This window comes from Anopheles merus, chromosome 2L (assembly GCF_017562075.2).
Source record: "Anopheles merus strain MAF chromosome 2L, AmerM5.1, whole genome shotgun sequence".
Taxonomy (NCBI): domain Eukaryota; kingdom Metazoa; phylum Arthropoda; class Insecta; order Diptera; family Culicidae; genus Anopheles; species Anopheles merus.
In genome coordinates, this window is record NC_054083.1 from 27,812,691 (window position 1) to 27,879,553 (window position 66,863).

General features: G+C 43.9%; 6 protein-coding genes and 1 non-coding gene across 9 annotated transcripts in view; 4 read left to right on the top strand and 3 right to left on the bottom strand.

Moving 5' to 3' along the window:
• LOC121594339 (homeobox protein unplugged) overlaps positions 1–4,532 on the top strand; it is a 13,992-nt gene extending 9,460 nt beyond the window's left edge. Inside the window, exons 3-4 of the mRNA XM_041917495.1 lie at positions 2,776–3,014; positions 3,085–4,532. Coding sequence (XP_041773429.1) covers positions 2,776–3,014; positions 3,085–3,645 — 800 coding nt within the window. The 3' untranslated portion in view covers positions 3,646–4,532. The remainder of the gene's footprint in view (positions 1–2,775; positions 3,015–3,084) is intronic.
• A 6,185-nt stretch (positions 4,533–10,717) lies between these two features.
• Trnas-gcu lies at positions 10,718–10,799 on the top strand. Its single transcript has one exon. It is a non-coding gene; the product is annotated as a tRNA-Ser (tRNA).
• A 7,077-nt stretch (positions 10,800–17,876) lies between these two features.
• On the bottom strand, positions 17,877–46,726 carry LOC121592113 (PTB domain-containing adapter protein ced-6). Of its 3 annotated transcripts, XM_041913406.1 has the most exons (11): positions 46,558–46,726; positions 44,628–45,180; positions 22,837–23,138; positions 22,595–22,759; positions 22,202–22,485; positions 21,842–22,128; positions 21,677–21,780; positions 21,299–21,605; positions 20,882–21,006; positions 20,369–20,729; positions 17,877–19,522 (listed from the first exon to the last, which is right to left on the bottom strand). In XM_041913406.1, the coding sequence occupies exons 3-11, from the start codon at positions 22,978–22,980 to the stop codon at positions 19,500–19,502; spliced, it is 1,800 nt and encodes a 599-aa protein (XP_041769340.1). In that variant the 5' UTR covers positions 22,981–23,138; positions 44,628–45,180; positions 46,558–46,726; the 3' UTR covers positions 17,877–19,499. The 3 variants fall into 3 exon arrangements, with proteins under 3 accessions (XP_041769340.1, XP_041769341.1, XP_041769342.1); XM_041913407.1 differs by lacking the exons at positions 44,628–45,180; positions 46,558–46,726 and adding an exon at positions 31,885–31,929; XM_041913408.1 differs by lacking the exons at positions 20,369–20,729; positions 44,628–45,180; positions 46,558–46,726.
• A 5,302-nt stretch (positions 46,727–52,028) lies between these two features.
• On the top strand, positions 52,029–53,244 carry LOC121593393 (NADH dehydrogenase [ubiquinone] 1 alpha subcomplex subunit 8). Its single transcript, XM_041915690.1, has 4 exons — positions 52,029–52,165; positions 52,228–52,379; positions 52,534–52,709; positions 52,778–53,244. The coding sequence occupies exons 2-4, from the start codon at positions 52,251–52,253 to the stop codon at positions 52,998–53,000; spliced, it is 528 nt and encodes a 175-aa protein (XP_041771624.1). The 5' UTR covers positions 52,029–52,165; positions 52,228–52,250; the 3' UTR covers positions 53,001–53,244.
• Positions 53,245–53,344: 100 nt separating this feature from the next.
• On the top strand, positions 53,345–54,919 carry LOC121593391. Its single transcript, XM_041915688.1, has 4 exons — positions 53,345–54,479; positions 54,542–54,607; positions 54,672–54,773; positions 54,831–54,919. The coding sequence occupies exons 1-4, from the start codon at positions 53,556–53,558 to the stop codon at positions 54,894–54,896; spliced, it is 1,158 nt and encodes a 385-aa protein (XP_041771622.1). The 5' UTR covers positions 53,345–53,555; the 3' UTR covers positions 54,897–54,919.
• A 66-nt stretch (positions 54,920–54,985) lies between these two features.
• On the bottom strand, positions 54,986–55,660 carry LOC121593394 (39S ribosomal protein L54, mitochondrial). The gene is made up of 2 exons (XM_041915691.1): positions 55,434–55,660; positions 54,986–55,371 (listed from the first exon to the last, which is right to left on the bottom strand). The coding sequence occupies exons 1-2, from the start codon at positions 55,525–55,527 to the stop codon at positions 55,064–55,066; spliced, it is 402 nt and encodes a 133-aa protein (XP_041771625.1). The 5' UTR covers positions 55,528–55,660; the 3' UTR covers positions 54,986–55,063.
• Positions 55,661–55,794: 134 nt separating this feature from the next.
• LOC121593392 lies at positions 55,795–57,481 on the bottom strand. Its single transcript, XM_041915689.1, has 5 exons — positions 57,103–57,481; positions 56,651–57,017; positions 56,528–56,569; positions 56,374–56,458; positions 55,795–56,288 (listed from the first exon to the last, which is right to left on the bottom strand). Exons 1-5 carry the CDS (start codon positions 57,158–57,160, stop codon positions 56,001–56,003), a joined length of 840 nt encoding a protein of 279 aa, XP_041771623.1. The 5' UTR covers positions 57,161–57,481; the 3' UTR covers positions 55,795–56,000.
• Between the last annotated feature and the right edge of the window lie 9,382 nt (positions 57,482–66,863).

A 66,863-nucleotide genomic window follows, 5' to 3' on the forward strand; every position in this document is an offset into this window, starting at 1 on the left:
TTAACTTAAACACACAAGTTTCATTACTTCCTTTGCACAATTAAATACATTTTGGGGTGATATATGTCGAGCAAATGAATTACGCGTACATAAAAAACTGACTTCAACAAACATTGATGTGGCCGCTTCTGTACACATCTACAATTTACCCATCAAACTGACAGTTTTTTTTTGGCTTTGTTTCGATGCAACTGGATTTTTAGTACAGGAAATTGGTGGCATTTTCGGTATCTTGGTTATTTGGGGAGCGTTCGTGATACAAACAGATTTAGAATGCTTCTACTAGGCCAACTAGATTACGAGGATTGTTACGTCTGGAAGAAATAGGGGAAGGTAGGTAAAGACGGACACTGCGGGTAAGATGGACACTTTTCATAAATGCATGAAAATGGCAACTTTCGAGTAATTCAACAATGTAGAATCCAAACTGAAGGTAAAACAACACATTTGAGAACATTTTTGGCATAATATAAGCAAAATTGGTTAAATCCACGAACAAAACATATTTTCAATCGTGCGCACCCTTGTGGATCTAATTTGACTACTGCGGATCTTAAGCTCTACAACTTGTATTGTGTATATTTCCGGAAGTTTTATTTCATAAATGAGTTGTCGTGATCATTAACGAAAAAACTGGCGAAAGAACGAGAATGAAAGCAATAAAAAATCTTGTTTTCGGGTGGTTTGATCATCCTGACACTAAAGCGGGAAAGACACTTTGTCATAGGGAAAGATGGACATCGATTTTGTTGAGTTATTTTACTTCTTATATCAATTGAAGATGAATATATTTCTTCAAATACCTTAAATAAGGGTATTTCCAAGGTATAAACCAATCAGCAACTAGAGACATTATTGAAATAAGCGAGAAATGAAACACCGGTCAAAATAATAGACATTCGTTATGCTATTACGCGCTCGGCGCTGATGACGCGCTTCACGAAATTCAATATCTTGCCACGACTTGGACAACTTTAATAAAAAAAAAGATAAAGTACTGATATCAAATCGTTCAGGAATAGATGAGAGATTCTATGGATTTACAGATATCAAAAAGTTCAATCTTCTATGTAAGAAATGGCTGGACCTATTAACAAGTCCCTCAAATATGCTGTGGTCGCGGACTTTCCGCGGAGTAATTTCCTAAAGCGAAGATTTAAATTGTTATTCTGTAAGCTGGTGCAACGTCTACTGTTAGTGCCCGACATTAAAAAAATATTAGATTCTGCATTCTAAGTTCTTCTGCTTCACAGTAGAAGCAGTGCTTACAATTCCTAAATTCACCACTGAATGAATCGTCGTTACAATTGGCCAAGAATTGTTTTTTAAACGTACCAGGACGTGAAAAGCGATAGAATTTGTTAAAATACAATACAACTCTTCACTTTCCAACGTTTTCTACAGGTGTCCATATTACCCTTCAAGGTATCCATCTTTCCCATATAAGGTGTCCGTCTTACCCTAACATTTCAAAACTGTTCGAAAAAAATCATGTTTTTCATTCATGAAAAAAAAAACGCAAAAATCGATGGAAACTTAAATGTTTCAACACATTTTCTGATAAAACAAAAGTATAAGATAATGTATGCACATTTTCATGGTTGTTGCACCTATATATCCTTAAAGTTTTACCATTTTCCTTAACGTGTCCGTCTTTACCTACCTTCCCCTACTAGTGATGGGCCTCTGGAACGCACTCACGGTTCCAAATTGTTACTTCAAATCCGCTTCAGGCGTGAATAGAATCACTGGGTGACTCCGAACGACTTCGGCCGATTCGGATGCCATAACACTCCTGACCCTGATGATGACAGTCTCAGTACTGGGCTTGTATCCCGACTACGTTTACTTCGTGATCTAGATTCGAATCACACTAATGGTCTAAGGCAAATGTGTCACACTCGTCTTTTCGGTGGGCCACTTGTTAACCCGAAAAAGCCTATCGCGGGACGCGGTCTATGTTTATAAGGTCTATGTTTTAAACATTATTTTGAGTTGGTTCTGTTTTAACACTATTAAATTTAGTATTATTTGTTATTGTGCAGCATTGCATTTAAATGAATGTATTTGAGTGTGCTGAATATACAGATATAACAGGTTTATTGGCTTAGTACCATGTATAAAATATCTACGGTTCGCAAACCTTCATTTATTTCAATTCGTTTTGAACTGAATTAGAAAAGATGCCCAAGAACCATTGTTCCTATTTGTAAATGAATAAAAAAAACACAATAAATAAAGATGATAAAGAATAAAATGCCTAAAATTTTAGATCAGAAATAGGTAATTTATTTCATTCCACATCGTTTCAGCCGGTATGTTGATGAACTAGTATTGAAATGTGCGAGTTAATCATTTGAGCTTATAGGCTAAAACAGATTTGTTTCATTATTTACATCTAGCCTAACCAACTCTCTTTGCTCGTGAAAACTCATAATCCCAAGTACATATGTTCATTTTGCCATTGCTGTACCATGGTGTATTTTTAACATTTTGCCAAAACACGGCAAGCACAATTAGAGATATAATTTTGTATTGTTATTTGGGAACTCATCAAAATATTTGCAAAAAAACTACGAAAAAGTTATATGTACCATTATCGTCACTTTCTTTGGGAACAGTTCCTCAAGCTGTTTTCTTGATGGAGATAAGATGAAGCAAAACAAGCACGATATAGTAATTTTGCTTCACTGACTTTTCCAGACAATTAGTAAATTCCTAAATTGATTAATCTCTAAGCTTAAGTCTAATTTGTTACCTACTTCCTTTTTGCAGATCTCGGTGACAGCGACTCGGACGCCTGTTCCGAGGACGATTGCACACAAAACTCGTCCTCCTCTGGGCGGGCGGGCAAATCGGGCAGCGGTGCGGAAAACTCCAAATCCCGTCGCCGCCGAACCGCCTTCACATCGGAACAGTTGCTGGAGCTGGAGCGAGAGTTTCATGCCAAAAAGTACCTCAGCCTTACGGAGCGTAGCCAGATCGCGACCAGCTTGAAGCTGAGCGAGGTGCAGGTAAGTCGTTTGATTGATCATTCCTTTGAGCTGTCGTTTAATTTAATTTCCCGGTTCATTCCTGGTGTAGGTCAAGATCTGGTTCCAGAACCGTCGTGCCAAGTGGAAACGGGTCAAGGCGGGCCTCAATTCACACGGTCTCGGCAATCGCAATGCCAGTGGGTCCGGCACCGGTACAACCGGAACGGCGAACAAGATCGTTGTGCCGATCCCGGTGCATGTGAACCGATTCGCTATCCGATCGCAGCACCAGCAGATGGAAAAGATGAACCTGGTTGGGCCGAAGGCGGAACTGAGAAAGGCTGACCTTGGGCTAGCGGAATCGGGCGGTTTCGAGCGTTTCGGGCTGAGCAAACACCTCTCGAAGGTAGTGCCATCCGCGGAAGTAACCAGCAACAGGGTGGAACCTCCGTTTCCAGCAGGACCTACGCTACAAGCAGCACCACCACCATCAGAGGGTGCCTCAAAGAGTTCCATCGAAAGTAGTGGTACAGGTGGTGGTGGTGGTGGAGGAGGAACAGCAAGCATTGGAGTGGGGTTCCAGTTGGGTATGGGCGTGTGTTCACTTGCTGGCCCACCGCACAGTGCCTCCCACCCGGTCGCGCTCGTAGTTAATCCGAAAACATTCTAAAATATGTACAGTACGTGATCGGGAGATGGAAGAAGCACTCCACTGTATCTCACACTAATTGTAGTTTTGTGAAATAGAAACGATTAACTCTAACCCATGCTCTCGTTGGGAGGGGGGTTCTGTGATGGTGATGAAAAGGAAGTGAAAAATGCATCCCTCAGTTCAATTAAAGTGTGTACAGACTGATTGGTGTTGTGTTGCAATTGCACAATTAACAACAGGAACAACAAGTACATCATGATGGTAAATACTTCTGTTCGTTGCCGAGTTCGAAGCTGCTGGTGTGTACAATTCACTCAAAATGAACATCATTTTGCCCGTTCTTAAATCAACGCTAATTGCTGTGGCATTAAGTGGATTGAAATGATTAATTAATAAACTTAAGCCACACAAACTGCAGCTTCCGGCATTGTGTTGTAAAGTGGAATGGGTGGCGATGGTGGTGGTATTAAATGCACACACTGATTACTTAAATTGATGAACAAGTAAGAGTTAGAAGTGAACAATTGTGGGTTGAATTTTTAAAACAACCCTTTTTTATTTTAGTTTCGTTTATGTAAATTAATGTTCAATTATTACGAATGTTTCTATTTGAAATAATTATTTTTCTTCTATTTTCGGGGAGCTAGTCTATTTTCGGGGAGAAGTATTGAAAAGAAATACTTATTAAATTGTATAAAAAAAGAGTAATCCAAATTAAAAAGAGGGCAAATACAACAAAAGCAATAAACTGTTCAGTAAAAAAAGGATAAAAATGGAGCACTTCTACGAGATGTACACACTGGAAAGCAAATCGAGGAAAATGATAACAAAAAGCCATACAAAAGTAAGCTAAGTAACGTTAAATACGTGTAAGAAATGTTAAGAGATGTAAGAAAACAATAAACAATGAGATCAACACGAAAATTTACGGAAAAGTATAAAATTATGTGTTTTAAATAGGAAAGAGAAAAAAGTTTAAACCATTAATCTGCCAATTAACCATAAATAATGAGCACGAAAAAAACTGTCGCAAACCAACTGGATGGGAAAAGGGCAAACACTGCTTTACCCCGTGTACTATACATATAAATTACCATGAGGCATAATTAATCCACACATTAAGCCCTGTTCGGGGCAGAAACGCCATTGCTTTCTTTCCTACGAAACGACAATTCCTAGCCCGCCCATACCATTCATCCGATATGTTGGGATTTTGTTTTCCACCGTTGAGTTAACGCAATCGGGTTGCGAGATTTCGGGGCGGGATTGTTCGTTCGCTCGCTCGTCCATTTCCCGCGGCTGCTGCAGCGTGATTACATTAATTGTTGCCCCCTTCATGATTGTTCCTTATTACCCCGCCGTAGCGCAAGCCTGTCTGCGCGTAGCTGAGCGAGAGTGTGTGCGTGTTTTTGCGCATCGTAATTGTCGGTTTATGTGTGTGCGTGTGTGCTCATCCCAATAAATCGGTTAAGAAAAACCCTCATCCCAGCGCCGCCAGAACGATCCTTGCGTGCGTGGCGCAGCTTGTGTACAGAGCGGGAAGCAATAAGCCAGGATAACAAGGGCATCGATTAACGCACGGCACGTAAAGTCAACAGATTCTAGTGGCGTGACTAAGTGGGACAATTTCACGCACCAAATTGTGGCCTTTTGTGGGTAGCTTAGGGCAACGGGGAAGAAAGTGCTTTCTGTATGTATGTGCTCTCTCTCTCTTTCTCTCTCTCTCTCTTTCGGTCTAAGATTGTTCCACCATTCACCAAAGAATGGCTCCTTTCTCTCCTGTACACACCGTTGCTATGGCTCCATGGGTTGCTACGGCTGGATGTGGTAGGGTCGTCCTACACAACCCCTAAATCACTCGCCCCTGTTACCGGTAGCTCATTCATTATCCCAGGTGTCTCACGCCTTTTGCCTGTTCGTGGCATTATTGCATAAGGCACACAGGCACACACACACACACCGCGGCATGGCAAAAGCCAAAAAGGCACCATTGTGCCCTATTGTGCGCAAAGATACAATAGCAACGAACTGAACAACAACGGTTAACGTTTCATTGGCGTTGGAGAACCGAGGACCGAGGGCGCGGCACCGGGCAGCCGGCTGGTTTGATGTGGGATTGCTGCCACTCCAGGGTCCAGGCGTGTCATTGCGAGGCTGTTCCGACGACACCGATGACACCGATTAGGAAAAGGGGATTGATCCTACACGAAGCCTGCCAAAGCTGACGTTTAGGTGAAATGACACGGGCTTTCGGCACCGTTCCGGCTAGTTCTATTGCCGAATGGCTTCCCAGCCCCGTTGTTGTGCCTGATCATTAAAAAAAATAGCTACGTTTGTTTTAATACAGCAAACTGCAGATAATTGTCGTTTTTTTTCCTCTTCCACTTATTTAATGTCATATTTTGGGCACTTTCTTTGCGCACTTTGAAAAACGACCGGGTGCGTAAGTAATTTGAACGCTCTTGTGAAGCTCAGTGCCTGCACTACTGTCTGCTGTCATCGATCGTCGATCAATCAAAACAGGCTGAGAGTTTGAAATAATGAAACAAGACGAAACAGCATAATAGTAATCAATTTGAAACGCTGAAAAGCACGTTCGCTTGGGCACAAAGAGGAAGAAGAAAAAAAAGGATGAAAAGCTGCATTTTCAGTGTTATTGCACAACATTGTAAAGGGGTTAGGGCAGTGTGATTTGAGCAATGCAATGTGGACAGTTGAGTGGGAAAGTTTGAAATAAACAATTTTAAAAAGGTGCTCAACAGAGACTGGCGTTGAATGGGATTGATCGATTGTTTTTAATGTTAAAAATAAAACACAGTGTGGAATATCCCCTTTTACTATGTTCAAAATAATCAATAATTTCGACCATATTGATCGCAGATGGTTATAAAATTCCTAAAATTTGGATCAAATGTTGCTTGCAAAGGCGGATAATAGCTGTAAAAGAAATTTTGCTCGTTTTTTATAATAAAACTATACATTGTGTTGTCTAATGCCCCTGTCGGTCACATGAAAGGCTCCGCCAATTAAATCCTAGAAGTCACAACAACACCCCCCTGGTCCCCCTTCTTTTTCGCACGGATCCCAAAACCTTAAACAAAACCCCCATTAACTGTTTGCCGAAATGAAACGGAAAGCTGTCAAATCAAACGAACCGTTCCGGGAGCAGGCGGCACTGCTAAAACGGATCAGCAAAATCAAAGACACAATTAATGGCACTGCCAGCAGTGTGTCGGAAATGTAGTGAAAAGTATATGAACCCCAACGTGATTATCCTTTGTCAAGCGGCAGGACCACCGACCGCAGTGGGAATTTTGAAAGCCGAACCCAAATCGTCCCAAAAAGGTTCCGTATTGCACTTGATGCCAGATGGTTCGCATATGTGCGCCACGGCAACAGCAAACGCGCATCGTTTGAAGATGTGCGATGTGTGCGATGTGGAAGGGTTTTATGGTCAATTTGTGGTTTTAGCACATTGTTAGAGAGGAGTGAGTTATTTTCTCCCTTTGCTTTGTTTGGTTTTGCTTTATAAAATAAAACTAAATCTCTCCGTGATCAAACCTTTTGCTCGTATTTGAATACGATCATGGGAATCAGGACAGCAAATCCAAAACCTTCAGGCCACTCATCCTCAAACCGATTATGCAGCTCGAAACTCGCTTCGTCGATCAACCCGAACTCCCTATCGTACGAAGTCATCAATTTATTAAACGAAATGAAACAATCTGTGAGGTGAATTAAGCAGTTTCAACAGCAGCAGCAATCCCGGATGGCCGATCTTTTGCAGTGGGATAGCGAGAGCATATACAAAAGAGCATACCGCACATGTGGAGGGGGAGGACTGCGGTTACTGCACCTTTCATGATTTGATATATCGGGTGACGTATCGTTAAAAATCAATCAATAAAGCAATCGTATAAATCGTGCACGATTACGTGAGCTGCGTGCGATTCCTGCCTTACCTGCGATCACGCATTCCACGATGGGAGCGATCGGTTTTTCGGGAGTTGCAAGAATTAATTGCAACAACAAATTGAATTTGAGCACTGTTTTGGTACTCCGAAAGCGACCTTAGGATGTCAGTTGCATTGGTGTGGTGCGTGTTTGCAAATTACTATTGATTATGTCCTCTAAAAGTGGAATGTTTCGACATGAATTCGAGCGATGGAATGAATTGCCCGAGAGCTTCGAGAGGTTTCGGTACCAAGAAGAAGAGCTGAATGGATTGATCATGGTAATGTGTTTTTAACAAACTTGTAGTACTGTTGTTGAGGTATCTGTTTAGTCTCTCTGACTATAACACTATAAAACTATATGTTACGAACCGAGCTTCTCCAGCAGGCCACGTGAAGGATTGGCCTTCAGCAAGAGTTGCAGGGTCGTAGCGGAGGAGAAACAAACAGCAATTGTGGACAGAGTGTTTGATACTTCGCCTACTTACCAGTTCATCCCGATAGTTGCTTCTAATCCAAAGGTTGGGAAGCCTATGCAGACGGAAGGGGGTGTTTGGTTCGGAAATCCAGAGGCTCTGTCCTATTTCGGATATTGGAATTAAACCTCTTAACTCCAAGAGCTTCTGCGTTTGAATTTGTCTTTATTGAAAATATGGCCTACTTTTGTACTAAATTTATCCTTACATGTTTACCCGAATATCCGTTCGGGCTTGATAATTCGTGTTTCAAGAAATATCTTATTTTGACGTGATAGGATAAACAATGGACACTAGGATCAGATTGGTAAAAAAAGAAATTTACAATCGCGTGTGTAACACTATAAGTCTATAAGTTTGACGTTGAAGCACTATAAAATATCGTTTAGGTCGGTGAGAAGCAGTAAATTCGTGGGTAAAACTATCATCAAATTTTCGAAACGGCATGAGATGATTTTTAGATAGATTTTTAGACAAATTAATCCGCACAGATGAATCACAAATCATGCATAATAATCTTACGGTTTCACCATGCAGATTTTTTATTGAATTAGAATCAGCATTTTTAAGAATGATAGTCACAAAAGTCTATATAAGCCGTAGCGTAGGACGTACATGTAGGACGTTTCGCCAAACAGAAGATAAGAATATCTTTATAGATTAATGCCTCTTAGGAGATCGTTGATTCGTTAATGATTCAGAATTCTCTAAAGAATCTTGATTCTTTTTTGCTGTGAGAATCGTTATATATTAATTGAAAATTGAATTAAGTATCAGATTCCTGTATATTGTTGAATTTCTATCATACAAACTGTGACCGATGCTTGTTGGTAGCATACACAACTGAACATGCTAAAGTCAACCCCTAAAAAAGATCAATTACGATCGAACATCCGAACCAAATAATTCACCTCCACATGGCCATAAATTAAACTCAGCTCGCAGAAATGAAATCATCCCGCTGAACATAACACCAAACACCAATTTTAAACGGTAAATAAATCCAGCACACTTCCACGCACAGGTCCAGTTTTGGGTGCAAAGACCACAAGACACACTTCCCCCCTGCACACAAGGCGAAAACTCTCATCAAATCAACGGCAGCGTGTATCCCGCGGTGAGGATAAACAGCTATGGCAAATAAAAAAGCAAATTGCTTTACCCAAAAGCGATACACCCGCACACACACATACACACATCAGGAGTCCAATATGATTGTCCTGTCCGTGCTGGACCGTGCTGGAACTGGATCCGTTCATATGCGCATCGTCGCCGTTGATGGGAAGTGCAGAAACCGCTGACAACTGCTCTATTCACAGCCTCACCCTCCCTGGGCGAAGGACTTGGGAAAAAATCGAATCCGAGGAAGTCAAACGGAAACGGAAGTCAGTAATCGATGTGGTGAGAAAGAGGGGGGGGGGAGGGGGATCGAACGAATTAAGACTGCGAGCCCAGTGCGAGGGGAAGCGAAGCGGTACAAGCAAGCAATAAAAAATCTCATCCACATCATGTGCACAAAACCGGACCGGCATAGGATGGTCCCGGGAACCCGGGTTGCAGCGAATAGCAAACGGGCGATGTAATAAAATTTCCCTTTGTCATCATACAAACTAATGACTTTGGGCACGCCTCTGAAAGTTTGGAAGCGAGCGTGGAAAACTCTCGCATTGTGCAGCCCTGTGTCTGATGTTATTTTGGGTGTGTGTGTATGTGACTGGGAGAATCGTCCTGGGGATGCGATACGTTTCCTTTAGTTTTGAAGATGATCGAACGGCGGGTCTGCAGACCAAGGCGGGTTCATTTTCATGTTGGTTGTGTCGCATTTTTGCTTGGTACAAAAAATGTACAATATATCATTTTATTGAAATTATATTGAAACTGTTGTGAAAAAGATGGTTACTATAGCTAGTTTTTAAATTGCAGCCTTGTTTTGATTCAGTATAATGTTGATAAAATCGATTATTGTATGAAATAACACAAATTAATTTGTTATTATCATGTTTTCAATAGTTTTTATTCTTCGTTTTTCATCGTTTTGTAGCATTTTTTAGAAATATTAAAGATTGAAATTATTACCTCAAGTTTTATACTTATTTAGTTTATTCGTCTTGTTTATTTTCTAGTTGTATATTACAATCTTTCTCCGGGTTGCGCGAATTATGCGTTTCAGAGACTTTCGCGTAGCTAGGATTTTCGCGTATTTCGAATAGCACATTTTCAACCAAAATATTATTATTATGTTATTTTGTTATGAAATTGTGTACTTTCATTCGCTTTATTGTATATTTAATACACATCGGAACGGAAAATTCGATTATTTCTGTCTTTTTAGCGATTTCAAACTTGCCACAATAATGCAATTTATTTATTTGACATATGAATGGGCATCATTAAAAAATAGTGTAACTCAAATTCACGTAACTCGAGTGTTGTGTAACTTGGGGAAAGACTGTACTACTATCTCTTAGTCATTTCCTGATTGTAACACTTTAGAATATTATTTAAATATTGTACTGATTTTTTTGAATGACACTAATACCCACAACTGTTTATTGATCGTTGAATATTTCCCTTACAATATGTTGTAAAAACCACTATTAACATCAGTAGGCGTGAAACAGCCGCTATTAACATAGTAGGTTGCTCCTTTCACTTACACATGACGAGGTGGCCGAGAGGTTAAGGCGTTGGACTGCTAATCCAATGTGCTCTGCACGCGTGGGTTCGAATCCCATCCTCGTCGAGCAGGAATGATATTCTATAAAAGAAGATGTTCGCTCCTTTCACACTCTGTTTAACGTTGTTTTAAATGGTTCTTTTACCGAGTTATTTGAAAAGCTTGTTGTGTTATATGTATGTTATATGATAGATTTTATGTTTATTCACATTTTCAAGAAAATAGCATGTTTTACAAAAAAAATACAATTTTTTTTTCTAGCTTATTAATCATCATGTTTATTAAATGAATTATTTTCAAGTTGTTTATTATTTCTATCGTTTGATAAGTAAACACAAATGAGTCAGAAATGATTACAACCGTTTAACGGTTTCTTTCAATGAAATCAATATTTTTATTACAAAATCTACACAGCGTTTTAACGATCACTTTATCCAAGAAATATTAAATTCGGCACATAATCAAACTTATTTATTTATTTATATATTTATTTATTTATTAAAAAAAAACAAACAAACATCAAAGCACCGACCGACCGGGTTCAGAATCGTTTGTTGGCTCGTGAGCATGATTAGCGAATGGCGACAGCATTAACAATTAATTCATTCAAAGTAAATTCGAAATTCCTCGTGGCAGCTTGCATTTGTACGGTAGCAGGCATTAGAAGGCTAGCAGGGTATCATCCGCAATAGCTTAGCATCGCGACAAGCCTCGATTCATTCACGGTAATTAAACAATTCATTCCGCTGACGTTTGGTGAATGCTAATTGGTACATCGGCGTTTCAGCGTTTAGTCATTTTTGTCAATGAGATAGAAAATGTGCTGTTTGTGCGGTTTTTATTTTCGGTCTTCCTTATTCTTCATTTTGAGTGTGTGTGTGTGTGTAGCAACCGGAATGATTGTTGACGGATAATTCGCTCCCCGGTAGATGATCGATGGAATTCTAAGTAGGTATCCGCACCTTCATATTTGCTGTGAAACAGTCAATCTTATGCCAGTGGTCAGAACGAAATGTCCACGGTTCTGAGACTTGTTGGGAGCAGAAGGAAAACAGAAGCCGATTGCAAACGTCGTCGCAATGTCTGGCCATGGTTCCGAAGCTGGCGAGTTGCTGACTACAGTGGGAAAAATGCATTGCTAATGGAAAGGACAGGAAAAGGGGAAAAAGCACACAAAACGGCCATCATGTATATAAGCCCCACGGAATACGGGGCACTGGACACGATTCGACCACAAACATACATGGAGGTCCTAATCTTGTCCAGACATTTTTCGTTGTAATTTGGACAATAATGGTCACCTGATCGGGCCGACACGATACTTAGCGTGCGGTTCGGCGCAACACAAAGCGATGGGCGTTGGTGCGTGAGTTGGAAATGAAATTAATTATTTTCGGTTTGACAGATTGTTAAAAGGATGGGCATGTCTGTAATCGGAAAACGGTTGCAATGGGAATTATATTTTAATTTTTATATATTTTTTCCCTATAGGTTTGTTAGCAGAATTGCAACTAAAGCAAATTGACTGTTATTTTCTTGTTGGGTGTCATCTTAACTGTTTGCATTCAAAAATATCGACTCATAATAAGAAATTGTATTGTATACTGAAGGGTAATTTACGGACGGTTTGCAAGGCTGTGAAATTGAAGAAAAAGGTAGAGTTTTTAGAACTATTTTATTTATTTTCTAAGGAAAGACTTATGAGTCGAGTCTGCCTTTCTTAACTTTGCTAGTAATACGTCGTTATTGATAAATTTTGGCTAGATAGGCACCCAGGCAGTTTGACAGTTTACATCAATATTAATATCAATATTTTTAACAGTGTGGATTTTTTTTTCTTCCATTTTTTTCTCGTGAAGTCAACTATTTTTCCCTTTAATAGAAATCATGATAAATTATCTACAAATTTGCGCAAATTTGAACATTTTTGTGACAATAAAAGAGGGTTAAAAAAGTCGGTGCAGGTATTCCCCAATATACGCCATACTCGATGTACGCGATTTCGCTATACGCTATTTTCTAAATTTGACAGTTCTTTGAGCAAATTGTAGTAATTTGATACATAGAGTGTCAAATGCAAACCAATGTAAAAGGTATAAAATTGTAATCTGCGCTTAAAATCAGTTCAAATAACTAACTTAGTGGCTGAAACCGACCACTTCAAGCAAAATTATACGAACATTAACTTTAATTTAACTGAAAGCCTCGAAATTCGACCTACGCTAGTATTCGAGATAAGCTATTGTCTCCGGTCCGCATTCATAGCGTATATCGGAGAATACCTGTAATAATTTCAATGTCATTAGGAAATAAAAGTTCAAATATTATAAGAGTTGTTGGAATTATTTATACTTCAATATGCATACTAGCTTCAAATACTTCATTTTAGCTTTCAAAATTGGTATATAATTAATTATAATATATAACACATTTTACGACAGGTGTTTCAGAAATCAACTACAACATTTAATATTAATTCCTTAGGAGTAAAACTGGTATAAATGGCACCTTAGAGGTTAAACATCAGACAATCTGTCAAAAATTGAAACCTTTGTGACAAAAATTTAAAAGAAAATAGACGATTTCGCACCAACAGTTGTTAACTAAATAATATACGTAATGCATCGAAATTTGTTGCGTCGAATGCAAAGTAAATTGCTTTTCTGCCAAATATTTTTTATTCACTCAAAATCCAGAAATACCAATATTTTCTGCAGTCGTATTATCGTATTAAACAAATGGTTAAGTACATAAAAGTACTATATTAAGCAATACAGCCTTTTCGGACCGTTCCTCGTGAATAAAAAAATAAATGAATAAAAGTACTATATTTAATCGAATCTGTACATTTATCAGATGTATTTCAGATGAAAAAACCTGACATTCAACATTGTACGCGGACTCCCCAGTATACACCGTGTATCTCGGGAGCAGACTATATTTGCTCGTTACTAATATTTTACTAATATTCTATGAAGATTTACTGTTAAAAGCTCAACTCTTTAAATAAAAAAAAAGATTTTAAATGTTCTTCCACGCTTCTCTAAGTATATGCAATACTTATGCAATATAGTAATGCTGAATTTGAAAACGAAACACAGCGCAAGTGCTACAATGAAACCAACAAGAACACACAAATGCTACCATAAAACGTGAGTGACTGACTTTGCTTGCTTGCTTGCTTGCGTTAGCACAATTTCCTAAACTGACCGCCCAGTTTTTCGCAACCTTTCCCCCAAGTGCATCACAAGAAAGTGGACCAAATACCACATCAGACCTGCTTTTTTATCGTTCCGTTGCCATAAAAAAGGGGCGAATGGAGCATCTGCCGGCTGCAACACCCACAAATGGAAAGCATATTTTGTGCTGTGTGCATGGTGGTTGTTATGAAAGTAACAAAATGTAGCAACGATAGAATGGTCAAGAGAAATCGCTTCGGTGGGATGTTCCCTGACGGGCAAAATGTGCGGGTTGTGTTGGGTTTATTGTTTGTGTGGAGTTTGTGGTAGTGTGTTTAGCGATTACTAAGAAACAGTAGAGATGCTTTGTTGCGAATGTTTTACAAATTGATAGATGGAATAATTTATAAATGCTAATACAACATGAACCAAAAACGTATGAAATCATAAATTATTACACCCAACAAACGTGATAGGGGGCAAAAAAATGACGAAAGAATGCAAATTTCACTGCTCGCTTGCTCGGTCGTGATTGACAGATGTTTCTAATTGTGATGGCACATCCACTCAGCCACTGTTACAATGCTCACTCTACCACAAACTAACGGCAATACTAGAAAGGATGTTTCCATTTTTCTCTTCGCACACACACGGTTGCTTCGGTAGGAAAAGCGCAACGAAACGAGACCAAAGTGTCCCGAGAAAAACCCGTTCCCGTTAACAAACGGCGTGGCGAAGTGTCACTCAACAGCAAACGGGGGAAAATGAACTTGTCAACTGGCGAGCCATTTAGCGCCGAAGCTGATTGTTACACTGCTTTTGTTTAGTTGATTGACTATCATATCCTTTGCTGAACGACTCTGTGGGGAATTATGACCGGAAAGGTATGTCGGAGGGTTCGTTTAAATGGGGGTAAATGAAGCTAAAATATGTAAATGTAAAATATGAATATGAATTGATATACAAATAGAACACAACTTTAAAAATGTTGCTCTGTAAAAGATAAAGTAAAGAAAATGCAATTATGTAAAGAGTAAAAAGAAAAAAAGAGAAAGTAATGAATGAAACAAAATAAAATAGGTGAAAAGGGAATTTACAATTTACAAATTGGAATAAAAACAGAACAAAACTTTAAAAATGTTGCTGTTTAAAAAATAAAGTAAAGAAAATGTAATTATGTAAAGATTAAAAAGAAAAAAAGAAAAAGTAATGAATGAAACAAATCAAAATAGATAAAAAGTAAATTTACCAATACAAAACTGCTGTAAATGCTGTAAACTAAAGGAGCAAAACGTTCAAGTGTGCAATGCTAAAGTAACGTACAAGTAAAAAAGATGATCCCGTGATGGATCAAACTCATAATCATTATCATCACCATCATCATAATCGTTCTCTATCATGTCCTTGATTATGCTCGGCATTACATGTTATCCACAGGAGAGGAAAAAAAACCCCGAAACAACCCAGACAAAACCAACAAAAAAAGGGGGAAAACTCGAAGGAAACTCGAAGGAAGGACCGATCGGCGAATCTTGCCAGCGACGAACGTCGGTCGTTGAGCGCTTCGGTGCACCGTGTCGCTGTGGCGGTAGCGGGGACCGTATGCGCGCGGTACGCTTCTCTAATTCATTTATCGTGTTATAATTTTTGAGAGGCGGAACCAACATGGAATGATATTCGCTATGCTTCGCGACGTGCCAAAGGGAGTGTAGATGATTAATATTTATTCCCTTTCGCCATTGCCTTGGTCGGAGGCCAAACGGCCCTGGAGGGGCGGGCGGGTATTGGGCTAACCGGGGTATGCTAAGTAGGAAAATCGGTGCTTAAAACTACGGGACATTTGACACAACGTTTGAAGCGGTTAGTTGTGGGTAAGCTTAGGTAAATTAGTTTTTTTTTATAAAACGGTTCATTTCATATGGATAATACACTACTACTGCTTACAAGTTGCTATATTTCGATATAAAATAATAATTTCATGTTGTTTAGCAGTGAAAATTCCTTCTCATTTCCCACTGTGCAGCCCGAGCCACTACCTCTTTGCAAATCATCGCCGAACAACACCATTTTGTGGCACGATTTCGCTCGTTTCGGTTCGTTTCCGTAGTCACAAATCACTCCACAAACAAATAGAAACCGAACAGCAAGCATCCTTTCTTGCTCGATGATTTGTTTTGCTGCCGTTGTTGAAATACTGTGTGTGTGTGTGTGAGTGAGTTCTCTTCTTCACTTGTCCATAATTTGCAGCTAGATCCTCCTACCATCCGCATCAAATCTCCCTACCGCGCAAAACGTTTGCTCACAACGATGAGTTTCGCATAATTATTGCCCGTCAGCCATGTACATCATCATCATCATCATCGTCGTCGTCGTCGTCGTTGTGGTTGTTGTTGTTGTTGTTGTTGCCATCGTAAGCAAAAGTAGCGAACAGTTTTGCAACAGTACTGCAAGCCACAATAAAGAGGATAATGCTTCTCATCCCGCGGGTTTAGCGAGTGACATGATAAATCGAAAACCATCACCATACTCCACAATCCAGCGGAAGAGTTCCGGACGATTACGGTAGTAAAATGGTGCTCATTTCCGCCAACGGTGGTTGTTTTGTTAACTGCTGACCGTGGGGATGGCGGTGTGATGGGCAGTGAAGGAAGTTTATGAATAATGTAGTGATGGTGTAAGTGGAAAAGGAAACGTTTTTCTGGTCACTGCGCTGGATGGATTTGGTTGCATTTGTCGAACAAATTTATAGTCCGTTTAGTATAATATTTTATAGCATAGCTTAGTTTAATTTGTGTATTCATCGTTCAAGAAACTAGATAGCATTAACACAACAAGGTGCTATTTGATTAATGTGGTTGACTAAAAGAAAAAAAAAAGATCAACAGCCAAAGTAGTCGTTGAAATGTTGTATAGCGATATCGACCTGATCACGAGATCATACATTTGATGCTTAAGGTCCTACTGCTATTTATTTACGAAGACAAAGAAGACTCTTTGTGTGACTTGCATTTCTTTTTACAATGTATTAGCACTTAAAGTCTTGAAGTTAAGTTATTCGTGATACTGGTACACTTGGAATGATAGCAATTTTAATATGGATTAATACGAGTGGAGTGTCTAAGCGATCACACGAATGAAGAAGTGATGGGAAAAATTAAATTCGGAATCGACTCTGACTAGCTTCGCAGTTTTCTGGAATCGATTCCGGATATTAGATCTGGAATCGGAATCGGCTCTGGGGTTCGAATTGGATCCGGAATCGGTTCCGGAATCAAAATCGCCTTCAGAATCGAAATTGGATCTGAAATCAAAATCGGCTTTGAAACGATGTCGGTTTCAACATATTCAACATAAGAATAGGCGTTTGGGTCCAATGTTGTTACGTATTTATAGCTGCAAACAATCAAAATGTATTTGTATACGATCCATTCTCCTAGAGATTCCCGGACTGATTTCGCTTCTGAAACTTCGTATTTCAATTCAAGGATTGATTCTCATTCTGGAGCAAATTCCATTTCTGGAATCAATCCTGATTCCGTTACGGAACCAAATTCCGACTCCGCAATCCTCTCTGGAGACAACTTCAGAATCGGCTCCGGAATCGACTCCGGAATCGGCTCTGGAATGATTCCGGAACCGGCTCCGGATCCAATTCCATTATACAAATCGGCTCCGGATCCAAATCCATTATCCGAATCCGCTCCGGAATTGATTGCGAACACGAAATTGGAATCGGGTAGGTCCGATTTCGAGCTCCCACCACTAGAATGGAAGCCTTCTGATGTGTCGAGCGATAAGTTCTTCGCTTCGGGGCCGCTTAGTTTCCGTATTGCTGCAACTGCACTTGGTTGGTGGCAAAGTCGCACTATTCTGCACAGATATACTCTTTACACATTCAACATTTAATGCCACTAAAGGGACAATACAATCTTAAAAAAATATCTATAAATAGAAAACAAATCGATCTGTTTCTGTTGATGGTTTATTCACTACATACACTGCTAACATAACTTTATATGTATATATATTTATAATTCCATATGTATAGATTGATATGTTTTACTCAACTACGATAACAATGGCCCTAATGATTTCCTTTCGTATGCTTTTTGTTCGTTTACACAGTAGCTTAACCAGAAAACGATCTGTGCTAGAAGAGGGATTCGAGTAAAGTAAATGAGGGAGAGTAAAGAAACTCGCTAGAGTCTGGATATTGCGGGCAAAGGTTTCTGCGCTGCATACGTACCTATCAAACTAGCACTACATGTATTATTGCATACCGTTCTATAGCCTAAGTGTAATGGTTCGTATTATTTCTGTCACAGTACGTAATGGTGATCGTGATGGGATTTTTCGCTTTCGAGTTTGACAGAGTTAGAAGAAGAAAAAAACCAGGAAGTTATATTACAATAATAACGAGAAAGAGTGTGTTAAGGGAGAAAGAAACATAGTCAACCAAATACAGTGAATGACAAAATGGCATTAAATTGATCACAATTCACAAAACAATAACTCCCCAAAGCGAGCTGCTTAAGCAACCAAATGTTGCAATAACGCAAAAAGAAACGGTACGCGTAACAAATTTAACAAAAACATATCCAAACAATCTCTCTCTCTCTCGTTTATCTCTTTCTCACACACAAATTCACTAAGGAGTCAACAGTTCTTTAAGCGTTTTAAGTTAAAAGAAAGATGATTTTTACGTCTGTAAAACCCGTCGCTACCAACCTCCCATCACGACATATGCGTCGCTTCATACACCATCATACCTATTTTTTCTAATGCACCAATTGATTCACGTTTAACCGGGAATGGTAGAGGGAGTTAGGAAACATAAAGCAAAATGCGAACAACTAAACCGGACAAAGGGATTGGAATGTTCCGATGGGGATTATTTTACCACCCATCCAATGGAAGCGATCGGCGCGCGGACGCTGCGATTTGAAGCGTTTTTAGCGTTAGTGGTTGTAACGGATTAAAAGTAAATATAAATTAAACTATCTGTTTGTAGGTGTAGAATAAATCTGTTATTTCTTTCTGCTCTTCCCTACTGCTAACATGTACTCGTTGCACTGCGTAGAACGGTTTGATAATGGAATATAACAGTTTTACGATCACTTTTTAACGCTTAACGGGGGAGATTCGGTTCTGGGAGATGATCGTTAATGGAATCTCTTCAATCACAACGGAAAACAGAAAACAGTACAGTACAGAAGGAATAGATAATGTGTATGTATGTTTCTGTGTAGGACCTTACATAAAGGAGTACCGTACAATTACTATAACAAATTACAATTCACTTTCCTCTTTGCTTGGCTTCGCGTTTGCAGAACAAAATGTTACATGCTTCTGCTTTACAAGAAAACAAAAATTAAACAAAAAAGAAAAACCACGCAACGCGTCTCATTGGACACTTTCTGGATCGGCCTGGAGCTCGGGACGATCAGCGTACTAGACGTGTAGACGGTCGAATTTTGGGGCTGCGTTGCTTCACGAACGTACCGCAGCGTTAGCAGCGATCAGCTGGCCAGGGTGTGCAGGACTTTACTTCTTTAGCGGATCGAACGTATCCAGCACATCGTCGGAGCTAAAGAAACCGTTCTTGGTCGTCTGTTGGTGGATGAGATAGGAAAGCAGAAAGATCATGTTAGTTGGCTTGTAGTTGTACGCTTTTTTTTGGTTAAATTATATTGCTAACGAAACACGCACACACGACATGTTTGATCGGAACATAAAACACTCGAGAAGACGGATGAACAGTGGACGTGGACAGTAGGACAACACTGTGACGATGAACAGCGATCGAGACAACACAGCACAACAGGACAAACAATGATCATAAACAAAACTTTTGTGTTAGACAGATTGGTATTAAAAGGAGCCAACAGAAGCCAACTGATGTGAACAACTTCAACCCAACATGGACATTATCATTACTACAACAATCTTTGTTAGACAGCCAAAACGACAACGAATGCTACGACACAGACGACGATGGATAACAGTGTTAAGACATCCAACACGATGCGCAGCAATCACCGCTTGTTACCTTCATCTCGGGCTGCAGCAGCGCGGGCCCACCGGCCCGACGCAACCGAGCGCCACCACTGTTAGCATCAACGACGCTACCGCCACCGATGGATTTGAGCGACCCGAGCGATGGTTTGTGGAGCGAACGGTCCTGCAGCAACGAGGACTGGCGCTTCACGTTGCGACTGTTGGCGCTTAAATCTCTCTTGAACTCGTTAAAAGCCGATAAAGCAAAATCTTCAAACAGTGCCTCGGAAGCGCCGGCCAGCTCGTGCGCCTGACCGGATGTGCATGCGATGACGGATGAATTGGGGTTAGTAGTACCGGTGCTGTCGGATGCAAGGGCCGCCGGGGCCGTCTTGTTAGCACTGTGCGTCACCTCGCACTCATCCGCCGCATCGAACGAGGCGGAGTGTGTGACCGTACCGGTGTTAGTGGTTAACCGTTCCTTGTCGCCCGTCGCGTTCTTGAACACGTCGTACGCGGCGGCCTTGTGCTGCACGGCCGCCAGCGGATTGCTGCGAATGGCCGCAGCGAAGGGATTCAATTTTGAGGCCAAATTAGCAGCGGTAGTTCCTGTGCTGCTGGTGGTGGTCGTGGTGGTGGTGCTTCCTTGCAATGCGCTTGCACCATTGCACCCATCACCGTAGGCAAGGATCGAATCGAGATGGTAGGAATTTTTGCTCAAAACGTTCACCTCTTGCGAGAACGGACCGAAGCCTGATTGGGTGCTGGCCGAGCTGTTGGCAAAGGAGGAACTGTCTTCCAATGCTGCTGTCTGGGAGTCCTGTCCGGGGAGTTAGTAAAGGAGCGTTAGCGAGTAGTTACGCTGGAATAGGGGGGAGAATTTTTGTACGTGTTCCTGTCGCAATGCAACTCGGCGGTACGTTCTGTAGCTTTTCCCTAAAAAAAATGAAGATATTCGGTGCGAACACTTACATCATTGCCCTGCGGATTGAATGGGGCCGATCCGAACAAGTCCTGATATGCGCTCGTACCGTTGGTGGTTCCATTGGTCTGTGGTACCGTTCGCCGTGGTGCCGACTTTGCCGGTGGAGGAGCCACTAGAAGTAGAATACGATAATGTAAAAGTGAAACTAAGGTTCCACCATTTTCAAGCTCAGTGGCGGGTTTAACGGTAGGCGGACTGGGCGGCCGTCAGGAGCCCCTTAGATGGTTAGCACATAGTTGGAAGATTAGTTCCGCGAGGGACCCCGTGGGCAATAGATGATGGGGCCCTGTGATCGAGAAACCCTTAGAACCCCACCATCCATGTAAGGAGGTCTCGACTCTTCGTACCGCTTAGGGCCTACAACACTCTAAACCCACCACTGCTCAAGCTGTGCTCACACTTACACATTGGAGGAGGGCTGTTCGGAGCACCGAAACCATTGGTGACGGCACCGTTGCCGTTGGTGAAACCATTGTTGTGCCCATTGTTGGTGACGCTGCCAAAGAGCTGCTGGCCAAGGGTGGCACTGGTTGGCTTTGGCGGCTCGAAACCGAACAGATCGTTGCTGATCTTGTTGCCACCGCCCGTAGAGATGCTGGTGTCGGTGTCGGGCGCCCGAGGATCAAAGTCACTGTCCGAGTCGGAGTTGAGCAGCAATCCCTCCAGCTTGGTGCCGACCGATGGCTTGAACGCTTCCAGCGTGTTGTTGATCTGGAGGAGAATTAACAAGGTTGTGGTTATGATTGTAGTTACTGATGATCTTCATGCGATCGTCGCCTTACCTGATTCTGAATACCGTTTCTCGGAGGTACGATCGGTGCAAAGTGTTTTGGTGACGTTTCGATCAACAGCTGATCATCATTGTTGGGTAGCGAGACATCAATTCCTAAAAAACAGCAATTAACATTAAATTCTGCAACTCTGACTCGTGGAACTTCTAATCGTACCCAAGTCTGGCGTCTTGGTACCATTCACATTGTGGTTGTTGCTGTTGATGTTGTTATTATTGCTGGTGTAGTTATTATGGCCATCGACACCATTCTCTAGCGCCGGCACATCGCAAATATCCCGAATGCCCATCTTCAGCAGCAGCTTGTCCAGGTCCGATTTTGAGACCAGCTCGGACAGATCGCGCAGCCGTTGTCGGTAGGCGGCGATCGTGTGTTCCAGCTGCTTCTTCTGGGCCAGCAGTTTGACCGACTCGAGCGATTTGCCACTGTCGCTAACGTAGCGCCTGGGAATTTAGAAAGGCATTGAGTTAGTAAAAGGAGAATGTGTTTCATTGCAAGAATTTGTAGGCAACTCACCTGTAGGCAAGATCGAATGCCTGCCCGATCGTCAGCGTAATGTCCGACGCTAGCTTGTTGGAGATGAACACGAAACACTCGTGCCGATCCTCGGTACCGTTGCTGGTGGTCGAGTTGTTGGAGCTGTTCGTATCATCGCCGGAAGAGGCGATAGAGGACGTCGGCGTTGCACCCGTGCCCGTTTTAGCGATGAAGCTGAAGAACTTCTTCACGCCCTTCTCGTCCGCACAGTAGGATATTTTGTGCAGCGGAAACTGGTGCATAATGGTCAGCGACCGCGGTTCCTGCAGGAATGATCATGAAGCGGGCAGTGCAGCAGTTTAGTTTACCAGCAGTTTAGTCTAAGGTGGTGCGGTTTGCCGTCAAGATTTCATTCACTCCACTACCACCTACCTGTATTGCTACGCCGTCCACACTGATGGTGATTTCGACCTTTTTTGTCTTTACATTGCCACCGCCCTCGGCTTTCTTCATCTGCTGTGTGAACTGCAGCCTCCGGATGGCTTCCTTGACGACCTCGATGCCCTTCGGCTGCTCCACGGGAGTACTGCCGAGGTACTGCAAACCGAACACAGAAACAGTCAGTTGGAGGATAGTTGCAGCTTGGTGCAGCCACATAAAGGCGTTCCACTTACTTTGACTAGATAGGCGACGTGCCCGTTGACGAGCACGTCTGGCGCGTGCAACCAGTTGCGGCCATTTTTTGTGTTCTTGGCATCGTTTCCATTTTGGTTGGAGTTGGAGTTCTGCTTGTTCCAGAACATCAGCGTAGAAGCCATGGTGGATTGGGGGCAGGGGGCAGGGGCACCGTTTGCGCGTTCGTTGCGGGTGTTGTTTCCTCCGGAGTGGAACCGACAGGCCGTGGACCTTCCCTGCTGCGCACTAGAAGCTAATACCCCAGAACAAGCCCGTTCACTGTCCGTCGCGACACTGATCTCTGCAATGAGGCACAAGCGTAAAGGGAAGTTAAACGGGACTGTGACTGCTGGTTCTGTTGTTGTTGTTGTTGTTCCGTAATTAGCTACAGCATGATAAGCAATAACCACACAATGACGACACTTATGTATGCAAGATTGCGTGCGTATATCGGGACTTCGGGGAGGAAAGAACGCAGTACGCGTCGAGTGCTGCAACAAAGTGCCCTTAGCTTGGATCGTCATCCCCGCCACTGTGTTCTGCTGGCTCTTCCAGCACAGCGCAGCGGTGGCTGTGACTTCGTTTCCTATTGCGATAAAAAAAAACCACACTATCGCAACTGGAAGCGCCAGTCGTCGCGACCGACTTGGGCGTTCAACGGCAATCGAACAGGACTCAAATTACAACCCATTACTTCGTAAACAACCGGGCCGCAGTAGCAGCAACACGATGCTGGTGCGTCATAGTGTTTTTAGTCTTCTCTAGTCCCTCTAAACCCCCCCCCCTCTCCACTTGAGGCACCAACGATCGAAACTGATCGATCGTATTACCGCTCTGCCGGATGTCATCAATTGTTGAGGGTTCTGGTTTTTGTTCTCAAGGCTTTTTGTGTTGCCTTTTGCTTGTGCGGTGTTTCACCATTCTGATCGCGGCCTGAAACGATAAGTTTTACATCCTCCCCGATGCGCGCATGTTAATGAGGCGTTCGTCCGGGGAGTTCGGGAAATCCACGTACCAGTAGTGGAGCTGTTTCTTGTCGTTACTGTTGTGATAAGACACGTTGCCTGCTGATGCAGGCGCTAGAATTGCTTAGATGCGTAAGAAAAAAATGTGGCAATTGGAAGCGGCTAAGACCACGGAAATAAAGAGTTGATAATTTTTAGTGATCTTCGCACACAAGGAATCATAATTGATTGAAAATTATAAAGATTTTACTCAGAGTAAAATTGTAGATTAACATAGGCAAGCTACTGAACCATTAAATGATCAAAACAAAGTCCGCCAAGACCGCACGCTGCGTCAAGATCAATCGTTGATCATCTCGGATCGTGCCGTGCACTGATCAAATGTACTGTGTATCTCCACGTTTTACAATGTACACAACTTTCAGCTGTCATTTCAACAACGAACCATTCTACCTTTTAGTAAAACGCTCTATCACACTTTACGATGCAGCTCATTCCTTTGCTCAATAACTTCCTTTATGAGCACAGTGCCCTCGCGGTTACAAGTGGTGGAGGGAAGGCTTTTGTGTTTTTGTCTGCTTGTCTTGTCACTGTCTGTGGTGCAGAGCACGCGCGTCATCAATACTACGCACGTCTCCAGCAAAGTGTGCGATAAAAAAAACAGTTACTTTTGAAAGGTAAAGATCTTCACCCTTGGGTAATAACGGCTAGAAAGGGTGACAACAGAAACAGAGCAGGGTGTGCCTTGGTGGTAAGATTTTCCGCAGGTTATGTTATGTTTGATGCATGTGTTACTAAACAAATCTCTCCTTGTTCAATTTATCAGCAAGTAGGTTTTTATGGATCGCAAAAAGCCAGACAAAAATCGCAACTTGATTTGCATTATATGCTATTATTTATTATTTTTATTACATGAAAATGATTAAATTGTTTTCAAAACAAAGAGTTATTACCACCATAAAATAATAATGCAACAATCATCAACGAATAAAAATCCATTTTGCCATACACCCAAAGAAATGCGTCCAATCGTCAGCGTTACTTCAACCCGCGGCGAATGGTCACGGTCATCAAATTAACTGTGGCCGAACGAAGACGAATGCCGCACGATGTTGCAACAGCCCGCGAGTGCATTTGGCAATCGGAGCTGACTAACGAAACTCGAGCACTATATAGCGGTTACCTCAATTCCGGTGCATTTTCCACCCACCCAGGCACTCGTTTGGCATTGGATTTCACCTCTCGTTCAGAGATGGCCGAAAAGACCGTACCAAAACAGGGGGGGGGAGGAGGAAGAGTGGAATGCAGGTTATGACAGCAGTTTGTGGGCAAACCGTACACTGCTACCGTTTCGGCTCAAGGTTACCGTGGGGGGACCGAAACACCGATTGCAGTAATTATAAACCTCAAAATCAAACTCGGATAATAATGGTGTGGAGGAAATATTTCGTTTCGATTCCGAGCCCAGCATCGTGGTTCAATTGTGTGGCGTCAAAGCAACACCTACAACGGATCTTGCAATATAAGATCATTCCACAAAAACACGATTTTCTGACCAAACTTCGTTTCGATGCTCTTTCAAGCTGTCCGGCGTGTGTGACTGTAACACTAATTTGCTAATTTGGTAGCCGAATTCAAGAGCACAGAAGTAGTGGCACATTGGCATAGTGTTGGGATCAATAAACCATTGGGTTTTAATTGGTTTGGAGGTGTTACAAGTAGTAGTGATCGCATTGTTTGATCATATATAGCTAACATATGAATGGAAATGACTAAAAGGTTAAAAATTTGACATCTTTCTGTGAAAATTTGCAAATGTCTGATAATATGACAATAAAATTGATCAAAAAGAGGCTAATAAGATCATCTTTAGGATCATATCCTTTACTGTGCTACCAGACAAAGGATCGCAACCACTTCTTCAAGTCTCTATAAAGAAACTCATAACACTAACATCCACCAAAAAAGTCTTTGCCTCGGAGACGATTTATTAGAAAGTGTTTCGTTTCGTAATCCCGGATGCGTTCCCGGAGGCGGCCATTCACGATCCTCGATCGCCCGTTGTCAAATTGTCAAAATCAGGTACCAGGCGTATGCAAATCGTTGTACCAAATATTATGGCGAACACGAAACAAAAAAAAAGGGTGGTATCGATCGAAAGCAACGGCAATGACGCGTTGTGCCTAACATTTTGGCCGGCAAAGCAATTAATAATGTGCCACACGGGCGCATGCCTCCACACACAACCTGGTGGAGAAAAGCTAACTTTGTATGGCGCAGAAGCATCATCATCAACCCGACCCGAGCACGTACACAGCGGGAGCAGTTGCGTGAAACTGTCAAAGTGCGAAGGAACTGTGCGCGGACGGCCTTTCGCTAGGTTCCGGTGGCTGAATAATGCCGTGTGTGTGTGAGTTCAATTTTCCAACAATCTTCACATTTATCCATTCGCTCCAATTGATTAAGCACGTACAAGGCATGTGGTAGGAGGCGGGGCAGAGACACTGGGTCACATCTCTTGGGGCCGATTATTGTCGTTTAGTAAGCAGCACTGGTTACTTGGCAGTCAACCAACGCGGGCGCACCAACGCCGACCCCAAAAATGGACGACACCGTTGTGCGCCGTTTGTGGTCGTTTCGTGTTGTTTGCCAGAATTGGAGTGCACTTATGGAGAGTGCCATTATCGGGTTAGGTTTCTATTTATACAACCGCACGCGCAACAGCCCCGGGGAGAGAGACCAGGGGACAGGGTAAGGGCGATGGATATTTCCGACCTAATGCAAGATCGTTAGGATATATGAGTGTCCTAAACGACAACGCTCTACTCGGTGTACCGCTTGTTGCTTAATGATGATGTTTTGCTCCGTCCAGTTCCACCACGGACAGCTGAAGGATGTACTACTTATCTGGCGTGAGGGTGAGTGGTGGTAATGGTGCAAACAAAGCAAAATAAGCCAAGTCAACGCGTGACCACAGCCAAGTGTGTGTCTGTCAGAGACCTGATTTTGTTTGTGGTCATAAAAATTATGCTCGATGATTGAAATGATCAGGTTCACTTCACAGCAGGCGGACCTTTGGCCTGCGTTGGTCGCGCTGTTCGCTGATGCCATGGTGATGATGCGCTCCTCGCACACTGCTGGCGGGTGTGTGGTGTGGTATAATCGCGTTAAACCATTTGAACTGATTTGAACATTTGATGCTCTCTCCTCCTCGTCGGCGTTGAAGATGGAGCGAAGAAGAAGGTTGATTTGTTGATTGAGTTCTCAGTATCACAGTCTGGGCGCGGTGCCGACCCGGAGAAGAATGAAAGGTTGATAAGACGTGAATTGACCGAGAATCACTTCGTTGGAAATGGTGAAGATAGAGAAAGAGAGAGAGAGGAGAACAAAGAAGCAAAAAGAGTGCATCTTCGCTGCATGCCAATTAGATAGAATGCAATGAATCTGTTTTCGGTAGAACTGACATGAGTCTGCAACGGTTGGTGTGGTTCATATCAACAGCAGCTAACTGCTTGTAGTCGGTGTATGAATTATTTGCAGCAGTGAAATTTCAGCAAAAAGGAACAATACGACCTAAGTTCACCGGCCATCAAGATGAGTCGGTGTAGAAATAATGAAATAATCAGCACATAGAACAAAGTGTAATTGCACACCCGACTGCCAGATGCAATCGACGTTCGTGGTACACGATGTGCTACTCAATGCGGCATCATCCACAACCGAGCGAAGGTCAACTGCAAGCACCGTAATTAAATGTAGTCCTTCTTAAGTCAGAACGATTTTCTTAAGTGATTATCGCTTACCCTGTCCAATTTGGTGCTTCACTCGTTTATTTTTTGCACTTGCAAGATGCAAGCCAAGGACACGTTGAACATTGCTTGCAGCATCATCAGCGCTTGAGCCGCGAGTAATTGTTTCAACCAGAAGCTTCAAGGTTATAGAACGGTTCAGATTTATGAAGAATGTAATAATACATGAACATTTTGTATTGTTTTGTGTTTATCTCAAAGAATTCCTCTTATGATATTCTCTCTATCCAAGATAACGCCCTCTGCCGGAATATTAAAGTATTAGGGCATGACAGTAGCTAGACATGATCACATTAGTTTGGCACATCTAGTAGCCTACGTCCAAGCTTTAATGATATCCGTTTCCAACTTCCAAACCAACGGTTGTTTGTGAATGAATGTTATTGAATCGACTGTGCGTCCCAAACCCAAAAAACCGGATTTCATTCGCCATCCATTTGGCAGCGTATACTAAGACGCTGCGAAAAAAAGCACACACACACACACACACCCCATTCCACCTAGCCGAAGACACCGAAGAGCGCGTCAAACCCACCAAAGACTGTCGATTGACCCCCGCGCGCGCAAGGAAAACCGGAAATTTCATAATTCGCTCCAATCACGCGGACTGCTCCCCACCAAACCCCAACAACACTGGGGTGGACACTGGCAGGCGCTTCTGGTAAGCACACGGAACAACCGCGAAGGCACACAACCGACAACCGTACAACGCTTCCTTCCGCTCCCACATACGGGCCACCCTTGTTTGGAGCCCTTTGCACACTCTGCACGCTCGACTACTACTGGCAGTGTGTTCCACCACACTCGGTGGTGGTGTTTGTATCTGTGGAACGCGTGCTGCAGGGCAAACCGCAACGACTCGACTTTAGGGTTCCTCATCACTTTCTCCTTTGGCGGGGTGCGTTTGTTTGGCTCGTCTTTGCTATTGCCTTCCACGGCGAGGGCCCTGCAAGCGCACCAACGACCCACGGCACAAACAGACGGTGGCGGCGCACGGTATGATTACACGCCGCAATAACCTACCACATGCGCCACAGCTTAATGCTCCCTCGGCTAGCAACATTCACACAGTGGGTGTTTTAGTCGGACGGAACATGAATGCATAGGTTGTGGTTGCTTATATCGCTGGCCGATGCCATCGGGAGGGCGCTTTGCCTCGCGTTTCCCTTTCGATGGCACACAACAACACAACATTTCATCTGGAGATGGTGATTAGACAGAGGGAAAGAGGGTTTAAGCCACCCAAGAGCCCAGGAAAGGACAATAGTTTATCATTTGTTTGATGTAGTATAAGTAATAATTTCAATTGAAACAATCGCTATATCTGTCGATCAATTGCCGAGTAAAATAATAGCAAAAGGAAGCAAACAACGCTAACACTCCTCAGAGTTTGCAGCAGCAAACTCCGAAGCATCCATAACCTTCTCTCTAGCGTGATCCCGCGAATGTCGATGCCCTGATCTATCAGGGGGGGGCAGCCATTTGGACCGGTTGCGGTTCCAACAGCGGAGGGAAAAACTTGTCCAGAAAATAACGCCCATCCACCGCGCGTTTGACTGACGTGAGAGTGATAAGCTGTGCTACTGCGCCTGAAACTGCTACGCGATGCAGACCGACTGTGGCTTCCTGCTTTGCTTTGGCGCGCGCAAACGGTGGTAGATGCCACTCCACCTTTCGAACGGCGCTCCATCATCAGCCACCAGGAGAGTGAGGGTGATGCGATGTCTTGCTGCATGCTTGGCATGCAAGACCCATGATAGCAGTCCAATAGTGGTGCATTGGGATGGGGTAGTAATAATCACATTAGCAGTAAGGGTAGCACACGGCCGTGTTTTGCTGGGACGAATAAACTAGTTCTCCCGCAACGCCACCAGGGCCGCATGCAATGCAAGATCGGCTGTGGCATGGTTTTTTACTTCCTGCTTCCCTGTAGGGTAACATGCCAGGGTGCCATTTCGAGACCGCTGTGCTGTAATGCCCAGGCCCAAACAGTTGGAACTGGAGTGATTTAATAGATAGAAAAATGTAGAAGATGTTTTTCATTACATCTACCCATGGTGATGTGTCACAAAGATCACTCTTCTCTAATGCTCTCCCCTCCATCATGGACGACGATGAGTTAGTGGAAAAGTAACTGCAAATAGGAAGCAATCGTGACATCATCCCGCTGTGCCAAATTCACCTTGGTTTCTGCTCAGATCGCACAGCGCCGATTAGCTGCGGCTGAAGATGATCGGCAGCAAGAAGCAAGCCATTGACATTGTTCCGGTACAGTGAAGTCGATCTAAGCTACAAAAGGGTTGAAACCTAAATTGACATCTTCACAGTGTAACCGGGTCAGAAGGAGGCGGTTTTTGGAGTAGCAAAACGAATCCGAGAAAGTAGCTGAGTAGAAGGAAAAGCAGATGACAGCAATCCCAAATGAAACGTGATCGTGACCTGCAGATAATCTTTCGAACCACCGCGAAGGAAGCGCGTTGACTTGGTGGAATAGATCGTTAGTTGCAGCTCTTATTTTGATAGTTGGTTGGGAACTAGGCAAACATTTTTGAAGTTCGAATAAAGAAGATAAAATAAACCACCATTCATGCATTTGAATTTGCTTTACAAAATTACAAATAATCAGCAAGTTTGTACAAACGTGATGCACCACACCGCTTCAATACAATCAGCAAACCGGCACAAAAACACCACACAATAAAATGATGCCCTTGAATGTACGTGACAGTGCGAGAATCGAACGGTTCGATAATCGTTCGTGTGATTTATTGTAAATTCATCACCGATCGTTGCATGCGGTGGAATTGATTTTTAATTAACTGTAAAGGTCGCAACGGGTTTCTCTGTGTAACAAAAAACAAACAAACGATTGTTTGCTCCCGTCAGAACGATCACAATGGCAACAGTGAGCTTGGAGCTGCAACTTTAGCGGGGGGAAGGGGCTTGCCAATACACATGTAGCACGAATAATAAACATAAAATCTGGGGGTTGTTACTGGGGGCAGTTTACATAGAGATACGCTTAAGTTTAAGGGGAAATCGTACGAAAAAGGTGGTTTATTTGGATAAGCACAGGGCAACATTATTTGTTTGCAACAGGCTATTTAGTGTTTTATTATGTGATTTGAATGAGCCTCACTTTGCTTGCTGTGGTTACAATATTAATTGTATTAAACTTGTTTTTAGAGGGGTTTAAATAGGTAATGGAAGTTATTAAAAGGAAATAAACTAACCACCCTCCCATAAGATCCTGCTCATTCGAAAGAAAACCCTAAGCATTTAAAAGATCGTGCACAATCGATCCCGCGTTTTAAACCCGTAGCGTAGCACCGAAACAAATCAACTACACTGTACCTAAACCTTCATTTTCCCCTTTACCGGAAGACCCACTAGTGTACGTTGATCACGTACCAACGGATCGTCGTTTTGTGGCAGTGTCTGTTGGGCAGTTTTATCTTCAGCATGCACAGGTGTACAAACAAAACCCCCCCCTTAGCTGCACTGTTGCATAATTGGCAACAAGAAAAAACAGAAGCAGAGCAGCGCAGTGTTTAGAAATTGGCCAGAAAACAAAGACCTAATTAGAGCGTTGTTGTTTCGCCTCTCGCGCATGTTCACGGGCCTGTATGCAATGGAGGGCCCTCCTCTGCAATGATGCATCATTTCTTGGTTCGATCGGTGGGTGAACAAAAAAAATCCGATTGAATAAACTAAAACCGATGTGAAATGAATAATGAATGATGCATCTTACCACCGTTTCCCAAGACAGAGAGAGAGAGAGAGAGAGAGACTGTCCAAATCGTATTCGTAACGGTGCCAAAACACGTCCATCAAACCAACCGTGTCCAGTCACTACCGATGGTTGATTAAAGCAGATGTGCATCAAGCGATAAAGGGGGAGATACACTATTGGACTGCACTTTGGCAGTGGTGAATGGTGCTTGATTGCAGCGAGATGGTGCAATGCACAATGAGAACGTTTTGCTCGCAAAAGCCCGGAATGCGACTAATCCGTCTGGATCTCGCTCGATAAAATGTAATTGCTGATGATTTCATTCAGAAAACAACAAAGAAGGCGAAGCGAGGAGGCGATGGAAATTGTGCAAGGTAGGCGAAATGCACGCAAGATGTAAGTAAAATGCAACGGGAATGGCAATGCCGTTAGCGAGTCAATTTAATGCATTCGAGCTTTCATTGTGAGTTTAATGAAGTGATTATTGTTGCTTAAAAAAACAATTTAAATAGTTTTATTTTATTTCATAGCTTGACATACCGTAAATGCTTTATCCTTACTTGAAAAGATTTTATTGTAATTTAAGAAGCTTTTCCATCTTACCTAAAAAAAAGAAGAAAAAAAGCAAATTAAAATACTGAATCTAAAATAAATAAAAATGTTTAAATTCCAAACTATAAGATAATTAGTTTGCGTTCGCGTTACGCTCATGAAGTTTTCCGCTAAGGCTAGCTACGAGCTGCGGGCCAAACGAGCTGCGACACCGAGGGCCCCAAAAACCTTCGACTTCGAGCCGCCTCTTCAAGGTGTTCATCCTCATTACGTAGTAATGATGGCGTTTTAGTTTGGGCTTTTCTAGACCACCGACCTCGTACCGTGTTTGGAACCCAAAACCGGGCCAGCAACGCGTTTGCTTGCCTCCTCTTTCCCCCACGGGTAAGAGACAATGCCATCGGTACGCGTCGATCGGTGACACGGTGGCCATTTTCAAGGTGTTTCTTTTGATTATCAAAATTTAATCAATGTAGCATTATTTCTGCATCCTCCATAAATACATAAAGTGTGTCTCAAAAACACGGGCCAAAGCTACGCTTTAGCAGCGCTGCATTGCGACACGTCCGATAGGAAACCCGAAGCATACATTAGCATGCAACTGGTGACACATTTGTTTTAGCTACAGCTTTACGGTGGAATTTCACATCATGTTCGTGCTGTTTGTTGTGGTGTTAGGTGTCTATCACGTCACAATGTGCTTGCGCCTCAAAAGCTAGCCTTACTGCGCCTTAGGGCCCGGACGGATAAAAACCTTTCGCACGAAGCATCCCGCCCGCACTGCTCCTCTCAGTCAGACACTCTTCTATGTTGCCCGTTTTAAGGTCACGCTAAGCCCGCACACAAAACCCTTATCTTGTTGGCGTCAAAGACGTTTGTCTACCAGCCCATCGACACTGTCACAAATAGCAGAGGGTATATGGGTGGCTTATCCTTGCATCTGTGTAGCAGGAGAGTAGTCAAATTAAGCAAAAGATAAAGCGCGCAACCCGAAGACATCGCACGTAAACCATCCCTCAACTGCGGCCTGTGTATCTAAGGGTCTAACCCTAGTAGACGGACGAATCAGGCACGAAACCTCGTTTTGCTTCCACCCTCTGAAACCTTCACACCTGCTGCAAGGGGTCGTCATCACCTGCAAAGTTTGTTGCACCCAAGCACCACAGTGTGGGTGGATGGAGAAAATGAGAAAAAGATCCACAAATGTACACGCAGCACACCGCAAAAAAAAAGAAGCTTTTGCTAATTGGCTGCTATTGACTTGTTTCCTTCACAGAACGCCGTAGCAACGACACTGCACAATTCACTCTTTAACACATTCTCACATACGGTCACATATGTGCAAGCGCCTACTGAGTGGACTAATTGGACGGTAATGTTGGTATGGAAATTGGGTTGGCCTATTGTTAGACAGTTTCCACACGGTCACACAGCCACCCATTACCACCTACTAATAAAGAGGTGGGTGGGTGGGTGGTTGGTTGGTTGGCTAGCTGGCGTCCATACTCCCAAGACTGTGGCGGTTAGTTTATTACCCGCCGATTACTTCATTCTCGTGTGGATGTTTTGGCAAAAAAGGGCAGGTAATGGGCATCCGGGCACATCATACCCGGGGGGTGATCATTACTATTATTATTTCACACCGTTGCTGCCATTCTCCATAGATCACCGGGAGGGGGTGGAATGGGGGAGCAGCGGGGAGGTCAATAGTGGGTCATTGGCCCCCGTGTGCGATGGTGTGAAAATGCATTCTATTATCATGTATGCGAAAATGGCAAAATGTGGAGCTTTGAATGATCGGGGATGGTGGTGCAAAAAGGGTTCGCATCTCGTGTGTGTGTGTGCTTTTTTGAGTTTATTTTGTGCAAAGAATGCATCACTGGTAGGGCACAGTGTTGGGTGTCAATTGGTTTGAGTCTGTGCGTGGCGTGGTAATTTGCAAGCGGTGATGGAGTGTTTTGTTGTACAGAATTAAATAGTAAATTGAGTTTTAAAAAGAATTTTCTATTGTCAGAAAAAAAGGATTATTAATCGTATTAAAATGAGTTTTTGCACCAACAAAAATTAAGTATCGTTCATATGCATTACAATCGACTATAGGGTGACGCACAAATCCCAAATCCCAATCAATTCATAAATAATGTTACAATTTACATACAACTTACCAACAGCTACACAACTAAGCGTACGGCAGCGCAACAAATTGCACTTCGACAAGAGCAAGATTGCAGCAAAAAAGAGCGGAAATATAAACAACAAAACAAACAAACACAAATGCCGCCTGCAGCACCGAAACCAAAACACCATTGCACTGCACTGTGTCGAAGCGACAGAAATGGCGGCCCAAACAGCCAGCACTGAGAGGCAGTTTCGTAATCCTGCATGCATCATCATCAACATCGAGCCACAGCGATTGGCATGATGGCTGCTGCTATTGTTTGCCAATAAACAAATAACAAATTCGAAACTGACCCGCCGACTTCCGCCGGGGCCCTAGGTACCATAAATTCCCTATTTCGTTATCGCGGAAATCAATCTTGGTTGCTCTCGGGCTCGCTATCTCTCTCTCTCTCTCTCTCTCTCTCTCTCTTTCTCGACATACGATCGGACTCGATGTGTCGTCAGGTGCACGCGCCTGCATATGCTTCAAACGGATCGGAACGATCAAAACGGCCGAGGCAAGATTACGACGGATGATGCAAATATTTACATTCCATCCCTCCCTCGGACAGAATGGGAACGAGGAAGGACGTATTTATTTTTTTATCATGGGGCTTCCTCCGTTCCTTTCAGCCAGCCGCCACTCAGCCGAAAGGACAAACGAAGGGCAATATTTTGCTCGGAGTATGTTTCTCTCTCGTTTTTCCCTCTACATATCCATTCGCACGCTGGCAAGTGAGGGTGGATGATGAAGGATTTAGAAGTTTTAATAGAGAGAGAGATAAAAAAACCTGTTCTACAACAATCGCTAGCTAAGACGGGATTCTTCTTTCCTGCTGTAATCCATCGTTAGACCGCACGAGCGGGGTTTTACCGTCCCAGACCCAGTGCTAGAGCTTTTTTTTAGAGCTTGCTAGAGTGCCACCGTTGCGACGCAGTTTCGTAAAGGGATAAGGCGAGGTGGGCTTACCACTTCCTTGCTTCGAATGTGCGAAGACGGTGGAGCTTTTGACCTTGGCTAGCGTCCTAAAATATTGTCTGCTGGTGATGAATACAGTGCGTCATATGGTCATAAAAGTATGTTGCGTTCGTGAGTATGGTAAAGTGATTGTTTAGTTATACAAAATGTAAAAACAGTAAAAAGAATAGAAAAAAAGTAAACACAAATAAAAATACACAAAAGAAGCGTATAAAATAAAGGCAAATAGTTAAACTAAAACAGAAAAAGTTAAAAACAAAGGCAACCAATTACAGAAACAACAGTATCATTAACTAAAAGAAACAAGAAAATATATTATATAAATAACAAAGCAAACAAAAGTTAGCTAAAATCTATGTAAACATGTAAAATAAAATGCTAACGAAGGAACTCAAGTAATAAAACAAAACAATAATAAAAACTTTAAAATGTTCAACAAAGCAAAATCCGCGTCGCCATCATCAAAAAAGACGCCAACGGTTCAGCTGTTTGCACGACAAGACGCAACCACCGTACAACACACACACACACACACACAGTCCCTGACAGCAAACATCAACGAAAACAAACAGCTAGATTAAAGTTAGAGACTCTCATAAAAATAAACGGCCTCACTCCTCTGCCTCACAGGAGCCGCACAGGAAGGCAAATGCTACGTGTTTCTGTGTGCGTGTGTGCGTTGGAACCGGTTTCAGTTTTTATTTTGGACCTTACCCAACCGCAACCGGGAGGGCTGGAGAGGTTTGTTGCGTATGTTTGATGCCCTCCGCTCTCCAAACGGTGTATGGAAATATGCTGGAAGCGGCGTTTCGGGCACGCATTTTCAAACTCACAACGTGACGCAGTTTGCCGCTTGCCGGGCCAGGTCAGCCCAGGTCCGGTCAGGTGAGTGCACTGCCGTGCCGTACTACACTACCGATGTGGATTCGTTGCTTTGAGGGACAAATTTGGCACTCGAGTGGTTTGAACGGCGATATCACATCATCGCATCACCACCGTATAAGGCACACGGTGTCTGTTTGCATTTCATGGTGATCATTCCATGGTATGACCCTCGGCTGATCTTCACAAGCGTGTTGATGTTTGCTGTTTGTTGCGAGACATTGCTGGCGTTCTAAGAAGATGAAACTCGCTTCGTTGGAGCTGCAGTTGCATTCCACCACAAACGTTCGGTGTAAGCGAATGCATGCATTGCACACACTCACACACCGACGACGACGACGACGACGTTGATGAAACCGTTCGCATTCCGGGGCGAAAGGATCATGGTTAAAGAATTTCGCCACCCATCAAACCTTCTATCTCTCGCTCTATCTCTCTCGCTCTCTCCCATTCAGTGTCGTTTAACAGCTTCATTCATCTTTAACTAATTTATGCAAATGATCGTTTCCGACCGACCGTCCGCACGTCTGCTGCAATGCATCTACCCCGACCGATGCATCACTTATCTGCGATCTTCGATTATTGATATGCACGCGGCGATGCACGGCGAGACGTTCGCTGAGCTGAGACGTGCAAGATGCGCACAAGATTAGCTGCTCGGATGGAATGCGGTGAGCGCTTGTAATTGTATGTGTTTGTGTGTGTGTGTGTGTGTGTGTGTGTGTGTGTTGAGGGAGAACCGTTTTCAATAGCACAACCTGGTGTTAGTTAAAAAGGCTATTAAGTTGTTCTAGTTAATCACTGTTCCTCAATTGAAAAACAAGCTCCGTTGAATGAGAATTAATGGCTTCTAAACTACTAAACGAAAGAGTTTCATATAGATTGTGAACATAGAACATAGAAAAAGCGATGAAAACGATCAAAAAAATAATGATCCTTCGAACCGGATTTCTTTATTTTTAGCTCATGGTAGAGCTAAAAGGTTTTAATTGTGCATTATTGTTCAAAAATGTTCAAAATACTTATAAAATATGTGCAAAACTTGGTACAAACACAATACTATTAAAAAACAACCACATCCATTAACGATCATCATCACGCGAGAGGAATGTGAAGAATTTTCAGCGTTAGCAGCGCAAGCTTTGGAAATAATGCCCCCGTTTGTGTGCCAAATCGTCGATTAATTCAAAAAAACACCTTCTTTTTCACGGTGTGCGTTGTGTAATTTGTTCCGCATCATTCTAATGGCGTATTCGTGTGCTTCACGTTTCCCCGCTGCCCAGCTTGTAACAAACCAGCTGATGTTAAGGCTTCATCAATGCATCCGCTCAAACGCACGCACACACGGGGGTTATTTTCTGTGTATTTCTGTGTGTGTGTGTGCCTGTGTGTTGGTGTTGTGTTTTCACCGTCACACAAAAGCCAAAAGCTTCAGCCACCCCTTTCCCAACGCGCTGTGTGCGTGTGCGTGTGCGGCTGTGCTAAAGCTTTTAGAACCAGGTCCAAGCCGGTTCTAATTAAGATCGCTTGCCTTCCACACCCGATGCTCTCCGGTGCGCTGGGAGGGTACTGTTAGGGAACGTTCCCAGCCTCTCCGGCATGCACCGAGCGGGTGAGGTTTGTTTGTATAGTTTCTGCTGAATTTGCACAGAACTCGAAACCGTTCGGGAACCGTTCTCGCCCCGACTATTTGGTGCCGTTTGGTGGTAGGGTGACACCAGCTTTGCTTGCACAAAGAGACACCTCCTCCAGTGCGGCTGTGGTGGCTGGCTTGCTGTGGGGGTTGGGGTTTTGCCTATTTGCCTTGCATGTTAAATATTCCCATGCGCTGTAGGGCTGTACCGAATCCGAACCGTTTGTTTGTCATCTCGCGTTTTCAATGGTGCGTCGCGTTTGTGTAAAGAATGCGATTTTCAGCGACCGGTTTGGAAGGAGGTTTGGAACATAAACACAAACGCACACATACAATATGTGACGCGGTTCGGTTCGCGAGTATAATATTGATGAAGCAAACAAAGGCACGAACGAAGTTATTTGAAAGCAAAAGCTTTAGAGCCAAAGAAAAAAGCTCAGTATATTGTTCGCTAATGCCCGCACACTAAACACAAACAGTTATGCAACGAACTGATTGGATCTCGTGTGCGGATCTTTATGCTCGCCGTTATCGCTATAATCTGGTGAAGGATGCTGATTTTTTTAGTGTATCCAAACATTGTGCTCCACCACGAACGAACCGAAAAGCGGATGCCAAAAATGTAAATGAGAGGCTTTTTTTCGGTGGAAAAAAAGGATTGCATAAAACTATAAATTTCGACACTTCGTTAAGCGATTTAGTATGCTCGCTTTAGTTTACTGTTAGTTTATACAATGTTAATAAAACGCCAATAAACCTCCCCATGGCTCATGTGCCCGTTTGTATGGTCAGAACCGTGCTGAACCGACAGTCGATCACGATCAAGCAGGCCAGTTTTGTGTTTAGGGTACCAATCGTACACAATTCACCATGTTCCGTGACTCACACAACACCAAAGGACACCTTCTTCCCTGCCCTTCCCGTGATCGGTTAGAACGTTCGGCATGCGAAATTCGAAATGCTGAAGCTCATTGTCAGCTGACCAGAACAAACCCTCCCCTGCACGAACCAAACAAGCCCCCCACACACAGCGAGGAATGGTGACGCCGCTCGATCATGGCCAATGCGATGCGAAAATGCTACAAAAACCACACACAAACACACACACCTTCACCTTCCGTTCGATTGATCGCACGTCGTGTACAGGGGAGCGTGGTGGCACGGTTGGCTAGATCGGCGGCCATGACCAAAAGGAACACAATTGCCCGTACAGGGTAGCAAACAAACAATTCAGCGTTGACAGCGGGAGGGGTGAGGTTGGGGAGGAGGGATGCGAAGGAGTAGTCAGTAGTAGACAGCAAACACGGCACGATTCTGGGTGAAATACGACCCGAGGAGAGCTACCTGTGGATTGATTCCAACCAGTTTATTTATGTTCTACTGTGTGAGTAGAGGACTGTGTATGTTTCTTTTCTGTTTTTTTTTTTGTGTGGATAAAGGGTTTGTAGTATTGAACTATTGTTGGTTATTAAAGTGTTCAAGCTTTTCCATGTTATACGAAGATCATGATCATTGTTGGTGGTGATCTTCATATTACATGGAACTGATAAAAACTTGAATTTAAGTGTCCTAAAGATAGATATCACATAATTTTCCAAACTATTTCCCAGTTGGCAAACTGCCTGAAGATCACATGCCAAGGTACTAGATAAATACAACGTTGTTCAGATCTATCTAGTGATCTCCAAAAAAAGGAATAACTTCATTTATTGAAGTAATTTGAATAGAAGGGGAATAAATATCTTCTTTTTTGCCAAAAATGACACCTCTACTCAACTGCTTCATTGGGCAGCAACTCAGCGAGTTCCCCAAACACAGCGCATTTGCTTGTTTGCTGACGTAGTTTCTACGGTGGTCCTTCTTGAAAGGCACCAGCACCACTTGTGTAGCAGGGCCAGAGCTCTGTGCACGTCACTTGTGCCGAAAACGTAACCCTGTAGTCTGTGAGCTGTGGGAACCAGATGCTGGGAGATGCAATGTTGTTTGTGTTGAAGCCGGGCCGTGCCAAGCAACAACACATGAAAGCGTTTTGTGGCACCCTAGATGCCTGTGGACTTGAAAGGCATGGACATGAAAGGCATTATTTTGGTTGTTGTACGAATACATTTGATAGCAAAAAATTACCCTTTTTTTTGCAAGACATACTTTTAGTGCCGGCATGAAAGAGGCATGTTTGTGTGTTGGAGCAGAGTTTTGTTGTTGTTTCGAGTGAACTATGGGTTAGTACTGGAAGCTGCAATTTTCGGTCACGTCAGTGCATTTGCTTGAAAGGGGTATTTTGGAGAGGTTTTTTTTGTTTTTGTTGGTTGAGATAATAGCAAGGTGATGTTGGAGTTTTGAGTTTAGAACATAACAATGGTGAGTGGCTTAAGATGTTAAGCATGATTTGCCGTTTTTAGCATTGATAGTGGCTGAACCACACACCAGTGTGTTTCAATATACCAATACATACAAATTATTATCCAATCGCCATTAGTTGCGACTAACTCTAAAAGCTCTCTAGCTCGAATTCCAACTTCATTTTTACTTGGTCTTCAATGTTCAAAAACTCCAAACGTCTACCATCGTCTCCCAAATCCATCTCCCCTCGCCAGCGCTCTTCTTTCTGCCTCTTTTGCTTACCGTTTTCCCATCCAGCCCCGAAACAAAAACCCATCGCTTTTCCGCACCGCTGCACTTTGCAATCAATCAATCAATGGCGAGACGGCGAATTGATTAACGATCATCATCATCATCATCGGCCAGGTCGGCAAGTCATTTAGATTTACAATCGGCAAACTACTATCATTACGTGTGTCGATCCGTTTTGACTAGGGGAACGTGGAGGTGGAGTAGACGAACGGTGTGGCTTTGTTTCGTTTGCAGAGTTTCTTTCCAGCTGTTGGGGATTAGTCTGTTCGGGTTTTGTCCGTCTTAGTACGATTGTTAGGATGAAGGCTTTACGAAAGTGCAGTCAAAATGATTTACGCTAGAGTCGGGTGGGTTTTGGTGGTTGTTGTTAAGGAGAATTCTTGCTTTCACAGTTGAATGTAGAAAGGCTTTTTGTACTCAACAAAATATCATTAAAAGAATGCCTTAAAAAATAGCCCAATGGCATGCCCGGCGTAGCCCAAAGTAAGAGAGAGAGAGCCCCGGGCGAGATGATGTTCAACGCATTAGTAGATTCGTTAGTTAATCAGTTGCACAACTCGAGCACTTTAAGACAACCGATCGCTGGGTTTGGATTATCAAAAAAAGGAGAGAAAAAAACAGTAACACGTGCAATCACAGCTGTGATTATAAAACGATCAGAAGGGTGTACAGCAGCAAACAACAAAAACAACGAAAAAAAAGTCATTCCATCTATGCACATATGGAGCAAGCGGCAAGCATAGGCAGCAAGGCAGCTCCCTATCAGCGGGTTACGCTGGCAATACGCAACGCAAATGGAATGTTTGTGGCTGTGGCTTAAATCAGCTGACTGAAACAGGGAAAATTGAATACACGTGCTCGTTTCAATGTTGATAGAATAAAAATGGTTCCTGGCAGAGAGTTTTATACCGGTTTGTGAATTACTGTGTCTTTTTTTTGGGACATAAATGTCAACCAGTAGTTCAGTTCATTAGTAAAATGCAAATAACCTTTCTCTCCGTTAGAGCACCACACAGGCAACCTTTGCAGGAAAGATGATGGAACAGTTCACAACACAGACACACACATACACGAAAAAAAAAACAGCAAACGCCCCCAGCCAATCTTTCGCGTGGTGATAGTTTTAACGGCTAACAAAACCCACCACCACATCACACGTATATGGGAAGGTTTATCTCCCTGCTTTCACTTCTTCTATTCCCGGACTCGATGCGGCGGGGGATGACTTTTTTATTGTTCACAGAGGGACGCTACAGCAATCAAAGTTTTACGGCATAGTGTTCACATACGTTTGCAGCGTGCGTTTCGTGCAAGAGGAACAACAGCGAGCAGCTGACGGCATTCAACATGATCTTGCACACGATCACTTAGCTTAAGACGTGGTACTAGACGTGGTGCTTACACATATCGCACCAGGTTGGTGTCTATTCGACCGACGACTAGCTAGACGATATGCGGTGAAGTCTCTTTGTTCCTTGATTGCAGCCCGTAAAGGCGCTGTGGTTTATCGCAAATGGAAAACGAACAGTTGATGGTTCACGTGGAGGCGTAGTAAGAGAAGAGAAAAAAAATGCAATTGTTCGCTCTTTACATACGTGCTGTGCATCCACCTACTTGCCTGCTGTATATCATTAAGCGTTAGCCTACAAGCGTAACAAAGAAAGGGAGCCTCAAAGAAGAACGATTCGAACGACAATCAATCAAACAGTCGAACTAGAATAATTTATCAAACACAGATTACCAAATGATCGTGTGTGTCTGCTGGGCCCGTTTTATTCCGTCACGCGTTTGATCTTACCCGGTTGCTGGGCTTTGGTGTTACACAACCGATCGGGACCTAGTACGATGCACTAATGGTATCGTCTATTTTAACACCCGGCTGAAATGGTTCCAATGTGTTGGTGATTAGTTGGGGTGATGCCCCACAGCACCAACACACACAGCACACAGCAACAAACTACGGAATAGACACAGTGGAGCGGCATTTTCCACGGCGAAAAAGCTCCAAAGAATATTGCGCGTTTGAGCGCTCTATTCCGGCTGTGTGTCTCTTTCTCTCTCTCTCTCTCTCTTTCTAGATTGAAAAACACGAACAAATGTGTACCGATCTGATCGATGGCGCCGCATTTCGTCATTCCTCCGGCAGCATCCAAAATGGCCAAAACCGTGCCGGCGTGGCTGAGCGCCAAAACAGCTTGCACCGCTTTTAAACGTGAACCCCGCACGACCGCAAACAAACATCAATGCCCATGGGGCGGCCAATATAGAGTTGCGGCCACCGACAGCAGCTGGAGAAGAGAAAGTTCCAGCACTCTTTTTTTGCTGCTGCTGCTGGTGTTTGCTAGTGTGGTTTGCTGGAACTCTCTATCCAGCTCCTCACGCACACGATCACGATCGCATATGGCGCCATTATGATTGCGTACAGCCGTCCCCGTCGTTCGGCAAAACGTGCAACCACACACACACACACACACACGGTGTAGAGAGGAAACAGAGAGAAAGAGAGAGAGAGAGAGAGAGAGAGAGAGAGAGAGAGAGAGAGAGAGATATATCGGGTTGGCCTTTTACGGTATAGAAGAAAGCATATAAACATTCGAATAGGTGTGAGAAAGGAAAAGAAAGACAGCCACACCGCAACTCGGTGACGTTTGGCGTGCCGTAGCGCCTTATAACCGCGGGTTTATATTTCACAAAAAAGGAACCAAAGCAAAAGGTAAAAATAAACAAAACCGATAGCCATTGTTGAGCAAAGGCATCGCGACACCGACAGCGGCAAGTGAGGATAGTCATACACATACACACAAACACACCAAAAGCACACGCCAGGTTTGGTTAATCTATTACCTAACGTCCGCCTGGGCCGGCTAGTCACGCGGAGGGGCTCGAGGAAGTGGCTTGCGGCTTCCAGTTTGCCAAGGAGACGTGAGCAAAGCGTGTAAACAACAGCTCCTTCCAGCGGGAAGAACCGGCGAAGGGAGTGGGGGGACATGCAGAGAAAGGAGAAAGATTCGCAATCGTCACACGACGGGGATATTTGCATGCAGTGCGTAAGCTTCCGGGCGGCAGTGAGGCAAGCAAAAGAAAAAAAAAAAAACGTTCGCCCCTTTTAAAAGTCGACCATCAAAAGTGGACTGATTTTGTCGGTGCCATGTGAGGCAGACGGCAGATACTGGGTTACTGTCACCAGTGGAAGTGATGGAAAATTGTGCAATACTCGATAAGGAGTATTCCGCACTGATTTTGCTTCTGAAATTTCGTATTTCAATTCAAAAACTTATTCTCATTCCGGAGCAAATTCCAGTTCTGGAGTCAATCCTGATTCCGTTACCGGAGCAAATTGAGATTCCAAAGTCGATTCCGATTCCGGATCCAATTCTGATTTCGGAGCTGGTTCCAAACCCGTAATCGACTCTTGGGACAACTTCAGAATCGGCTCTGGAGACAACTTCAGAACTGGCTCCGGAACTGGCTCTGAAATTGGCTCCAGAAACGGCTCCGGAATCGAATCCGGAATCGGCTCCGGAATCAATGCCGGAATTGGTTCCGTAATCGTCTCGGGAATCGGCTACGGAATCGACTCCGGAATCGGTTCCGTAATCGACTCCGGAATCAGTATCGATTTCAGCATCGAAATCGGCTCCGGAATTGATTCCGAACATGGAATCGGAATCGAGTAGGATTCCGGAGTAGGAGCCGACTCCAGAATCGGCTCTGGAGACAATTTCAGAATCAACTCCGGAACTGGCTCCGGAACTGGCTGCAAAACTGGCTCTGGAATTGGCTCCGGAAACGGCTCCGGAATCGGCTCCGGAATCGGCTCCGGAATCGGCTCCGGAATCGGCTCCGGAATCGGTTCCGGAATCAACTCCGGAATTGGTTCCGTAATCTACTCCGTAATCGGCTCCGGAATCGAACTCGGAAATCGGCTCTGTAATCGACTCCGGAGTCGGTCTCGTAGTACAGTCGTCAACTCGTACGACTTAACAACATGCCCGTCATGGGTTCAAGCCCCGAATAGACCGTGTCCCCATACGTAGGACTGACTATCCTGCTATGGGGGGATCAATAAGTCAATGAAAGCCTTGACCGGCAACGGTTGTTGAGCCAAAAGAAGAAGAAGAATCGACTCCGGAATCAGTATCGATTTCAGCATCGGAATCGGCTCAGGAATTGATTCCGAACACAGAATTGCAATCGAGTAGGTCCGATTCCGAGCTCCTACCACTAATAAGGAGTAGATTCGTCGAGTGAAATGTAAAATTGTTGCTAATAATTAATACCGTTTCGGAAGATACTTTTAATGTAAATAAACTCTGGCACTGCTTTTTTGTTCTATTAAGAGATTAATTTCTCCTAAAACTGATCAGAATTGGCCAAAACATAGGTCCAAAGAGAGATAGTTTCATACTTTAATACTACTAAAACGAATAAAAAATCAATTCTTACCTCTCACTTGGCAATTGGCAGAACAGTGCTTAAAAGCTTGCCGGCTCTCTGCGTTGTCTGCCCGTACGATGCCGGAATGGTGGTCGCGTAGAAAGGATTTAAGATAGCCCGCTGGAGAGAACCCGTGTAACGAGGGTTTACGTTCGCCGTTCCTAGTTTCTCGCCCGCTTGTTCCTAATGCCAGCAAAGACGCACACCAGCAAAGACTGCCCAAGCATTCACGTTCCTCGACACGACAGCAGCAGACGCCGAGATTCTCGCAAAGCTCTCGCGGGGTGAGCTTTTTTTGTCCCGGAAGGGGTTGAACGCAAAAAGCTGACAATCTTGTGACAAAAGCCAAAAACCGCACTTGCACACACTGCGTGGCTTTACAAAACAAAACACTTTACTTGTATCTGCATACAAATCCACAGAGAGACACACACCGAGCTTACGCCGTTACACACGGTGCACACGTACACTCAGCACACACACACACACACACTCGCACACACGCAAAACACAAACGCACGCACGCACACTCGGCTACGATTGGGCTGCTTTTGGGCGGCACCTGGAAAAAAAGGGAAGGAGTGGAATGATTGGGACACAATGTTTCAGAAGAGAAGAAAAAAAGGCAGGATAATAAAAGTCACAGGTGACACACAGACACACACACAACACACTATGGGGGAAAAGATGGCATCTCCGGGTTTGTCTTCACACACCACGGCAGGTCAGAGGGGTCAGTAATCTGGAGAAGGTACTGTGATCTATCGATAGCGGATACAGAGAGAGCGATAGACAGAGAGAGAGAGAGCGAAACATGGGACAATGCGCATGCAAATGTAGGTGTTTGTGTGCTGCTAGGTAAAAAAAGGGTTTTTAGCGGGGCCCTAACCTAACAAATCGTGCCGCGCTAGGCTCGATCGGTCGGATTCCTTCCACTGCCAACGTTGCCAGCGATAGCAGGGAAGGGCAACGTGTGCGGATCGAGGGGAAACGATCGAACAAAAGCACTGCTGGAGGCTGCTCGATCGAGTACGATCGTGTACTAATCGACGTCACCGTTGATGTTGAGAGTAGAATGTAAAAAAATCCGAAGATCACTTTGTGCCACAGACCCGCTCAATACATGCAGAGGGTACAATAGAACATTGGATCACTCCAACGGCACAGACACACGGCTACTTCGCGCGAGACTCCGAAATTGGCAACTCCGAGCCGGAACGTCTTGCGAGCTTTTTGCGCGACCCAGCGCGATACGTGGTGCGTGTATCGTCGAGCAAATCTGCGGCAGAAGAGAATGGGCGACAACAAAAAAAATCCTCCTGACGATCTTGATGACACGATTGTGTGCCGCGTGTGGCGTTTGATTATGAGAATGAGTGTCTCTCGCGCGATGTGGTCGTTAGCGGGTAGGAGAGCGCAGGGCCAGCAGTAAATAGGGCCGAAGGTTAACCCTCCTGTGCTGCAGTCGTACAGGTAGGAGAGCAGCGCTATCTAGACGATCTTACAGCGCCACACGGGGGCGAATGTTGGCCAGAGTTTGTGTTCGAGAACTATCATCACAACGGAACCGGGGGAACGGTGATGACCGACCGACCGACTAATGTCCGACGAGATGGGCGAGCTCACTACGACGTCACACAGCGGGGTGTGGGTTATGATGCGAAAAAAAAACAGTACTTTTTGTCCCTAATGCACTGTAAGCAAACAGGGGAAATTGGGTGTATGTGTGTGAGTGTGCGGGTTTTTACACACAGCGACAGATAGTGCGCTGCTGGGAACGACGATCACGGAAGAATGGGGATGAAGCTTAGCTGCCCCAGGTAAGAATGTAGGAGATGCTGTGTGCCAAAAAAGGCAGCAGGTGAATGTGCGTAATAATGGCGACGGTTTGGATGGATGGTGGAAGCACTTAACGGCAAACAACAAATGAGACACGTACGGGTGAGCACACGGTGAGAACGGTCGGTATGGAGACACGGTGGTGTTCACGGTGTTGCGGGTAGCAGGGCTGGCAGCAGCATCAACAAGGTAACACACAACGACGACAACGGCGAAACACACGTACGGACACACTGAAAGCGCTGGCGGACTGGCCACGGCTCTGCACCGTGTAGGGAAGGTTGTGAGATTTGCACCCCGCACGGTGAGCTGAAGTGAGCTGCAGGAGTGGGAAAAAACTTTATATTGCAGCGAAATTTTATTCAATTTTAAGTAGTTGAATGCTAAAAGTACAGCAAGAATTTATAGAGTGAGTCATGCAAAGATCATCATTTAGTGTAAAAAGTGTACAAGGGATTTAACCAGCACTTGATTCATCATCACTAATGTTTGCATCAACTATCTTTTGGACTTCTTCTGCCACGATCGAGATCATTGTGCGTTTGCCCTTCCCCTGGAAAAGGCAAGATCACGCTGGCAAATGCGCTGGAACCGAACCAGTGGTGCATGCTTAAGCCCAGTTCAAACACGCCAGCATTTGGTAAGGCATGCTGAGCATGATCATACGATCATGTGTGTGCGGTAGAAGAGAAACATGTTTGTTTTAGTAATATTTTAAGCTAATAATTTACTATAAATTATATATTAAAGAATGATTACATTGGTTTTCTCACATGACATAATCAAAAGTAGACCAAATGTTTGTTATTTTTTATGATCATTAATTAATGTAATTATTTTTGTTACTTATGATTATTTATAATAAAATCCACACACTTGAAAAACATATATATGATTCCAATTCTGTTGCACTACTGTGTCTATACCGCCCTTATGCGGAGAAAACGTTCGCAATCGCATTAATACACAATCGATCGTGAGGATCACTAACAGTACCTTTGAAATATGTACCTACATCTTGTTTTATAGCATTATATTATCATTATTATACTTCTGAGTCTTTTCTTAAGGATTTTAAATTAAAATTTTAATACAAGTGAAACAAAAAAGAATGCTCCATTAGCACTAGCAACACCTTTTCCATCACGCACTGTATGTTCCACGCACGAAGCCATTGCAACCCCCTGTTACCTTTTTGTATACAAAACATAAGCTCACGCACACCGATGACGGCTAAAACAATCACACCCTGCGCGGATTGGACGCACACGCACACATACCGATGCGTGGACACGCACACATACAACTGAAAACCCACCCCTTTCGTGTGCACTTGTGAAGCCAGCATAGGAACGTACAGTTGTGTTGAATGCTTCAAACCAAACACGATCCCAATCTCGTGCAAAAAGCTTCGAAGGAGGTGTTGAAGGGAATGGGGGAGGAGGAATGTGGGGAATTTAATGCGAAAAAAAGCTCAGCTGGAAGTGTGGCATTTCCTGAATAGCAATCACCGAGCGAACCGGCGGTAAAACTGCGACCAAACTGTGCAGATCATTCGCCAAATAAGCTGGAGCGATCGAGAGGATCGCCTAACTACTCTCGTAGCCCGGTAGTTGGTAGTCTAGTTACACAGCAAAAACAACGAAAAACCAGGGCACACCGATGCACGCGAAACGCGTTGCCGTCGTTGAATTATTTACATCGTCTCTCTGTCTGTGTCTATCTCCCCAATCCCTCCCGTCGAATGCATTTTTCCCGTGCAGCGCCGTCGTGCAGCGTGATGTGCATTCAAATCACACACACGTCACTCGTACGTACCAGGCTTGCAATTGCAGGGAATTCGGGGGGAGGGGATGAATACAGCCAGAGCCACGGCAAACAAAAAAGATGGAAAACAAAGAGATGCAAGAGAGAGAAGAAAGGGAAAACAATCAGTTTGCCCATGAGGCGTGGGGGCGGGGGTTTCGGAGGCCTATGGCAGCGCCTACCGGACCACGTTTCTCTGCAGGTTTGCGCACCAGCGGGAAATGGCACATGGATGGCGTGAATAAAGTGTCGCACAGACAGCAACCGTTCCAGGCATGATTGGCTTGGACGCATTTTCGACAAGTTCATGATTACAGAGTAATAAATTTACCATTAGCGTCAGCGTAACTGTTTCTGCGGGGCGCTTAATTTGCCGCAAGTCGTTGTTAAAGTGCTACTCTGGGTAGCAGCACGTGCAGGGTTTTTTATTTGGTTGTAGTGTAAACCTTTGGGTGAGACGAGTATTAAACAGCTGCATTAGTCGTTTTTGCACTGTTTGGCAGCGCACGAAGTAGTTAAAAATCGATAAAATCATTGAACAATGGAATGGCACTATTCAGTTGCGCTGTAAAGGACGTGATTTAGCAGCTCGTTAATAAATGCTTCTATTTTTGTCATCCAATGTTAGAAATTAAAAATCAACCTTCAATTTAGAAAATGATCGCGCCTCAGCTACACAATGCTGTAGCTATCCTGCCACGAAAGCGACACTACCAGCCAATGAACCAACATACGAGATGCCTATCAATGCATTCCTCCGTTTCTCCCCATCCCCCGGAAGGTGCATCACGAATACCGACTGGGCAGGGTAATTGATGGAGAAATGGTAAGCCTCCCCGAGCGGTGTGCTCCCCCAACAGTAACGACACGGGTTCCGTGGCTTGATTTCTTTATTATGGTTGTCGGTTGAGGGTTTGGCCCTACCGAGAAGTGGTCCCAACACTCCGCTGCCACGGCACGATTGTTATCATTATCATCTTGGGCAGATTGATGCTGTTGCTCGTGGTCGTGGACTGCTCGGGTGTGCGCGGGATCTTTCCACTGATTTGACGCTCTATTACTTATTTCCGGAACTTGTTTCGATAAGGGCCTTGTCCCTGTTGTTACCTTGCTTTAGTAGCACGCCCTGCCCATCCGGGGGAGGTTATTTTTGGATCTACGGGGGGACTTTTGCTTGTTGAAAGAAATTCAGTGCAAGTGATCCAATAGAAAACATGAGCATGTGCAAGATAGTGGTTTTGAGATGTATTGTTTTTTTTTGTGTGTGTACAGATAATATTCCTGCATTTGGTTTATAATTTTGCTTAGGTTATTGTTGGTTATCACATTTTCTTGACAAGGGATTGACTTTCTCATCTCTACTCCCGCCGTCAAGCTGAAAGTAACACGCGTGCAAGCAATGTACATTGTTGTACTATTATCTCGAGAAAAAGCAACAGACTTGACCGGTAGACGTACGGTAGACAACAATGAACTGAGGAATGGAGGGTATCGCAAAAACGTGAAATTATGCAGATGAGGGTTGCTTGGCCGCCTTCACCTACATCGCCGGAATGATGTTTGTGTACAGATTTCCTTTTTTTTTGTTTAACAATGTGTGAATCAGAATTTCGTTTCAAACAGTTTCGGAAATGTGAGCAAGCGAGCACTCTCGTCACAATCAAACGTCGGTTTATTAAAACTGTATGGATGTACTAAACAAAAAAGACTAGAAAAAATTTCCCTTATCTCGGATGGGGATTGCTTAGGAATGGAGTTTAGGAAGAGGCTAAACAGTTCTTAATGCTTACGGAAACCTTATACAGTCCTTAAAGTCCCGTAGATTCATTCACGATTTGCAAGACTAAAGATCACTGAGCTTTATTATTTTTCGGGTTCTAATTTCTTCCCTACCTATGACTGATTGGTGTATCCGTAAGCATGATAATCAGTGATTACCGGCTATTATTAGATCAATTCTGAATCCGGCAAAAAAAGGAAACACCAGTCGCATTTGGAGTAGTCCGGAGTCGGAGTCATCCCGGTTCGGAATCAGCAGTCGAAGCCGGAGTTGGAAAGAGTCTGATCATTCCCAGTGATGGATCCCAATAGGATGTATTGGAAAATGTTTGGAATCTTTCGATGAGAAACGATAAACGTACTAAACGTTGAAAATAAAAAAATAAAAACATTTTTGATAGCATTCTTGCTGGAGTAAAACGTGAATAATTTAAAAAAATGGGGCTTTATGAGAATGTTTAAGCAATAAGTGAAATTTACTTGGAATTTTTTCTCCATTTTTCTCTACATATGTTACATACATTTGTCGCAACAGCAAAGTAGTTCTTAGCAGCAACTTCTCCCCTTCCTACCACCTGCCGCTTTGCAAACCAAATTGGGATTGGGATTCGGAGATTCAAAACCCCTTTTAGGATTAATTCGAAGAAAAATTAAAATTAAAATTAAACATTTCGAAGTTCCAAACACTACTTAGCATTAGTATTTTTAAACACTAATACGGACGATTCCCATCAGTTTTAAGTAGTGCTTATCGATCCTGCTTTCCGCGGTTGGACTGGAATCGTCTGTTGTCTTTTTTATAAACTTTATCATCAATTTTATGGATCCATACAAGGCATGAACCCATACCGAACATGGTTCTAGGTCGTACGACTTCACAATTTTACCACAAGGCCATTTTCACCATTCAAAATTGATCTATTGATGACTGTTAATTGGCAGAGAAGAGATACGAGCTTACACACAATTCTTCTTCTTGTATTTGACGTAATCCTACGTCCTACGCAGACATGCCAGCCTATACAGGCTTTCGAGACTTAATTCATTACCACGTAGCCGGATAGTCAATCCTTGTTACGGGGGGACGGTCCATTCTGGGCTTGAACCCATGACGGGCATGTTATTGAGTCGTTCGAATTGACGACTGTACCACGGTACCGTCTCTTATTGTGTAGATAACATCATTAAACAGTGAACAAAGCGGAGTGATTTGATAAAAACATACGGATGGAAATTTGCAAATTTGAAAAGAAAAACATAAAAATACACACTTTATATAAAAATATGTAATAAAACTAAAATTGATTGCCTGTTTCTTGAACAGAAGAACGTATTTGTGATTACTAGCTCTTCTTAAAGTCAGTGTGGCACAATTTATAAGGCTGGAAATAGACGAACCGAGATCGTCGCGGTACCGCGAAATTCGCGCCTTGTTTATAACAGTTGTAGAACAGATGGGCTGTCAAATCTTCCGCGCCTCCAATCGCGCCTGCTGTTTCGCAGAGATACCCAACTTCGGTATTACTGAGATTTTCGCGGTAGCGCGAACCGATTATTTTTACTTTTTCTGGCGGATTTGTGTGAAAACACGTGTCGAGAAATGGGTTTTGTATTTTATTTTGCATAAACTATGTGAAATAAATAATGTGATTCGCAAATTGATCGAAAAGCATTTCTTCTTGGCACATTCAATCGTCCCCAGACCTCGGATGGTTAAATACACGAACCGCGATTATCTCGCCTATTTGTCAGATTTTATAACAGAATTGACAGCTCAAATCACACGCGATTTTCGCGGTACCGCGGCGATCTCGATTCGTCTATTTCCAGCCTAACACTTCCTTGTGAAATTTGCATAAAACGGTTCCGTTGGAAATATCGAACACAAAAACAAACAATCAACCCTGAACGTATTAGCCTTCATTCCAGCCCTGAACGTTTTATGGCGCACGCATCTCACGCACACCACGGCAGCAGCACGCTGTCAAACTTCTGTCACTCGTATTGAACTTTATTTTTACCACTTCAATTTTCGTACAATTCCTTCCTCAGCTGCGAGGATAACTACTCGCATCGCGTAAATTGAATTCCCCTGTACGTGCAGGGGACAAACTCAGCTGCAGGTAACATTTGCCGTTTGCCGTCAACATTTCCATGCCTCCCTAACAATTAGCGCTCATTGCAGTTGTATTCGGTCGCTCCGGCACCATGGTTGTGACGAAAGATACGTTCCTGCCGACGGAGGAAGAACTTACGGTACCGGAGATCAACCTATCCGGACCAGCGCTCCGTGCCGGCGCCTTCCATCTGGGCAAGTACTGTGAGGCGCAAAACAATGTAAGTGGTCCCCGGAAGGCAAACAATCGGTTCCAGCCCTTTGCCCGAAGGAAAGAGGCATCTAATTATTTCCTGCTTGTTTTGTTATATAATGGTGCTCAATCCATAACATAACCTGACGTTCCGTCCGTCGGTGTTGTTTACGTTTCGGCAGGAGTTCATGTTATGCCGCCAGGAGCTGGACGATCCGCGGGCGTGCGTGAACGAGGGCAAAGCGGTCACGAACTGTGCGTTCGAGTTCTTCCGGAAGCTAAAGAAGACCTGTGCCCAGGAGTTTACGCAGTATGCCAACTGTCTCGACAAAAGCAGTGGCGATTTGAATTTCAAGCAGTGAGTGAAGAGTGTGTGCCAAATTACAAATGCACTTCTTTTAAAAAACATGTTCCAATGTATTGCAGCTGCCGCAAAACGCAGGGCGTGTACGACAAGTGCGTCCTGGACAACATGGATCTGGAGCGTCCCGATTATGGATATTTCTGCCGCGCCAAGGTTCACGCCACGGAACGTCCGCCGCCACCGAAGAAAGAAAAGGCAGTGTACCCGGACGCAACGCCGGGACTGCCGGAGGATTATCCACGGCCCGAGGCCAAATACGGTTCCCGATTCCACTGGCTCAACTAGAGGTGGGGTTGGAGCGCTTGGAAGATGGGGTTCTACACGGTACGGTTTAGCTGAAATGGTTCTAGGCAAAGCGGTGACGAGAGCTCGCTGAACGTTGTTTGAGTGTAGATAAGGAACGAGAGAGAGAGAGAGGCTCTAGCCCGTACGCATGAGGGTGTAGGAAACCGCACACTCAACACCTTAATCGACCATCGGATGAATCGTTTCTTTAGCTACAGTAAAAATCATTGCTTAAAACAACGAACTATGTTGAAGGGACTGATTGTGTAGCGAAAGAATGACGCATGCGGCATGAGATGGGGATTTCTGTAGTATTCTAGACATTAAATATTTAGGAACCTGTTAGCATGAACAGGCACAAAAACAGACAGCTTTGGAAAGAAAATTGCTGCCTTTATGATTGTGAATTCCAGGGAATTACATTCTATTAATCATATTAGAAATTGGATTGATTCTCCATAGACCTTCCCACATGTTGGTCTCATTCAATTCGTAACAGGCTTTGGAAAAGAAACCCTTTGCTGGACTGCTGCCTCTCTTTCTTTAGCAGAAGTGATGAACCATCTGTATTTCTACTATCTGCTGGGAGTGATGAATTTCCGTTACGATAAAGCGAAAGAATCGTTTACCAGCAGCAAGACGATGACCGCACTCAAAGTGGTGCTTCATATAGTTATTCCAAATTCGGTGCTGTTGATAATTTCGCTCATAGGAACAACGGGAATACTACTTACCATACCGTCCGTACACGTGGTAGCGTTTGCCATGCGCGTCCTCTGGACGCTGCTGACGATGAACATTACCATACTGCTGAACTATTACTTTACCGGTACAAAGCAACGTGCACTGCTAACCGAATGTGTGGCATGCTTGCGAGAAGCGAAAAACGAAAATACAGTTGAAAGCGCTCAAAACAGTCCATTTCGTGGTTCAAGGGTCGTGCTGGGCGTGTTCCTGCTGCACTACATCAACTACGAGCTAAACCAGTACACGTACGTGCTGCTGTACGATGAAAAGTGGCCCGAGCTTATGTTTTACATCATCTTTTACTATCTGGAGATGGTAACGGTCATGAATGCACTGTACTTTTCCACCGTGCTCGATATCGTGCATCGAACGGGGCAGCTGGATAGCGATCGGCTGTCCAGGTGTTTGCAACGAAACGCCACGAGCGAGCCGTCCGAGCTTGATGATCCGTACTGGTGGCGTACGATCGAACATTTTTATCATCGTGTGCTGACGCTGCATCGAAGACGGGCGAAATATTGCCGTGCGTTTCAGCTGCAGCTGGTGACGATTGCACTGAACACGTTTATTGCTTCGTTTGTGATATTTTACGTCAATTTGAACAACATCTTGATGCATACGCACGATAACTGGCTGGAAAAGTACAAACGGGTGACGGAGTGTTTGGGATTTTTTCCGCAGCTGTGTGCACTGCTGCTGATTTGTCGCAATGCTGATAGGGTGGAGAGTGAGGTAAGGCTTAACGTTTTTTTCTGTGTACTGGCGTGAAAGACGGGAATTGCTTTGCATTTCAGCAACGGTGCTTAATGCGCCTGGTTATTCGAGCTCAATCGAAGCTGACGAAAAGTGTAGCAAATATGGTACGGCGAGAGAGGATCTCTTACCTAAAAATGCAATTCTAATCATGGTTCATTACTGTTCCAGCAACGTGGTGATGTTTTCAATGGCAGAATGGTTCTTCTTCAAAGTCAGATGAAAATGGCACCGTACAATCTGTTTGATTTTGACCTTCAGTACTTCTTTGGAGTAAGTAAGCTGAACGGTAACCTATCTTCCCATTAACTAACATGCTTTCTATTCTAGATCGTGGCAGCGATTGTTACCTATCTGGTGGTATTGCTGCAGTTTCGAACAATCGAGTTCAGCTGAAGTGTGGAAAAGTTTCTTCCCTTGAAACAATAAAGCTCCTTCCGTTCACTGTACAGCTATAACGATTTATTCCTTTTTGCTTTCTTCTCCGTGCTATCTTCTATGAAACTGGATTGGTAGTGGTTTGTTTTAAAAGCACCGTGCTCGCCCTCTCATCGCTTCATCGCTTAGAACTTTTTCAACTTGGCCAGCTTGTTGTTGCGCTGCAGCGCCATTCGCCTTAGCTTTCGCCAGTAGGCTTTCGTGTTTGGGTCCATTTCTTCCAGCGTAAGCGGTGCCCCGACGTGCATCTTCCACAACCAATCGGGATACTCCGAGTCGGGTTGCAGTTTGATATCCTCTCCCTGTTTTAGTATGTTGCTGCCGCACACGTAATTTACCAGTCGGTTCGTATCGGTTTCGACCGGAATGACCTTCTTCTCCACTACCGGCCCGAGCTTGCCGAGCTTTTTCTTCTTTGAGCCACCGAGAGCACCTGCGGATACACAAAACACGTGAATGAGAGAAAGCCGGAACGTGCTACCCTTGGGTACATACCTCCGGCCTTTGGTGTTGCATAAGTTCGCGCTACGGTCAGCTGTAGAAAGCTGCGTCGAAACAGTGGAACCAAACTGCCGATGAGGGAGCTCATTTTGTTTGAGAGTTTGTACAGCTAGAAAACTATTTACAAACGTTAAACTATAAGTTTAAGCTATATTTTTTACTACAAACGTGTTTCCCGTGCACCAGGGCCGGTATTGTTTTGATATTTTCGCTCGTGTGTTGTTTTCGTTTTAATATGTCAAAATGCCAAGGTTTCCATACAAAGATGGGAAGTTGGCTGCACGAGGTAAATGGAGGTAATTTTTGGGATTTAATTATTTTTTCTCGATTTAATTACAAAAAATGCTCTTTTTTGTTTAATATTCCTTCAAACTGCCTCTTTTATTTGTATAGGTATAGAATATTGCAATATGTTCGCATTTAGCCCTTCAGATCGGATTCGTTATGCACTGTGCACCGTCGGTTTTAAAATATAGATATCACATAGGAACGTACATCGATTTAAAAAGTTTTGTAAAATCTGCAAATGGCAAGGAATGTGTGCTCTGTTCTGATCAAACATTAGTCACGCTGCTTCTTGGGGCACAGCACACTATCATCCTCAGTTGAGACGACTTTGGCCGGATCCACCAGCAGATGATCGTACTGTCCGTCGCGGTGTGTTTGTTCCGGGCCCTTGAGAGCATACTTTTCGATAAAAGCTTCAACGATGGTTCGCTCAAGCACGGAAAACTCTAGCGTTGCGTGCCACGTGACGAGTGCAAACGGACGGTCCTTGTTGGGTAGCTGGGAAGGTGTTATCACATGCCGATACAGGCATTCCTTCACAATGTGCTTCAATTCATCTACCTAGAAAGGAAGAATGTTTGGAAACACAATTAATTCGTTGTTTTTTGGATTGTGATTCTTCTCTGTCGCAGCCCCCCCCCCCCACCTGTTGCTTGTTTGCACATGGATGATAGAGAGCAATTACTGCGCCATGCTCGCTGTTGTGCAGCCATCGCTGCGGAGGAACGTATCTGTGAAAATGATCACAAATGAACTATCAATGCGCTGGGTATGATTACACAGCTGCGTAAACAACTTACCGGTACTCCCCATACCTCGGCCAGAGCGGACGATGCGTTCCACTGAAAGAGAGAAAACAAGGTACAGCATTCATGGATCGTTTCCTACCAGTCACCACCACAAGTCTCTGGCGTCGAACTTACTAGGAAGGAATCCTTTCCGCATATTCTATGCTGCTGTTCATGCACTTATGGTTGGCCACGTACGCAGCCGGCACATTGCGCTCGGTGATAACAGCGTCCATATTGTAATCGCCCTTGTAGTCTGCCTTTGGCTCCAGGCACATGTACACCGTAGAGTGCGTCACATTGTACGGGTCGAAATCTATTGCCAGACCGTGCTTTGCGTCATCACAATCCGCATTCTCGATTCCCATCATAATGCGCGTTGGGGACTTTTTCTCTTTGGCGATGTCGACCTCCGGAAGTGCATTATCGACGGGTTTCATTGTTTCGCCAGCCTCCAGGGCTAGTGCTTTCGGTGCGTTGGGAAACCATGCTCCATTCCAGTCTGCGATGGAAATGAATTAACAAAAGGGTTCAGCAAAGAAGATCGAATTGCGATGATGTTCTGGCGGCGAGTGGTGTTTGCATACCTTCTCCAGCTTGGACAGAAAGTAACAGCGTAAGAACTAATGCTAGCCACCTTAACATACTTTTGATACGTGATCTTATAACTGAAAAAGTAAAAATCACTGTGGAAATTCTTTGCCAACGAAAACAGCTGCTAGCAAGAATTATTATGTTGTTGCCATCCGCTATCGGGCGTGCGTGTCACGTTCGGGGCGCTACAGGTGGTTTTGATTGATCCTTGTCTTTGATTCACTTGGCCCTTACTAAAGAAAACCAATGAGGTTTCGTAAAAAACACGAAAACCCTCGTTTTAATAATTTTAACCCGTAATACGGTGCGTTTTCCTCAGTTATACGTGAGAGAGCGTAAGCAATTTGCAAAAAACAATAACAAATTGTGAGCACTGATTTGACACTTGATTTCATTAGGTTTACTACGTAAGGTTGATTTCTCATGGTCGGATTCAGCAACATGAAAAACGCGATTGAAAAGAGCAAACAAATCGACAATTGGATTGGAGGCAATTGGTGAAATCGGTTTCAAATCGTGTCTTTGGTCAATCTGCACCCGCAGGCCAAAAACCGGTTTCGTACCGTTGCCAAAGGCTCGTAATCGGTGCGAATTTTCCCCGCTGGCGACGTCGTTTGTAAGTACTTGTGACGGTTTTTGGCGAGGGTTTTTCGGGATTCATTTTCGTGTTCGGAATCGATTCCGATACCGATTCTGCTTCATTTTTCCATCACTAGATCTAACAAGTGATGGGTAAAGTTGGCAAAAATCCGGAGTCCATTTCGACCCGACTCCGATAATTTCGGAACCGACTTCGGAAGGTAGATTCACCCAGCATTTTACGGAGTCGTTCTGTATCGTCTAGAATCGCCCGGTTTCGTCCGGAGTCGTTCGGAGGTGTTTGAAGCTTGATCCGGAGTCGTCCGGAGTAGGAGTCGTTCGGAGTCGTCCGGAATCGTTTGGAGTCGGAATCGGAGTCGTTGGTAGTCGGAGTCGTTGGTAGTCGGAGTCGTTGGTAGTCGGAGTCGTTGGTAGTCGGAGTCGTTGGTAGTCGGAGTCGTTGGTAGTCGGAGTCGTTGGTAGTCGGAGTCGTTGGTAGTCGGAGTCGTTGGTAGTCGAAGTCGTTCGGAGTCGTGCGGAGTCGTCCGGAGTTGGCCGGAGTCGTTGGTAGTCGAAGTCATCCGGAATCATTCGAAATCGTTCGAAGTCGTCGGAGTCGTCAGGAATCGGTTGTAGTCGAAGTTGTCCAAAGTGGGCCGAAGTGGCCCATCGAAATAAAGGCATGTATATGAAAAAACAAAAACAAAAAACCCAACGAAATCAAATGCCTGATCACAAGCACATCCAGACTCCTGTTGACTCCGACCAATTCCGAATCCGGTCGACTCCGATCGACTATGGACGACTTCGGTCGACTCATAACGACTCCGGAAGACTCCGACTCCGAATGAATCCGGGTGACACTGAACGACTTCGGATGACTCCGGACGATTCCGAACGACTTCGGGTGACTCCGACTCCGGGCGGAACTAGTGGTTTGTATTTTGCCGGAATCATATGTTAACCGAATTGAGATGAGATGAAGTGATTATTCTGCAAGGAATGGTTAAACATGTTGTAGATTATACCGATCTCTAGAGTATGTACATGTGAAGGTTTAAATCGTCCAAACATAAAGCAGAAACAAAACAACAACAAAAATTCATTACACTTGCAAGTTTCCTTTTTTAAGTTCGAAAGCATTGCTTCATAAAAGATCTAATATAACGTACCATTTAAAGAAAGGGAGCCAGTTTTAAATTGGCCCCTACCAAATGCGTTCTTGCAGTGCACTCGAAGAAATATTCTTGTTTTTTTTTTTGCTTTGGTTAAGAAAGCCGTTCCATCGTGCCACCAATTCAACCCCATTCAGGCACGATCAAATTGAAATTGAACTATGAAAAGAAGATGGTCGCACAAATTGCCAACCGCTCACCCGTTCGTTCCACACGTTGCGTGGAAAATGGAACCACAGCGTGTACGCTCAGCGAAGGTGTAGGGCTGGAGTAATTTGAACTGAACGGGAAATGTGTTTTCTGTCCTAGTGAATGGTTGATTGTGCAAGAGGATGGGTGTGTATGTGTATGTTTTTGTGTCTCTTCTCCCTTGTGACAGTCTGTAAATTGAAGCATGTTTCGCTTATGTCCCCCCCCCCCCGAATATGTTTGTAGACAATTTTCTTTCAATCGAGCACGTGGCCATCCACCCGCACAAGCAGTTTTGGGGCAAATTTTTAGCACACCGTTATGAATGGAATTCCCACACGGATTTTACCGGGCCATCCTAATGGGTGTTAGTGTGATGTGAAAATGTGCATGTTTGTGTGATGCTCAGAACTCCCATTTTGCGAAGGCTTTTACGTGGAAAAAGTAACAAATTGTGTTTGGCATAGCTTGTGTGCTTGTAAATGCATGGTAATTGGAAGGGGTTGGTGCAAAACCATTCGTTGATTGTAAATGATTGCATTAAATTTAATGTAATCATCGGTGATTGAAGGTAAAGGAAATTTGTTTAAAATTTGTTATTCTGAGACTCTTTTTGAGATAAAAATTGTTCTTCTTGAACTTTATTTAATTTAATTATAGTTTGTTCTTAAATTTTGTGCAGTCACTTCAGCATTCAGTGTTTAAAAACAAGTAACCCGCTGGAGGTGCACAACTAGACAATCAAATTCATCAAATTGTTACTGAGGTGTGGGATAGCGAATCGATGCCTTGTCGGCCTGGATACCTGGAATCTCGGCATCATCTACAGCATATACAAGAAGGAAGAAAGGTTGGACTGCAACAAATACAGAGGTATTACGGTGTTGGATACTAAAATATCTAAAATATTCTCCCTGATCTTTCAGGATAGTCTTGTCCCACATGTCCAAGAGATAGTCGGAAACTGTCAAAGAGGATTCCGAAACGGAAAATCAGATATTAGGTAAGATGGTTGAAAACAGAGACGACACATACCATAGCTTCATTGACTTCAAAGCCGCATATGATAGCATAGCCAGGGTAAAACTGTATGACGCTATGAGCTCTTTTGGAATCCCGGCCAAACTGATAAGGCTAGTTAGAATGACTATGACCAACGTCACTTGCCAGGTGAGGGAGGATGGAAAACTCTCAGGACCTTTCGCTCACCACCACCAAGGGTCTGCGCCAGCGGGACGAGCTTGCCTGTCTCCTATACAACTTGGCGCTAGACAGAGCCATCCGTGACTCGAGGGTGAAGACTACGGGAACAATCTTCTATAAGTCAACCCAGATCCTGGCATACGCTGATGGTATAGGCATCATTGATTTGCGGCTCTCATATGTAGCTGAAGCCTACCAAGGGATCGAGCTGGCGGCAGAGAACCTTGGATTGCAGATAAACGAGACAAATACCAAACTGATGGTGGCAACATCAGCGGACCTACCAAAAAATAATCCAAACCTACGCAGGCGTGACGTACAGATAGGTGAACGCACTTTTGAAGCCGTCCCAGAATTCACCTATCTGGGGTCAAAGGTCAGCAACGACAATAGCATGGAAGCTGAGTTGCGCGCAAGGATGTTACCTGTCAACCGGTCTTTCTACAGCCTGAAAAATCAGTTCACCTCAAAGAACCTGTCGCGACGGACGAAGCTAGGACTATATAGCACCTACGCAGTACCGGTACTCACATACGCCTCTGAGACGTGGGCACTGTCCAAATCTGACGAAACCTTCTTAGCTTCGTTCGAGAGGAAGATGCTCTGCAGGATACTTGGCCCCGTATGTGTGGAAGGACAATGGAGGAGCCGTTATAATGACTTTCTATATGAGATATACGGCGAACGCACTGTTTTACAGCGCATAAAGCTTGCTAGGCTCGGGTGGGCTGGCCATGTTGTACGCATGGAAACGGACGACTCAGCCCGAAAAGTCTTTTTAGGCAGTCCGCAAGGATACTGGAGCCGTGGTAGGCCCAAATTGAGGTGATAAGATGGCGTGGAAGTGTCCGCCATTATAGCCGGGATAACACTCCAGAGCGCCAAGATCGCAAAGCGGCCGTAGCGCCGGATAAGTAAGTCAGTAGCCCGCTGCCAAGCTTAAAACTCAGAGGAAGCAAATAGTGCAAATCTCATACCGAAGCACCAAACAACAAAATGAGATAATTAATTTATTGCACTTAAGCGAACTCTTACCACGAAGTATGCAGTGGTCTGCATCTGTCTGTCTGTGTGTGTGTGTGCACCTTATTTTTCCTTCACTGCGCACTGCAGTTACCACTAGCTGCACCTTGTTGACGGGCCTCATTAATGGTAAATCTCGGCTACACGTTTTCCCTTCACCAGGCGTAATGAAATCATAACCCTACCGGAACGCAAACCATCCAACGAATGTTGTGAAGATTTTCACATTAAGTACCAGCATTCGGTGCTTCCGTAAGCTGGCAGTCCGCCGGGTTAACCTTCCAGGAACGTGTGCGATTTTCACCACCACGCAGGGTGGAAGATTGTTGAAGGAAGGGAGAAATTCCACTGGCGACGTAAATTCCGTCCTGCTCTTCTCTCTTCAACCAGCGTGTACAGAGACGGGCATGCAATAGCTTACGGTCGAGAATAATTTCATTCTCCCCATTTTTTACATTACTGTCTGCCGTGCTGTGTGCACTGTCGGTCGGTATGGCGGTGGGCCATCCCATCCAAACCAACCCAACCACCCAGCCAGTCAGCCAGTCAGCCAGCCCGCAGAGGCAGTAATCTGATTAAAAAGTATTCACCAGCCGTTCGTAAACTTTTCATTCCGGTCGTGGTCGGTCATGCGACGTGCGTTTGGGATGTCTGCGCCCGTCGCGAACAGGGAAAAGATCAGCTAGACACGCCATCTAGAAGAATGTTTCCGGGGGCCGGAAGAAAATCATTTGCTGAAAGTGAAAGTAGAAAAAAAGGGTGGTACATAATAAAAGTACCAGGCGCGAACGAAAGGGGAAATCACGAGGAGGGCTTTAAGTTGTTTCCTTCTTGATTCTCGCGAGACTTAAATGATGGTTAAAAATATTCGCGGAATTCAACGCTTACCTTCGAGGCGAGCATTCCGGGGCAACGGTCGCGATAAAAATAAAATTAAAAATACAAAAAAGCTTCTCCCTTTTCATCTTGTGGCACAAGCGATCACCTGCTTTCCTTCTTCAGTTGTCATTGTGAAAAAATGAGTGAACAAAGAGGAGAGTAAAAACGGTGGAAAGTTTTCCGATGCCTGCGGCCACATAATTTGACTGGTCCGGTCAAAACTGGCCCGGTCGCTTCCGGTGGGTGCCTTTTTGTGTGTGTGTGTGCTTTGGATGGTGTTTTATCGGTGCGTTTGTGATGATCCTTTTTGCGCTGCAAGGAAGGGCTGTACGTTGGAGCGTGTTGGAATTGTTCGGAATAAATTAGGCGGAAAACGTGTGGGATAAATGATTATCTTCCTGCCAGTGATGGTGTTAGCTGATTGCTGATCTTTGATCGTAAATTTGTGCGTTTCTTGGAAGGTATGCAAAGGGGACCATTGAACGTAACGAGCAATTAGAAAACAAATTTAAATGGCATTGAAGAAAAGACTCACAGAAACGATCGTTTGATGGTTATCTTATTAGTGGGGTTTGTTCAAAAAGAATATTCATCGGAAATTGATATTCAAATCCAAGACTTTCATCGGATGAAATGCAATATCATGTAGCATTTAAATAAATTTAAATTGTTCACATTTGCTCAGTGCATTGTCAAGATTTTGAATTTATTTTTCTAGTTTTGCCAATAGATGGCGCACACATCCGTTAGTACCACATAAAAGCTTAACGTTTCGTAATTCATTAGTAATTGGCCAATTAAGGTGATCATAAACTGGAGCTTGAAATGGATGCATGGAGAGCCTCCTATAAGATCTTGAAAGAAGTAGAATTAGTCAAGATAAGTGAAATGTTGGTAAAAAAAGATAGGATTGGATCTGATCCTGAATCCTTATCCGTCAGGCCACAGGTCCTGAACTCATACCAGCTCTCGAATTGATCTTGAACCTAAATCGATTTTGTTACATCCCAATTTTATTGCAAAAGCCAGTACTTTGACCTGTCGTCATGAACGAGCGGATCGTGAACCTGTTCCAGGCTCCTATACAGTACCTATTCCAATCAAGTATCTGATTCCGCTACAGGGGAAAGTACAATTTAGCCATTCAAGGAACCAGGAAGAATCAAATGTATGTGTTACTCCTTACAAATGCTATCGACTAAGAACTTACAGCGGGATACTAACAAATAATTGATATAATCTACTAAGTATTACTAATCTCGAATCCTTCACAGGATTAAGGAAACAAAATAAAAAAAATCCAAATTCTTCATTCTCGGTCATAATTTACGTCAAATTTCTGAACTTCTGAATTTCTGAATTTCTGAACTCATACCAGCTCTCGAATTGATCTTGAACCTAAATCGATTTTGTTACATCCCAATTTTATTGCAAAAGCCAGTACTTTGACCTGTCGTCATGAACGAGCGGATCGTGAACCTGTTCCAGGCTCCTATACAGTACCTATTCCAATCAAGTATCTGATTCCGCTACAGGGGAAAGTACAATTTAGCCATTCAAGGAACCAGGAAGAATCAAATGTATGTGTTACTCCTTACAAATGCTATCGACTAAGAACTTACAGCGGGATACTAACAAATAATTGATATAATCTACTAAGTATTACTAATCTCGAATCCTTCACAGGATTAAGGAAACAAAATAAAAAAAATCCAAATTCTTCATTCTCGGTCATAATTTACGTCAAATTTCTGTATCGCCGCGAGCTAATTACATGCCTGCCACGTGCATGGTAACAGCGGTCGAATGGCCATTTTATTACCTTCCCGACACATCACATCTTTCCAGCCCCAGACCGACAGTGCAAACAGTACTGGAACTGCAAAAACAAAAAACAGAAAATGCGAAGATTGTAGTCATCAAAAATTAATGAGTTGTATCTGTGTCAGCAGTACGGTGAACGGTTATGGTCATCGTGATGGTAGGGCGTATAATGCGGCGAAGCATCTCATATTCCACATTTTACCCGCAGCCCTGCCAGCATGAATCGTAGTAACAAAAGAATGTGGAGGAAAAGCTACGGACTACGGAAAGGGTCGGCCAGAGCAGCCTGACTAATTACCGTTTTCGAGGCGAGTCTTTAGACTGTCCTGCTCCTCTTGCCGAGGTTGGTAGTCGTTCGTCCTCAAAAGATGGCTCTCGTCATCGATTTTCGGGCCCGGGACGCGACACAATGGCTTTCAGTTGCTTTTGGCCGGCCGGCCGGCCGGATGTGGCTCATCATGCCAAACCGGAAGCCAAAATGACCGAACCTATTCGACCGAGTGCGGCAGTGCATGCGGACTAATTAATCCTTTGACGGTGGCGATGTGACGCATGGCACGGTAGGGTAAAAGGGGGAGGTTTTAATTTTCATAACCAGACACTGTGGGCCGTACAGTTTGGGAAACGAACGAGCTGTGGCGGTTAGGGAAGGACGGAGTGGAATGCATGAAATCAAATCATTTAAAAACGGATACAAACGGACGGATGTCACATATCGGACTACGGTTTGGATTATCGGACAGTTCCCTTTGGAAGTGATATTTGATCAGACTGGCCATCACTGGCACGTGGTAATTAGATTTTGAGCTACATGGTTCGCTTTGTTGTACGAACAGTGGGGAAAATGGGGGAAAACATTTGATTCCAAAATCACGTTTCTGACCGAAATCTGATGGGATTGGGTTTGTTATTTGGGATAAGTTTGATTGGAAGCTCGATAGTTATGGAGATGTTGGAGATGCAGAAGTAGATTGGAGATGGGTATAAAACAGTAATATTTCCTATTCAAACTCAATTAGAAGCTTAATTTTCAGTCAATTCACAAAAAGTCAATACAATACAAAAGTCAGTACATACCTCTTTCAATACTACTAACAACTACTAGCGCCATCTAGCGGGAATTTAAGAGCTGCATTGTGTACTTGAGATGCATCTCATTATATATTTCCGCTTTTAAATTAAATAAAAATATCAAAATTGATAATGAAATCAAAGATAATAAGACCATAATACAAATTAATTGAAAAAACAAATAAATATTAAACAAATTAAACGTGGTAAAACTAAAATAATTCATATTCAAAACAGTACCTATCAGAATATTCAACGCATCAAAGGTTGAAGATCGTGTGGCAAAATTTCATTGCAGACTTTAAAGTTTTATACACATATTGCCCACATATATCCACACGCACTACCCATCATGCCGGTACACGGCTGTACTGAGCTTAAAACGCAACCCTGCCCTCCTACACGATATGTAATAATGCCACAGCGTTTGATTGGAATCGATTTCGGCTCGACGGCGCGCAAGCACGTTGAAGGGATGGAGATGATGATGGCCCCCTTTCACGATATGCGTCTATCATGCAAACGCATCCAATGCTGTATTGCCGTGTCGGATATACATGCCTGACGCTGACAGCGTATCAAGAAGGCGGTCCGAAAGCTCTAAGACTTGTGGCAGGAGGCGAACTGGCGGGGGAATGCTGTTGTTTTTGAGTTTGGTGGCGTTGGCTATTAGTGGCGTGTGCGAGAGGTAAATCGGATGGAGATTATCCGGATAATGCGAAAAATTGGATGGCTCGTTGTATCGAAATTTGATCGATTTTGGGTCGACGAGTAATGTTTGATGGCTGGAAACGATTGTAGCTTTCGGGACGATTATGCTATGCGGAAAATGAGGCATATTTGCTTGTAGGAAGGATGAAACGGTATTGGAATTTAGTGCAGCTTCCAAAAATTGTAAGATTGTATTTCTTAGTTATTACAGGCGATACTAACAGACTCGCTCAGAGGCACTGTAATCGTCTCTTGCCTTCATGGTTCATGCAATTACGTCGCACTCGAGCCGCAACAATGGCTTAATTTGGGGCACTTAAGGCAAGCAATAATTAGCATCCCACTTAGACGCTCTTACCAGTGCAAAAGTGGTTTTGTTTGTCTATAGATAATAAAAAGCGCCCATAATGTTCTTGTTCTTTTCCCTGCGCCCACTAGAGCGTCAGGCGTCGTCATTCTTGCGCTGGCTACGTGCGCCATTTATGGTGAGCTCCGAAACCACCACCATCATCCAAAGACAGTGCCATTTCAATGGCACCGACATCAATGCATCATCGCCGGCAGAATGCAGCTCTTCAATGACTTAATTCCCTCTTCTGTGCCCATCGTGCACATAATGCACCTTTTTGCGTTGATGAAGGTTCTCACAACAGCAGCCGCAAACTCACCAACTGCTTTTCCTTCGCCAGCTCTTCTCTCCGAGTGATGTGAGGTTTTGGATATGAATCGGGGCATTGTGGTTTGTGTGCAAGGGGAGGAAGGCCGTGGGAATTGCCCTGCCTTCATCAGGCGGCTTTTCATCGAGATAGCTTTCTTGGGGAATTGAAAGCGTGCATGCATCGCTGGTAGAGATGTGGCCTTCTTTTTTTTTTCGCTTCCCATTCTAGTGGTGGCATTCCATCCTCCATTCGCCCGTTCTTTTTCTTCTTCATTCTACGCAAATGTTCGCAAAAATGTCGGAGCAGTAATTATGGATAGAATGAACGGGAGTGTATGTCATGAGCTGCCCGGTTTTTGTGTGCTTTCTTTCTTTTTAATTTAGCTCGAGAGTGTACCCTTCGGCGCACATACTTTGTTTGTGCGGTGGTTTTGTTGCGGTT

Excerpts from the sequence above, each read along its gene's own strand:
- LOC121593392 (XM_041915689.1), bottom strand. The coding sequence starts at position 57,160 with ATGTTAAGGTGGCTAGCATTAGTTCTTACGCTGTTACTTTCTGTCCAA. Across the intron at positions 57,018-57,102 it reads TTCTGTCCAAGCTGGAGAAG|ACTGGAATGGAGCATGGTTT; the intron begins GTATGCAAACAC and ends TTTCCATCGCAG. Across the intron at positions 56,289-56,373 it reads CATGTGCAAACAAGCAACAG|GTAGATGAATTGAAGCACAT; the intron begins GTGGGGGGGGGG and ends CTTCCTTTCTAG.
- LOC121592113 (XM_041913406.1), bottom strand. The coding sequence starts at position 22,980 with ATGGCTTCTACGCTGATGTTCTGGAACAAGCAGAACTCCAACTCCAAC. Across the intron at positions 21,781-21,841 it reads TACCAAGACGCCAGACTTGG|GAATTGATGTCTCGCTACCC; the intron begins GTACGATTAGAA and ends GCTGTTTTTTAG. Across the intron at positions 21,007-21,298 it reads GAACAGCCCTCCTCCAATGT|TGGCTCCTCCACCGGCAAAG; the intron begins GTAAGTGTGAGC and ends TTCTACTTCTAG.
- LOC121593394 (XM_041915691.1), bottom strand. The coding sequence starts at position 55,527 with ATGAGCTCCCTCATCGGCAGTTTGGTTCCACTGTTTCGACGCAGCTTT. Across the intron at positions 55,372-55,433 it reads TGCAACACCAAAGGCCGGAG|GTGCTCTCGGTGGCTCAAAG; the intron begins GTATGTACCCAA and ends GTGTATCCGCAG.
- LOC121593391 (XM_041915688.1), top strand. The coding sequence starts at position 53,556 with ATGAACCATCTGTATTTCTACTATCTGCTGGGAGTGATGAATTTCCGT. Across the intron at positions 54,608-54,671 it reads CGAAAAGTGTAGCAAATATG|CAACGTGGTGATGTTTTCAA; the intron begins GTACGGCGAGAG and ends TTACTGTTCCAG. Across the intron at positions 54,774-54,830 it reads ACCTTCAGTACTTCTTTGGA|ATCGTGGCAGCGATTGTTAC; the intron begins GTAAGTAAGCTG and ends TTTCTATTCTAG.
- LOC121593393 (XM_041915690.1), top strand. The coding sequence starts at position 52,251 with ATGGTTGTGACGAAAGATACGTTCCTGCCGACGGAGGAAGAACTTACG. Across the intron at positions 52,380-52,533 it reads ACTGTGAGGCGCAAAACAAT|GAGTTCATGTTATGCCGCCA; the intron begins GTAAGTGGTCCC and ends ACGTTTCGGCAG. Across the intron at positions 52,710-52,777 it reads GGCGATTTGAATTTCAAGCA|CTGCCGCAAAACGCAGGGCG; the intron begins GTGAGTGAAGAG and ends AATGTATTGCAG.